Source organism: Cynocephalus volans, chromosome 7 (assembly GCF_027409185.1).
Source record: "Cynocephalus volans isolate mCynVol1 chromosome 7, mCynVol1.pri, whole genome shotgun sequence".
Taxonomy (NCBI): domain Eukaryota; kingdom Metazoa; phylum Chordata; class Mammalia; order Dermoptera; family Cynocephalidae; genus Cynocephalus; species Cynocephalus volans.
The window spans coordinates 126,629,151-126,701,239 of record NC_084466.1 but is presented as its reverse complement, the minus strand read 5'-3'; the positions used below and the strand labels follow the sequence as shown (position 1 = coordinate 126,701,239).

Here is a 72,089-nt window from a genome sequence, read left to right as displayed (position 1 = left end):
CACTTCTGGCTACATAGTCAAAAGAAATGAAAGCAGGGTATTAAGGAGACATTTATACACTCAAGTTCATGGCAGCATTATTCACAACAAAAGTTGGAAGCATTCTAAATGTTCATTGAAGAATGAATGAGTAAACAAAGTGTGACATATACATACAACGGAATGTTATTCAGGCTTAAAAAGAAAGAAATTGTGACACATGCTACAACATGGATGAAACTTGAAGACATTATGTGAAGGGAAATAAGCCAGTCACAGACCCACAAAAATACTGTATGGTTCTACTTATATAAGAAACCTAGACTAGGGACACTCATAGAGAAAGGCTATCGGTTATTATTTGGTACTTCTCAGGGACAGGCGGAAGTTGAGAATGGGGAGTTATTATTTAATCATACAAAGTTCAATTTTTCAAGATGAAAAGAGTTCTGGAGACTATTTTGCAAAATGCAAGTAGTTCTGGCAGTGGTTGCATAATAACGTGAACGTAGTTCATTCCACTTTACTATACATGGATAATGGTTGAAATAATAAGTTTTATGTTAGGTAAATCTTACCACAATTAAAAAACACTAGTCACATTCCAAAAAATTACTATTTGTATTACCTAGATAGTGCAATAGAATGAGAATATATTAAATAATGTTTATTTAGTAAAGCTTTCCTGAAAGCTATAATGCAATCAAGCTGCAGGTGAGCACAAGTGAAACCACTCACAGGGCATGTGTTGGCTGAAAAGCTGTGCACTCGGAGACTTCACTACTTATAGTTTCTTTTCACAGCAATGCCCTCCAGAATCTGCCTGATGATATATATGACTCTCCAGTGACTTCCATATACTGTTTTCTTGCATTTGATGATTATAGCTCATGGATGAGTGAAATGAATGACAGCAATGGTGTAAGAAATTGGAGCGGACACTAGCAATAGAAGCAGTGTGGTGTTATTTGAAGTGAGCTTGAATTCATTGTAAATATATGTTGCAAACGCTAGGGAAAAAGCAAAAAATATGTAAGGAATAGGTTAAGGAAGATGAGAAAATGGAATCACATAACATGCTCAATTCAAATCACTGAAGGCAGGAAAAGAGTTGAAGATGAAAACAGAAACAAAGAATGAGAGCAAAGGGCAGAAAACCAGCAACAAATAAATGGTAGATATTAAACCAATTATATCAAAATGAGTTTTTTTTTTTTGTCTGTTTTTGTGACTGGCACTCAGCCAGTGAGTGCACCGGCCAGTCCTACATAGGATCCGAACCCGCGGCGGGAGCGTCGCCGCACTCCCAGCGCTGCACTCTCTCGAGTGCGCCACGGGCTCGGCCCTCAAAATGAGGTTAAACCTCACTTAATATACCACTTAAAAGACAGACACTGTCAGAGTACTTCAGAAAACAAGACCCAGCTATATGTATAGTTTTTACATGAAACCCAGTTGAAATGTAAATTCACATATGTTAAAAGTAAAGGAATGGAGAAACATATACCATGCTAATACTAACCAAAAGAAAGCTAGAGAGCTACATTTGTTTCACATAAATCTATCTTCAGAGCAAAAAAATTTATTATGTCTATAGAAACAATATAATCCAGTCAAAATGAAGGATAGTTCCTTTTTAGATATTGATAATCTGATCATAAAATTTATGTGGAGAGGTCAAAAACCTAGAATAACTAATGTTGAAGGAGAACAAAGTCAGAGACCTGATCCAACCAAGACTTCTTATAAAGCTACAGTAATCTGGATTGTGTGATATTGGTGAAAAAATAGACAGATTAATTAATGGCACAGAATCAAGCCTGAAATAGATCCAGACAAATATAGTTAAGAAATCTTTGAAAAAGAAGCAAATGGGGAAAGGGTGATCTTTTCAACAAATGTTGCTGGAACAGGACATTCACATTCACTAAAATATCATTTGTTGCCAAGAACTTAGGGGAAAGAGAGGGATGAATAGTCAGAGCAGAGAGGATTTTGGGGGCAGTGAAACTATTCTGTATAATACAACAATGGTGGGTGCATGACATTACACATTAGTCAACACCCATAGTATGTAAGCTATGAACTTTGGTTAATGATAATTTGTCAATGTTGGTTCATCAAGTATAACTAATGAATCACACTGGTGAGGGTTGTTGATTGTGGGAGAGGCTATGGGTTGGTGTGAGGATGAGTTCTTGGGGAACTGTGTACTTTCCACTGATTTTTGTTGTGAACCTAAAATTGCCTAAAAAAAACCTGTTAATGGAAAAAAAGAAAACCTGGCTCTAATTCACAACTCAAGCCACTCTGGTGTTTGCATTAGTCTGAGACTATAAAGGGCTTAATGCTGTTACCATCATGATCATTTGGGCTGAGATAGGACTTCTATGGGATGGATCTGAGATGTCACTAAAGTAGGAGCAGAGAACCAGGATTTTAAGACAAAATCTTGTAGCGATACATTGGTGAGAATTTATGTCACCCAATGTCCAACTGCTCATTCCTAAAACGTGAAGTTTAGACTTGTTGATATCAGCAATCTCTTCTATCTTTAAATTATGTGTGATTATTTTATTGTATAAAAAGAAAGGTCCAGGCAGGAGCCTCAGCTCATCAGAAAGGAGAAGTAGAGCAGCAAGTACACCTCTCTCTCAAGGAATGAAATCATCACTCTAGAGACAACAACTGAGCTTATTTGATCCAAAATAAGGGGGAGTGTTTCTTTTAGAATTTAGAGCTATGTGAGTCAGTCAGCAATTACTGCTGCTCTTTGCTCTGGATGAAGGTTTAGCAAGACCTGGACTCACTCATGTCCTAAAGTTTATAAAATCAAACTTTTCTGACCCCCATTTTAGTCAAGTGGTGCTGTAATTATTAACTAAGTCAATATTTATTTTGCAAGATGCTAATTAGGTTTAATCCTGAAATACTGAATTACAGCACACAATCAATAAACTTTGTTAAACTTGGTTGAACTGAATGTTTTTCTTGGAGAGGAGGGTGCAAGAGGTAGGGGACATTGGTTCCTATCTCAGCTGTATCATCTGCAGTCTGTGTGCCCTTGACCAAGGCACTGAGTCTATGAGACCCAGCTTCTTCATCCATAAAATGGGAATCATTTTACCTTAGGCAAAGGTAAGTCAGAGAATCAAAAGCGATATGGTGGATGTGAAAATTCTCTGTATATCTATGAATTGTCAGAATCCATATAAACATGACCAATAATACATGGTGTAACAAGGTCTTAATTTTTATAATAAAATGGCTTAGAAATAATTGTACTAGTTTTGTAAAGATATTAACGTAGAATACAATACACACTATTTTTTTTTACACAACATGCTTTTGCACTAGTTTTGTCATTAGTGATCTCCTAAAGTATATATTCCAGTTGTATTTAGATCCTCACGAACAGTGTATTCTACAGTTCAGGTCTCCACATTATTGTGGTTCTGTGCTGTGAGTTCGTTATATGATTTCCCTACCTCCCCTCCTCTATTGAATCCACAAGTGTTGTTCTGTCTATAACTTCCCTTCCTTGATGTGTATCTTCACTTTCTATTATTTCTCACAATGGCAGACCAAGAACAATTGTGAGTAGCTGTGTTTGGAGGCAACTAGGAGGTGGGAGATAGCATAGTTTCTCAAGCCCTCCTCAAGAAATTCTCTGAGATTATCACTTTCCTCAGTTACACTAGGCGGGTTTTATCTCTGTAATGATGGAAAGGGAATTATATCTTCTTTTTCTGTTCTTGAGCACTTCTGACCTGTTATCCTTGAAATGAAATAAGGGGCTTCTATTTAATGTGAAGCCTGTTGCTTCATGAAGTGAGTCAGTGAGATGCACATTCAGAGTAACTAATGTTTTGGGGGTTTGGTTTTGCTAAAATTCTTCTTGAGGTGGCTGTGGTGTAAGCCACAGTGCACCACAAGGGGCATCAGATGATCTCAGTTCAGATCCCATTTCTGCCAACTGTGAGCTGTGTGACACTGACAGGTCTCCTGTTCTCCCAGTCTCCCTTCCCCCACTTGAAAAAGAAAAACTAATATCTGCCTTCTGGTGTTTTGATTTTAGATTTAATTGTGAAAGGTGTGTAAATTTATTACCCAATACCTTCATATATATTTGGTCACTTCAGATGTATGAAAATGTTATTTATTTTATATGTAGGCAACTGTAATGTTGGCAGAATATACTAAATGTCTGAAAAGCTTCCATTATTGAGGACAACATCACCCAGTGGATGATATAGCATTACAATACACATTTTTTTATATACAAGCACAGAAAACACTGATTACCCTTCAAGTCATAAATCCCCAACTGGTCACTCATCTGAGAATCCAGAATTCTGTGTCATTTTCTTGCATGAAGTAATTTAGAATAGTGCTTCTCAATCATGTCTGCACATTGGAACCACCTGGGCTTTGGGTTTTGTTTGTTTGTTTCTTTGTTTTATCAATTACTGGTATGTGGGTTCCAACTCAGTCCAATTACACAGGAATGTCCAGGGTGAGCACTGATAAGGAGGACATGACTAAAGAACATTCTATTTTTATCTCTCATTGAATCAAGTTCCACTGTGCAGTGTGTTAGTGGATCTAGCTTACTGATCACTTTACATATCAAGGAGACATCCCGAGTTAGAAGTGAGTGTTATAAAAGCTTTGGTTTGCAAGCGCACAGTGTCTTAGTAAGAAAAGAAGGCATCAATGGTTGTGGTCCTGGTGCTCTGTGTCTCCTGTTTGCTTCTGCTTTCACCCTAAAGACAGAGCTCTGGGAGAAAGAAGATCCCTCCTTGCCCTACTCCTCTACCAATTATTGGAAATATCCCGCAGATAGGTGTTAAGAGCATGAAAACATCCTTCAGCAATGTAAGTACACTTTATGATTCTGCAGTGTCTTGCAAAGGCTAAGTACATTTACCTATATTTTTAAGCAGAATATATTTTTGGAAGCACACTATTATATCATTGGAAAGCAAATTACTTGGTATACATGCTGATGTTTCTGTTACCAATGTGTTATTGTCAGAAATAGCAGAGTGGCATAATACATTCTGTTAGCAGAGGGGCATTTAGGTCTTTGGTTGAATTAAAATAATAAAGTTGCAAACTTTGGGAGTGCTGTTTTCCTTCTTTCTTTAATAGCCATTTGATATGTTTTTGTTTTTCTGAAGGTAAATGGTAAGGAAGTTTTGTGACTAGAGATTTCATTCAAATAATCATCTTTTATATTAGCCATGTGTTTTATTCAGTATAGCCATGAAAAATGAACTTCTCTGAAGAATCAATTTATACTTAATATCAAGGAAATAGCCATGTGTTCAGGACCAGCTTAAGTGAATGAATTGGTGGTATCAGAATTCTTTTGGGTTCCTCACAAAGTGGCTGTCTGTGGCCAAAAATGCTGGAGGATGTTAGAAATTGTTCTTCCAGGAGATGCTGCACATCCTGGTGCCGCCCGTGTGGTGCTCACTCCTTCTGTGCTAGTAATACCAGCAGGTCCCAGAGTGGGCTGGGAATTAGAATCACCTGGAGTGACTTTAAAAGCATAGAGTTCTCGTGGACCGGCGTGTCCTTGGACTTAGAGAGCGGGACGTCTGGCTTCCGAGCGGGGTTCCTAGTAGCACTAGCGATGAAAGAGCGAATTAAAAATGGGTGATGTTGAGAAAGGCAAGAAGATTTTTGTTCAGAAGTGTGCCCAGTGCCACACCGTGGAAAAGGGAGGCAAGCACAAGACTGGGCCCAATCTCCATGGTCTGTTTGGGCGGAAGACAGGTCAGGCACCTGGATTCTCTTACACAGATGCGAACAAGAACAAAGGCATCACCTGGGGAGAGGACACACTCATGGAGTATTTGGAGAATCCCTAGAAGTACATCCCTGGAACAAAAATGATCTTCGCTGGCATTAAGAAGAAGGCAGAAAGAGCAGATTTGATAGCTTATCTCAAAAAAGCTTCTAATGAGTAATAGTTGGCCACTGCCTTATTTATAACAAAATGGAAATGTCTCATGACTTTTTATGTGTACCATAATTTAGTTGATCTCATACACCAGAATTTAGATCATGAGTGACTGACAGAATATTTTTGTTGGACAGTCCTGTTTTAAGTAAGACTTGTTTGTGGTAAATATAATAGGTTTTTTGAATTTTGATAGTAATTCCAGTCCAGTAAATACTATCACTGTTTTCCCCTTCTAAAGACATGATTGGACTTGATTAGTAGTGTTCAACTTTTCACAAAGATGGTGAATGCCATCTCAGAACCTATTGGAGATTGGTTTTATATCTAGATTTATAACGGATTATATGAATAAATTTAAATACTGGAGAAATCCCTTCACAGTTTCAGAACCGAGCAAGACTCACCTTTGTTTTAATGTGTGTTCATTAGCCTGTTAAAGGCGAGGGCTGAAGTTAAAGTAGCAATGTCTACTTTATATTTTTGGTCTTAACTATGCCAATCTAATGAGAATTCCCTGTGTCTAAAATGCTGCCTTTTACTTATTGAAAAGCATTTTAGTGTGGTTTATGTATTATATCAAATAAGGAAGATTTAACACTTGTCATATTTTATAGATGATATATGAGAACAGATGCTTTTAAAAGTCAGGGTGATGAGATATAATACCAAGTTAAATTTTACTTTGAATTCTTTACTAAGTCAAGCTCAGTTATAATTTAGGATTGCCTTTAAACAAGTATTCAAAAACACATAAAACTGTAGAACTACTGTGTATGTGTGATTGGTAATGGTGCTTTTGCCAGCTCATTAGAAGGATTAAAGTAAAAGAGCTATACACAAATTTGTAAATTATGTGGTTATAAGACCTAAGATAATTAAAATCACAGACCATGAAAAAAAAAAGCATAGAGTTCTAGTGTTCATCACAGGGATACTGAGTCAGGATCCATATGAAAGGAGGTTACAGGGGGTTCTGAAGCCATCCGCTGTGCATTGGTCTCAACAAAACATGTGGGGCTGATAAACTGCTCAAGCATCACAGGTTAATAAGCAGAGGTTCAAATTTTAGTCTTCTGTATAAAAGTCGTGTGGCATTTAAAATGAAATTGGACTTCTCTGACCTCAGTTTCTCTGTTTGTGAAAAAGGGCAAATGCTCAGTTTTTCTGTTTGTAAAGCAGGGCAAATAAATCTGCTGAATGTGTTGCTGTGAAGATTAGTTATACTCTGTGTACCCATTGCCTGGGCATTGTGTGGCACATCATAGGCCATCCATAAGTGGCAGCAACAACAATCACCATCCTATTTAAGAATGAATTTGAGAAATATTTGAAGCTGTATGTGACAAATAAAAATAAAAATAGAAAAATTACAATCATAATATCAGTTTGAATCAGGCACAATATATGGACCAAATAGTGTCTTGCTTTGCTATTATCTGCCTCTTTTTTTCTAGTTCTCAAATGTCTATGGCCCTGTGTTCACTGTGCATTTTGGCATGAAGCCTGTCATGGTGTTGTATGGGTATGAAGAAGTGAAGGAAGCCCTGAGTGATATGGGAGAGGAATTTTCTGGAAGAGGCAGTCTCCCATTGGTTGAAAGATCTAATAAAGGACATGTTAAGTGTGCACGTGTCTGTGTCAGTATTGGTAATGGGGGTGGGAGGATGTAAAACACACACTCAAACATCTCCTCAGGCAGAGCTTGGCCCAACCACGTAGCTGCCAAGTGTCAGTTCACTCTTCCTTGCCTGGGATCTCCCTCCTAGTTTCTGCTCCTTGTCTGTTAGGGATCATTTTCAGCAATGGAAAGAGATGGAAAGAGACCCAGCGCTTTTCTCTCATGACCCTGTGGAATTTTGGGATGGGGAAGAGAAGCATAGAGGACCGTGTTCAAGAGGAAGCCCGTTGCCTTGTGGAGGAGCTGAGAAAAACCAACGGTGGGTGCCTCATTGCTCTGTAGTGCTGACTTTAACAGACTGCTCTCTCCTGCAGTGACATCCTTGGAAACATCTCAGGAGCAGCTAGATCTTTCATTACAGGCAGTGGTGGTCAGCCCTCACGTGGAGCAGGGCTGCTTTGAAGCAGAAACTAAGGGAGCTTTTGCACATCTGTATTCTGTTTATAGGTACAATTGTGTGTAGAGTGTGGTTTAATAATATTTTCTTCCAAACTCTGTTCCTTTGACTTCAAATCAGAAATCATAAAATACTTTAAGAATGAATGTGGTATGAATGACCCCAACACACCCTTAAGTAGCTGGAACAAAGTCACATAATATTTCATTTAATTGGACTGTATTTGTACCACAAGCATCACTGACATATCTGGGGGTTTCTTTCATGGCGGTGCCTGTTCTGTCTACTAATAATGCTATTTAGGGTTTCAATTGCTTAGGCATGTCTCACCACAATTCTCAAACACTACACTATTTAAAAGAAGCCAGGGTTAATTATTTTTTGTTATCCAGTACTTCCTGTACTGATTTATTTATTTTGAGTAAATATACGCTAGAACATAATTCTCAAAAATACGTAAATGGAAATTTATAAAAGATTTATTTAACTAGATTTCAACTGATATCAATTACTCTTTACTCTGTCTTCCCTAAGGGTACCTTGGTTCTGTTTTCAATTTTGCATATCTCTTTGCCTCATGTTCATTGGATTTTGAGTTAGAAATTCATGGTCATTATTTTCCTCCCATTGACAACTCTACAAAATTTAATATTTTAAAATATTTTTAAATATTGTTTTCAATGTTTTGTTATAATGAATCTGATTATCAAGTTGGTTTGCAAATTCCCTGTTATTAAGTTTTCTTTTCCAAATGAAGTGAAAGGAAAGACTAAATATCAGATCTTACCTGTGAGTCACACACACACACAGACGCACATACACACAGACACTTATTCCCCGAAACATCCCCAATTTCCCTCCTACCTAGTGGCTAAAATAAAACTTTTCTCAAAATTCAAAGCCCTGAAATTTTTAAAGAAACCTGGTATAGAAGCTGCTAACTCAGCAGGTTTCCTCCCATTTATTCAGAACACTTTTGATTCAAGTCACTGTTACTAAGGCTCTCTGGTGTGAATTTTGGAGCTCTTTACGTATAAGATTTTTTGATCATTTGAGTATAAGAAACTCATTTTATGGACTTACCACAAAAAACAAAGCAAAACAAAAAAAACCCCAGACAACCCCCTCTTTTCTGAAACTTAATTCTTAACCTGTAAAATGATAGATTTGGCCTAACTAGTGGACAAAAATTTGCTTAACATACCATTCTGTTGATGGCTATGCAGAACAATATCCTGTAATCCAGAAAAGGGAAGCTTTACCAAATAAATTAAATTTGGAGGATAATTGGAGATAATGGACATTTGCTTCCTAAAGAACGGAATTCATTTTCTATTTTAACATTGAAATAATATGTAATAAGACTACATTTATCAATTTACTTTTAAAATTTTCCTTACCTGGAATTTATATTTTAAATAAAAATTTGGCATTTCTTTTTTTTAAACAAAGTAATCCATCTTATACTTACTGTTCATTTATATGAGTTTTTCTTCTCATACAACATGGACGCATTCTGTTTTCATACTTCTTCTTTGAAATACATAAATTATTTAGCCACAGTTCTCTCTCTCTTTAGTTCTTCTCTGTTGGCTCAACATGTGATTCTTTCAGCTACTCTTTATATATAAATAGTTCCCAGGTCCTCAAGTATTCTCTCCCTTTTTATCTCAAAGCTTTATGGTCTACAAACATTGCAGACAGATGTGATTCTGCTATGAAAACTTGAATTACTAGGTTTTTTAAAAAAAATTTTCATTTTCTTTCAAAATAATAGATACCTTGGGTTAAAATGGTATAAATAAAGGCAGGAGATGTGAATCGAGCATTTGAAATATTATTATTTAACTAGCTAGATTGTAATGGTCAACTGAGGCTTAAGGTACAGGTAATGTATTGATTTTATGCATGCTGAATTCTTTTCTGTTCTTCAGGGAATTTATAGGTAAGAAAATTTCTAAATTACCTTTACTTTTAACATAGTTAAAGTGTTTTAAATGTACATTTTAATATTGCTTTCAATTTTTTAGCTTCACCATGTGATCCAGCTTTTATTCTGGGCTGTGCTCAATGCAATGTGATCTGCTCCATTATTTTCCAGAATTGTTTCAAAGATCAGAATTTTCTTAACTGGATGGAAAAATCAGTGAAAACATCAGGATTCAAAGCTCTGCATGGATCCGGGTTAGGCTAAGACACTTTCTTTCTGAGAAACCACTAGTACTCTTTTTTATGACAGGTCCAAAATTCTATATACACCATGCTGTGGAGTGAGTGTTTGCACACCACAGTCCTGCCTGAGCCTCATCGAGTGCTCATCTGAGAAAGATGTCCAAGCCACATTTTTACCCACAGGAATACAAGTGCACAAATATAGGGCTGGTTTTCAAGCCCATTAGATCCTTGGCCTGTGGATTTTCCACTAAACACTAAGCCATTTCTATAAAGTACTTTTCAACTTTCCAAAGGATGCCCATATCACTCAATGGACATCCAGGCCCTTTTCGAAGGCCTCCATTACTTGCAAGTCTTGCAATGCAATGAATACTTAGCGACCGCTTTGTCATACTACTTGGCAGAAATATTCTGATTTAGGAAGAGAATATCTCCTTCAAGGAAGGAGAATACTGGCGACCATAGAAGCTGCCAGGAAAAACTGAGTAGGGTGGGGGTGTTTTGTGCTTCAGCTGAGATCCTAGCTGACAAGATAACTGGGTTGGGAATGACAAAATAATTCATTTTATCTGTATGAACCATAAACGAACATCACAATTTTCCCTGTCCTGAATGGGCAAGCCTTTCACTAGGCCTAAATAATAATTGTGTGTTCTTAGAGAAGTCACTCTGCTGCTCTGATGCATACAGAGTTTAGTTTCAACATATCTTTGACCCCCTTCCACTTCTAAAATACTGATTTTATTTCTGAAGCTGCTTGACAGAAATAAAAACAGCAAGGACTCACTTTATGCTCTAAAGTGGGTTGGGCCAACTTCCTTAACCTCCGTTGTCATTTACAAAATATTCATCATAATCATTCATGTCGTTTTATATTTTCAGGCTGTAGGGCAGAATTGATGCAAAAAATGAGGAAATTGATATAAATATATTTTTATACTATAAAAATGATATCTGAGTCTAGAAAATGGTTATATCTTTGATCTGCTCTCAGAATTTTCTCCCTCAAACTGTTGAATAGGCAAGGAAAATTACTCATATATATTCAGTAGTACATATATAATATATAAATATTTATAGCTATTATTTCTAAGTAGGGCTTGGTATGTGGTATATGTCTTCATTATTTGTTTCTTATTTAATAAGTTATTGTTTTCTCTTTTAGATCCACAGCACTTTTTCTTTTCTCTTTGATTATTTCCCAGGGATTCATAACAAATTATTTAAAAATATTGCTATTGTAAGCAGGTTTTTTTTAAAAGAAAATAAAAGAACACCAAGAATCTTTGGACGTTAACAATCTTTGAGACTTTACTGATTGTTTACTCATAAAAATGGAGCAGGTAAAATGTTAGTAACAGCTCAGTCCCTTGATTCCCAACACATTTGGTAGTTTATGGAGTAATTCTGTATTTACTCAGAATGTTTCAATGGTTGGGCCAGTAATGCTTGACAAGCATTGTAAGTACCTACAGTGTACTTAAAATTGCCCTAAACATTGTGGAAAATATATAATTAAATTGTTAAATAATTAGAATACATTGACCATGTTCTTTAGATAAAAATAATCTATTGGAGGAGTAAGAGAATGCAAAATTTAGGTGGATGGAAACAATTACAAACCAATTAGAAAATACAAAATATCCTGTCATAATATGAATATGTACAAGTAATTTTTCCTCTTCTATATATTGGAAAAATTTAAGTGAGAATTGGTTTTAATTCTCACTTAAATTTTTTGGTGAAATTCAACAGTGAAGTAGTCTGGTTCTGGACCTTTCTTTTTCTTTTTCTTTTTTTTTTTTTTGGAGTTTTTGTTTACTAATTCTTTACTTGTTGTAGGTGTGTTCACATTTTCCATTTTACCTTGAAACAGTTTTGGTAATTTTTTTGTTCATAGGAAGTTTTCCATTTATCTATATTATTTAATTTGTTGACATAGAATTGTTTATAGTATTCTTTTATAATAGGATTATATTATTTTATTAGAATTTATAATAGCTTTTAGTTCTTAAAATCAGTAGTAATATCCATGCTTTCATTTTTGATTTATTTCTTGTTGTCTCCTCTTTTTATATTCAGTCAGTTTAGCTAACTGCTTGTCAATGTTGTCTATCTTTTCAAAGGACCAGTATTTGGTGTCATTGATTGTTCTAATGCTTTTCTCCTTTTTATAAAATCTCTTCTTCCTTCTGGTGGGTTTGAGTCTAGACTGCTGTTTTTTTGGCTAGTTCCTAGATTGTAAAGTTATACTGTTGATTAGAGGGACAGTTGATATCTAGTATTGTTCAAATCTTGTATTTCCTTCTTTTTTTTTTTTTTTTAGATTCTTGAATTTATTTTTTTATTTTTATTTTTTTTTAATTATATTTTGTCAATATACATTGTAGCTGATTATTGCTCCCCATCACCAAAACCTCCCTCCCTTCTCCCTCCCCCCTCCCCACCAACAATGTCATTTCTGTTTGCTTGTCGTATCAACTTCAAATAATTGTGGTTGTTATATCTTCTTCCCCCCCCCGGTTTGTGTGTGTGTGTGTGTGTGTGTGTGTGTGTGTGTGTGTGTGTGTGTGTGTGTGTGTGTGTGTGAATTTATATATTAATTTTTAGCTCCCACCAATAAGTGAGAACATGTGGTATTTCTCTTTCTGTGCCTGACTTGTTTCACTTAATATAATTCTCTCAAGGTCCATCCATGTTGTTGCAAATGGCAGTATTTCATTCGTTTTTATAGCTGAGTAGTATTCCATTGTGTAGATGTACCACATTTTCCGTATCCACTCATCCGATGATGGGCATTTGGGCTGGTTCCAACTCTTGGCTATTGTAAAGAGTGCTGCGATAAACATTGGGAAACAGGTATACCTTCGACTTGATGATTTCCATTCCTCTGGGTATATTCCCAACAGTGGGATAGCTGGGTCGTATGGTAGATCTATCTGCAATTGTTTGAGGAACCTCCATACCATTTTCCATAGAGGCTGCACCATTTTGCAGTCCCACCAACAATGTATGAGAGTTCCTTTTTCTCCGCAGCCTCGCCAGCATTTATCGTTCATAGTCTTTTGGATTTTAGCCATCCTAACTGGGGTTAGATGGTATCTCAATGTGGTTTTGATTTGCATTTCCCGGATGCTGAGTGATGTTGAGCACTTTTTCATATGTCGGTTAGCCATTTGTATATCTTCCTTAGAGAAATGCCTACTTAGCTATTTTGCCCATTTTTTAATTGGGTTGCTTGTTTTCTTCTTGTACAGTTGTTTGTGTTCCTTATATATTCTGGATATTAATCCTTTGTCAGATATATAGTTTGCAAATATTTTCTCCCACTCTGTTGGTTGTCTTTTAACTCTTTTAATTGTTTCTTTTGCTGTGCAGAAGCTTTTTAGTTTGATATAATCCCATTTGTTTATTTTTCCTTTGGTTGCCCGTGCTTTTGGGGTCATATTCATGAAGTCTGTGCCCAGTCCTATTTCCTGAAGTGTTTCTCCTATGTTTTCTTTAAGAAGTTTTATTGTTTCAGGGTGTATATTTAAATCCTTAATCCATTTTGAGTTGATTTTAGTATACGGCGAGAGGTATGGATCTAGTTTCACTCTCCTGCATATGGATATCCAGTTATCCCAGCACCATTTGCTGAAGAGGCAGTCCCTTCGCCACTGAATAGGCTTGGTGCCTTTGTCAAAGATCAGCTGACAGTAAGTGTGTGGGTTGATTTCTGGATTCTCTATTCTATTCCATTGGTCAGTGTGTCTGTTTTTATGCCAGTACCATACTGTTTTGGTTATTATAGCTTTGTAGTATAGCTTAAAGTCAGGTAGTGTTATGCCTCCAGCTTTATTTTTTTTGTTCAGCATTGCTTTGGCTATGCGTGGTCTTTTATTGTTCCATATAAATGTCTGGATAGTTTTTTCCATTTCTGAGAAAAATGTCTTTGGAATTTTGATGGGGATTGCATTGAATTTGTATATCACTTTGGGTAGTATGGACATTTTCACTATGTTGATTCTTCCAATCCAAGAGCATGGGATATCTTTCCATCTTCTTGTATCCTCTCTAATTTCTCTCAGCAGTGGTTTGTAGTTCTCATTATAGAGATTTTTCACCTCCTTGGTTAACTCAATTCCTAAGTATTTTATTTTTTTGGTGGCTATTGTAAATGGGTAGGCTTTCTTGATTTCTCGTTCTGCATGTTCACTATTGGAGAAAAGAAATGCTACTGATTTTTGTGTGTTGATTTTGTATCCTGCTACTGTGCTGAAATCATTTATCAATTCCAGCAGTTTTTTGGTAGAGGTTTTAGGCTGTTCGATATATAGGATCATGTCATCTGCAAACAGGGACAGTTTGACTTCATCTTTTCCAATCTGGATGCCCTTTATTTCCTTCTCTTCTCTGATTGCTCTGGCTAGTACTTCCAACACTATGTTGAATAGGAGTGGTGAGAGTGGGCATCCTTGTCTAGTTCCTGTTCTTAAAGGAAAAGCTTTCAGCTTTTCCCCATTCAGGATGATATTGGCAGTGGGTTTGGCATATATGGCTTTAATTATGTTGAGATACTTTCCCTCTATACCTAACTTATAGAGGGTCTTTGTCATGAATGAGTGCTGAACTTTATCAAATGCTTTTTCAGCATTTATAGAGATGATCATATGGTCCTTGTGTTTGAGTTTATTAATATGGTGTATCACATTTATTGATTTGCGTATGTTGAACCAACCTTGCATCCCTGGGATGAATCCCACTTGATCGTGATGAATAATTTTACATATGTGTTGCTGTATTCTGTTTGCTAGTATTTTAGTGAGGATTTTTGCATCTATATTCATCAAGGATATCGGCCTGTAGTTTTCTTTTTTGGTTATATCTTTACCTGGTTTTGGTATCAGGATGATGTTTGCTTCATAGAATGAGTTTGGGAGATTTGCGTCCGTTTCAATCTTTTGGAATAGTTTGTAAAGAATCGGTGTCAATTCCTGTTTGAATGTTTGGTAAAATTCTGCTGTGAATCCATCTGGTCCTGGGCTTTTCTTTGTTGGGAGCCTTCTGATAACAGCTTCAATCTCCTTTATTGTTATTGGTCTGTTCAAATTTTCTACGTCTTCAAGGTTCAGTTTTGGGAGCTTGTGTGTGTCCAGAAATTTATCCATTTCCTCCAGATTCTCAAATTTGTTGGCGTATAGTTGTTTATAGTAGTCTCGAATGATTCCGTGTATTTCAGATGAATCAGTTGAAATATCGCCTTTTTCATTTCTAATTTTTGTTATTTGAGTCTTCTCTCTTCTTTTTTTGTTAGCCATGCTAATGGTTTGTCAATTTTATTTATCTTTTCAAAAAACCAACTTTTTGATTCGTTGATCTTTTGAATTGTTTTTTGGTTTTCAATTTCATTCAGTTCTGCTCTGATCTTAATGATTTCTTTCCGTCTGCTAACTTTAGGATTGGATTGTTCTTGTTTTTCTAGTTCTTTAAGGTGAAGTGTTAGGTTGTTCACTTGCCATCTTTCTATTCTTCTGAAGTGAGCATTTAATGCAATAAATTTTCCCCTCAATACTGCTTTTGCAGTATCCCACAGGTTTTGGTATGATGTATCATTGTTTTCATTAGTTTCAATAAACTTTTTGATTTCCTGCTTGATTTCTTCTTGGACCCATATGTCATTAAGTAGAATGCTGTTTAATTTCCATGTGTTTGTATAGTTTCCAGAGTTTTGTTTGTTATTAATTTCTAGTTTTAATCCATTGTCGTCTGTGAAGATACATGGGATAATTCCAATTTTTTTGAATTTATAGAGACTTGATTTGTGACCTAATATGTGATCTATCCTGGAGAATGATCCATGTGCTGATGAGAAGAATGAATATTCTGAGGTTGTTGGGTGGAATGTTCTGTAGATATCTGCCAATTCCAATTGGTCTAGAGTCTTGTTTAGATCTTGTGTTTCTCTACTGATTCTTTGCCTAGATGATCTGTCTAATATTGACAGTGGAGTGTTCAGGTCCCCTGCTATTATGGTATTAGTGTCTATTTCCTTCTTTAGGTCTAATAGAGTTTGATTTATAAATCTGGCTGCTCCAACATTGGGTGCGTACATATTTATGATTGTTATGTCTTCTTGATGGATCAGTCCTTTTATCATTAAGTAGTGTCCCTCATTGTCTCTTTTTATGGTTTTTAGTTTAAAGTCTATTTTGTCAGATATAAGAATAGCTACTCCAGCTCGTTTTTCTTTTCTGTTTGCATGGTAAATCTTTTTCCATCCTTTCACTCTTAGTCTGTGTGAATCTTTATGGGTGAGGTGGGTCTCTATAGGCAGCATATAGTTGGGTCCTGCTTTTTGATCCAGTCAGCCAGTCTGTGTCTTTTAATAGGGGAATTTAAGCCTTTTACATTAAGAGTTGTTATTGAAAGGTGTTGATTTATTCCTAGCATTTTATTGGTTGTTTGGTTGTCTTAGGTGTCTTTTGTTCCTTGCTTTCTGATTTACTGTTTGTTTTCTGTGTTTGTCGGTTCCTTAGGTTGTAGATAGTGTTTTTGTTAGCTTGTTTTCTCTCCATGAATGCCATTTTTATTATACTAGCGGGTTGAGATTTTTCTTGGGTTTTTATGGCAGTGGTAGTTATTTTTCAGGAACCAAACCCAGTACTCCCTTGAGGATTTCTTGTAAGGGTGGTCATGTGGTAGTGAACTCCCGCAGTTTTTGTTTGTCTGAGAAATATACTATTTGCCCCTCATTTCAGAAGGATAGCCTTGCAGGGTAGAGTATTCTTGGCTGGCAATCTTTGTCTTTTAGTATTTTGAAAATATCATCCCATTCCTTTCTAGCTTTTAGGGTTTGTGATGAAAAGTCTGATGTTAACCTGATTGGGGCTCTGTTATAGGTGATTTTACGCTTCTCTCTTGCAGCTTTTAAGATTCTCTCTTTGTGTTTGAGTTTTGCCAAATTGACTATGACATGTCTTGGAGAAGGCCTTTTTGGGTTGAATACGTTTGGAGATCGTTGACCTTCCTGGATCTGAAGATCTGTGATTTTTCCTATACCTGGGAAGTTTTCTGCCACTATTTTGTTGAATATGTTTTCAATGGAATCTCCATTTTCCTCCCCTTCTGGAATACCCATGACTCGGATATTTGAGCGCTTGAGGTTGTCTGATATCTCTCTCAGATTTTCTTCAATGTCCTTGATTCTTTTTTCTTTCTTTTTGTCTGCTTGTGTTATTTCAAACAGCCCATCTTCAAGTTCAGAGGTTCTCTCTTCAACTTCGACAAGCCTGCTGGTTAAACTCTCCATTGTGTTTTTTATTTCGCTGAATAACTTCTTCAGTTCAGCAAGTTCTGCTACATCTTTTTTCAGGACATTGATTTGCTTGTATATTTCCTCTTTCAGATCCTGTATACTTTTCCTCATTTCATCATGATGTCTAGCTGAGTTTTCTTGTATCTCATTCAGTTTCCTTAGAATTATCACTCGAAATTCCTTGTCAGTTATTTCAAGGGCTTCGTGTTCTATAGGATCTAGAGTATGAGATTTATTAACTTTTGGTGGTGTACTTTGTTGAATTTTTGTATTTCTGGTGTCTTTTTTTTTGGTGTTTATTCATTGTGTCAGGGGGTTTCACAGTCCACCGGTTTGAGACTAATGAATAACTAGGATGTTGCTGTGGTTGCCAATTTCGTATGGCTCCCGCCGTGACTGCTCAGTTGGCCTCTAGTGTCTTGTGTGTGTGGTTGCCTTGGGTCTTGGGCTTCTCCGGGGAGCCACCTTTCTGGTCAGCTTGGACTCTGCTGGGCTGGTGGATCACGTACCACAGGGTGTGTGATCTCTGTTGAGCTTTCACTTTCTGTACAGGACTTCTCCCTATTCCGTGTGCCCTGGCCAAGGTTGTTGGATTGTGCAGTGGCGACCCCACAGGGTGTGTGGTTTCTGTCGAGTCTCCGACTCCCTGGCCGCACATCTCCCCACTCTGTGCACACTGTCCTTGGCTGGGGCGTGTCTTCTGCACCCCTCGTCTATCAGCTGGGCCTTCAATACCGTGCTCGGCACCGCCTTGCCCAGGAAGTCTTCCAAGTTTCTGCTAGGCACAGATGACCGGTCTCTCTGGGTGTCTTTGTAGCACTGTGTAGATCTTTCTCGGGACTTGTTCACCTTTGTATCCCCCCGGTATAAACCGAGTCTAGCGCCCGCCTGCAGCCAGCTCTCCGGCAGGTTCAAGCGGACCTGGGAACTCTCCTACCATACTATTCCCAACCAGAAATTTGTTAGGCGTTTTTTTGAACTGGTGGCCGCAGAGATGGTATCTGCCTCCCAGTAACAGGAAGTTTACCAGGGGCCGGAGTCCAGGGTGTGGTGGAGTGACAGTCGGCCCGCCCGTACTTCCTTGCCCTCCCGACACTGGCCTGGGATGCCCCACACCACCAACCCACCAGAGAACTGCGGAGGGAGTAGGAGGGGAGGCCAGCCCGCAGGCTCTGGAAAGCTACGCGCCGGGCCAAGGAAGTGGGAAGGCTCAGTGATGGCCGAGCCGGGCGGAGTTGCCAGCACCTGCGAAAAATGGAGGCAGCCCCGTGGCGGTGAGTGGCCTTGTGATGCAGGCAGGAGGTGGGTGGGCGTCAGCCCCCCAAACAGTGGTGGTCCAGGGGTCACTCACAGGGTTGTGCCAGGTCGGCCGCTCACTCTCTGCCTCTGGTTTGCAGCCTACCCCGTTCTCCGCCTCTGCCGCCTCAGGCTGTTCAGTCGCGGCACGGCTCTGGTGCTCCCAGGAATCTTCTTTAATGCCGGCCTGAAACCTCGAATCCTGAATAGGGCAGCTGGCCGCCTTCAGCGTGGCCCCGGCCTCCGGGATCCTGTCTGCATCCACAGCAGCCCTGATGCCATGTTCCCTGTTTCAAGACTTCCTTTTGCAGCTAAGAAACCGTTCTTTTCCTGCTCCACACTTCAAATCTGTTGCCTGTAAATGGGGCAGCCTCTCCTGCCAGGGGCAAAGTTGCGTTCAGCCGCCATGACCTGCCAGCAGCAGCAGTCCTCCCTTATGAGATGGCAAGAGGAAGGTCCACAAGTTTCCCGGCTACCTGAGGCCCGGTGGCCGCCATTTCCACCTCAGCTACTCCGTGCCAGCCGCCGCAGCCGCCGCCATCTTGAAACCGAATTCTCATGTTATGTTTTAACTGTATCTTTTTATGAATTTTTTGAAGTACCCTTGTATACACCCATAGGAACACAGGGGAAAGAAGCGCTTCTTTTATGCTAAAGAGATATTGTTTTTTCTACCAGCAGCTTCCCCCATTTCTTGGAGCATCTGAGTGATTGGGAAGTAATGAGCCATACTTTGTATTTAATTCCAGTATTATACCTGACCACAAATTACCTCGTGGTCAACCCTTGAGGATGACAGCTTTGTGAAACAGGTGAGAAACCACAGCTTATTTTATTATAAGCAGGTGTGAAACCCTTCAATTAAGAGAGGCCAAGTCAGTCCATCCCAGCCCCAACCAGCACATGGACAGATGCTGCACATCTCTCCTGGGCTCACAGAGAATGACCTGAGCATGGAGTTGGCAGCACCATCCTCATCAAGATCTGGACTCCCTCCATTCTGTGCTCCATCAGCCACACCTGTGACTTCCATTCTCAAAGCTGCCTTGTGGTTGTAGTTGACAGCCAGTGCTTCACCCATCATGCCCACTTCCAGGCATTTAGGAGGAGGAATGGAGAGAGAGCTAACTGGGGAGCCCCAATTTCAGATGAGCTCACTTTCTCCTTCCTAGAAGTCCTACACTAATATTCCATTTATGTTTTATTGACTAGATTATAGTCACATGGCCACACCTAGTTGCACAAGAGTCTGGGAATTATAATTTTTTCCCCCTTAGGCTGGATGCCTCCTTGACCCAAAGTAAATCATGGTTTTGCTTAAAAGGAAGAGGGAGAGAATAGATCTTGAAGTCTCTCCCATATCTTAAATTTTCACTGAATGCAACAGATAAATTCCAATCCAAATATCCATCATATGCCTCTGGGGAGGGAATCCAAATGCCTGTTTGTATTTGAGATGAAATGGTCAAAGCTTAAGGCAGTGGCTGTAGACACAAAAAGCACTCAGTAAGGACTACTGTCTTTTGGAAAGGCCTCTGGTTCAAAAAGCAGCACTACAGGGTAGAAAGCACCGGCATCCCAGATCTGCCTCTGACCTGCTGTGGGGCTCAAGCAGGTTAGTTTCTGTAAGCTCTAGCTTTAGCACATGTCCAGTGGGGTGAATAATGAGAACATCATGGGATGGTTTAAAGAGCTAAGAGAAACCACATCTGCAAAGTGCCACAGCACAGTCAGTGAGGCCTTGAAGGAGGTGGAAATGTGGCTGCAGTAGGGTTTGGAGATAAACCTTGGAAGAGTCAATGCAGGTTGTCTCATTGTGGATGGAATTCAGCTTCTGGACTAGGAAAAGGGGTCCTGGGTTCCTCAAACTCCATCTTGCTTTGGATCAAATTATGAAATTTGCAGGCAGAATGAGCCTTAATATTTTTAAAAATTGTAGTGAGATACATATAACTTAAAATTTACCATCTTATCAATTTTTAAGTGTACAGTTCAGAGGCATTAAGTTCAATCATGTTGTTGTGCTACCACCACCACCTATTGATCCACAGAACCACTTAATCTTGCAGAACTGAAACTCTGTACCTACTAAACAATAACTTCCCATTCACACTGTTCCCCAGCCCATGGCAACCTCCATCCTACTTTCTGTCTGTGAATTTGACAAGTACCTCATGTGAGTGAAATCATACAGTATTTGTCCATTTGTGATGGCTTATTTCACTTAGCTTGATGTCTTGTGTGAGGAGGGGGTTAAAGTATAATGCCTTCCAAATTGAGCAAGCACTTGGAGACTGAAGAAGGTAGTGGGCAGATCCATTTGGTAATCACATATATTCAAATATTTATTAATTGGGCTAGGTACAGACAGGAAAGCTCGGTGCAGTGAAGAATCGGCTGTTAGCAGATGAGAGCTCTGATTCTCTGTGGTTAGCCATTATTTATATAGCAAATCCCCTGATACTAAGAATAACTTTAGGGAAACACCGTAAGAAAAATAAGGTAATAACATCATTGACCAGGTGTCTTGTGATCCATGAGGGGAGGTGTCTTGTGATGTCTATGCTCTGACCACTGACGCCACCTGCTGTAATAAATTACCCCCGAAACCTATGTTCTGTTTACATTTGCTCTAATGTTAAGGTGTACCTGCTCAGTGAAACAAAGGAATAAGTTTAGGCCGGAGTCAACATGCGAGTGGGGCATAAACTGGCATTGGTTCTGTTTTCCCTCTAACAGTCCTCAAGTTTCATCCACGTTGCAGCATTTGTCAGAATTTCCTTCCTTTTTCAGGCTAAATAATATTCCATTGCATGCATACAACACATTTTGTTTGTCCATTCATCTGATTATAGAAGGAGACATTAATGAGTGGAGATTTGGTAGGAGTCTTGTGGACTGAGCACATAGATATGGCCAGATTCTCTGAGATGAGAAAGCTGCAAGTGCCAAGGCTCAATTTGGCTGGTGCCCAGGGTTTCAGGAGGAATATTGGATGGTCTGGAATCTGGTCAAGGGGTACCACTGTGTGCTAAGTTAAAGACCATGAACTTGGTTTTGGAGGCAATGTGGAGCCATGGAATATTTTAGAGCAGTGAGGCAGATAGAAAGACAGCTGTGATTTTTTTTACCTCATTTTAACATTTTTTCCAGAAATATTTGGGATGCTGAGCTCACTGAAGGAGAGAAATTTTGAAATTTTTGTAGTTTCCTGGATTCCAAAGGAAGTTAGTATTTTTACTGTAAGGTAGTTGAGAAGGAAGGAGATTTCTTGAAATTTAGTGTTGGCTCAATACATAAGATAAAAACCTCATGCCAGCAGCTGGTGCAGCAGGGCTGAACAACTGCAGTGAGGGCTGTGGGATCCAGCAGGCAGCCACCTCTGGACTAGGCCTAGGACTAGGACCTGGACTAGGGTGAGGTGAATGAGGCATTTACCTTGGGTGCAAAATGTAAGGGGGCACCAAAAAACTTAATAATCCAGACTAAAACTATATTTTAATGCAATCTTTTGTAAAAATTAAAATTAATACATAAAATCTATGATGATCAAAATTGGGACTGTGGCCTTCTCCCAGAGGAAGGGAGGAAGGTTTGGGAAGGGAAGGAAGGTATCTTGGGTTCAGGGATAATGGTGGTTTTCCTGCTGTGCCTTCTGGCAGGGTGGAACTGAGCCTTCTCCAAGCCCACCCACGAGCCCCCTAGACAGCCATCACAGGGCTGTTTTCAAATATTCCCCTAAGGCAGCAAAGTACCGCAAATTTGCTCTCACATTGTATTAGTCAGCAGCAGGTAACTTGTGTGATGTATGAGCTGCTGGTCAGCTGTGACTTGGCTGGGTCTGGTGCCATGAGTCTTTTCATTTCAGAAGCCCAGCGAAGGGAGAAGCACTTTCTTTGGCCTGGTGTTTTTGTGGCAGAAGGCAGAAGCTCCATGGAGACAGGGCCACATGATACAATTGTCCTTAGTGTTTTTGTCTAAACAAGGCTTGAATCTGCTCAGATTCCAGTGGACAAATTCCGTGGATGGGAAAGTTTACTCCACTAAGAGTAGGACTCCTTGGCTGTAGTGCTGTTGACATTTTGAACCATATAAGTCCCCATTGTGGAACTGCCCTGTACACTTTGGGATGTTAAGCAGCATCCCTGGCCTCTACCCACTAGATGCTAGTAGCACTCCCCTCCAGCTGTGACAACCAGAACTGTTCTCTGGGGGACAAAGACACTGCAGTAGAGGAGCCCTGACCAGAGGGAAGCATAGGAAAGGCGGGGAGGGATGATGGTGGGCAAAATACACAGCTCACTATACCAGCCAGGGGCATTTTAAATACCCCTTGTTTGAACACATGTCTCGATATTTGGTTCAGAGGCAAAAGTGAACATAGCGGACTCATTTTCTAGAAGGACAAGAGAGGATTGCCCAGCATGGCTGCAGTTATGGGATGCCCTTCTCCTCATGTCCTTGCCTTACACAGGAAGCTGTTTCTTTGCCTTTGTCCAGTGGCTCTTAGTTCACCGGTTTCTGGATCAGCAATATCAGCTGCACCCAGGAACTTGCTAGAAATGTAAGTTCTTAGGCCTCATCCTGGGCCTCTGAATCAGAAACTCTGGGGGGTGAGGCCCAGCAGACTATGGTTTAACAAACTTTCCAGGTGATTTTGATGCACAATTAAGTTTGAGAGCAGCTAATTTAGTCTAAAGAAGTGGGTTTCACCAGAAATGTAGCATAGAATCTTCTGTACCTGGAGATGGGGCCCTTACACCTGAAGATGCTCATTCAGCTGGTCTAAGAGAGAGCCTGCTCTGTGAATTTTGCAAAATCTCTCCTTGTGACTGGGGTGCTCCTGGGTACCTGTTTAGAATCACCACTGGTTCTCTAGCTTCTTGGGCCTAAGCATGTTGGGCCACATAAAGACCATCATGCATTTGCTATGGCATTTCATTGATATCCACATACTTATTAAGCCTCTCTTATTTGCTAAGCTGCATGCTATTCTCTGTGGGGGATTGAAAAGTGTATAAAACAAGATTCCTATACTCAAGTAATTGGCAACCCAGGAAGAGACATGTATAAATAGCTGACGAACATAACAATCCTAAGCTACATCACAGTAAGAAAAAAAAAAGTGATGTGGAAGTACTGCCAGATAAATATGTAGTAATAATAGTAACATGAACAGCTTAGCACTACTAATAGCTACCACAATACAGGGCTGAGTTACCTAAGATGTTCTGCGTCCAGTAACTAGGGGCCTGCTGCAATCATGTATGCACCAAGCTGACTGCAGAAAGGCTGCTTAGTCTGCTCTGTGGTAGGTGATTGCCATCCAGCTGCAGCTGCATGCTGTACTGTAATGATTTTTTTTCCATAGAATATTTTGGTAAAATGTACAAAACACAAAATTGCCATTTTAACAATTTTAATTGTACATTTCAGGGGCACTGAATGTTACATGTGCACTGACTATGGCACAAACCTGAAACAGAAGGGCCATTTCTTTGTGGAGGATGAAATCTACTGTGAAAAACATCCCCAGGAGCAAGTCACACCACCTGAGGGTTAATATGTGGTCACTGAGTTCCCCAAGTGATTCAGCAGATATGGACTTACCTCTGTTCTTTAACCAGCCTCTGCAGCAACTTGTCCTCCAGATGGTCTGGTCCTCTCTTGAGATTTCTGTGCTTCACTTGTGCTCTGCTCATCAAACACTGAGTCCCCCACTTCAGCAACTGACTTACACTGGATGTGTGATGGCTGAATTTTATGATTAATGGAAAATTGCTTTTGTTCTATGTCACCTTGCTAGTATTATTGTGTATTTCCTCACCTCAATTCTTCTCTGCTGCAAAAGGACATCAGGCAAATTTGAACCAAACCAAATTTAGTAAGTCGTATGATTTTGTTTTTACTCAATAAACATATAGACTCTGAAGCAGTGTGTGGTGTACCTTATTTGGCTATGTCTTATTTCTTACCTCAAGCCTGATGAGATTTCTAAGCCTCTCTTGTTTTGGTTTTCCCACTTCTCTGAGATTTGTAGGCTTTTCCCCCCAGGTGTGAGAAAACTGGCATCTGAACATGGTTTGTTCTTATTTCTGTGAAGTGTGCGCCAAATTATCTTTCTGTGATGCCAATATACTTATTTCTGTTTTAATGAAATGATGTTTTCTTTACATCTGGATGTTATGGGGCTTATCTAAAGAAATGAATGCTTCCTAAATAATTCAGGGGTAGCTTTACCAGTTGCCCTTAAAATAATCCCCCAATAAATCCCTGTCCAGTCTGGTTGCTGCCATCACAACCACTCTCCTTTGTGATGGGCAACAAAGTCAGGAAGGTGACCACCAGCAGCAGAGAGCTCAGGGAAATGACCAATGTGCCCTCTTCACAGAAGAGACTGGGCACCCTGGCTGTTAGGGAGTCTTGAGTCTAGATCTGAGGTCACCATAGATGATCTCCTGGTGACTAATCTCTAATGGAATCTTTTGATTAAACAGTGGTGCCCCCATCCCTCCAGAGGCTGAGACTACATGATTATTAAGAGAGGTGGACAGGGCACTCCAACCAACCCTCCTTCCTCCAGAAGAGCAAATTATCCATACTTAAGCAGTATTCACCACCATGGATAATAGTTTATGATCTTTATTGATGAAGGGACTAATTTGTCAGAGCCTTATTCTAATAACAAGTATTTTAGAGAGACAGAAATGCTAGGATTTCAGAAATGCTAGGATTTCAGGAATGCTGCAGATCTCTGAAACTAGAATGTACCATGGAAAGTATAAGCACATGAGCAGTTCTAGTGCTGCAACCCTCGAACTGAAATCTTTCAGGTAGAAAATTAGTTCATGTTAAAGCTCTTGCTCCTTTTTCAGTTGACTGATTAGTCCTTACTTTAAACCCCATCATCGTGAATGAGGAAAAGCTGAAAGCTTTTCCCTCGAAAACAGGAACTAGATAAGGATATCCACTCTCACCACTCCTATTCAACACAGTGTTGGACGTACTATCCAGAGCAATCGGAGAAGAGAAGGAAATAAAGGGCATCCAGATTGGAAAAGATGATGTGCCTTTTTGGAGATGATATGATCCTATATATTGAACAGCCTTAAACTTCTGTCAAACAGCTCCTAAAGATGATAAATGATTTCAGCAAATTTGCAGGATATAAAATCAACACACAAAACTCAGAAGCATTTCTATACGCCACCAGTAAACATGAAGAAAAAGAAATCAAGAAAGCTAGCCCATTTGCAATAGCCACCAAAAATAAAATATTTAGGAATAAAGCTGACCAAGGATGTAAAAAATCTCTATGAAGACAACTACAAACCACTGTTGAGAGAAATTAAAGAGGACACATGAAGATGGGAAGGTATCCCATGCTCTTGTTTTGGAAGAATTAACATTGTGAAAATGTCCATATTACCCAAAATGATCTACGATTCAATGCAACCCCCATCAAAATTCCAATGACATTTTTCTCTGAGATGGAAAAAGCTATCAGACATTTATATGGAACAACAAAAAACCAAACATAGCAAAAGCAACCTTGAGCAATAAAAATGAAGCTGGAGGCTTAACACTACCAGACATTATACTATATTTCAAAGCCATAATAATCAAAACAGCATGGCACTGGCCTAAAAACAGACATACAGATCAATGGAACAGAACAGAAAACCCAGAAATCAAACCGTACACCTACAGCCATCTGATCTTTGACAAAGGCAGCAAATCTACATACTGGGGAAGAGACCACCTTTTCAAAAAGTAGTGCTGGGAAAACTGGATACTTATATGTAGGAGAATGAAACTAGACCTGTACCTTTCACCATACACCAAAATCAACTCAAAATGGATTAAAGAATTAAATATACATCCTGAAAAAATAAAACTACTCAGAGAAAACATAGTGGAAACACTCCATGAAGTAGGAGTGGGTACAGAATTCATGAATAGGATGCAAAAAGCACAGGCAACTAAAGGTAAAATAAACAAATGGGATTATATGAAACCAAAATCTTCTGCACAGCAAAAGAAATAATCAACAGAGTGAAAAACTACCAATTGAGTGGTAGAAAAATATTTGAAAATATACATATGACAAATGATTAATATCCAGGATATACAAGGAACTCAAACAACTTTAGATCAAAAAACCAAGTAACCCAATTAAAAATGGACAAAGGAGCTGGACAGACATTTCTCAAAGGAACATATATGAATGGCCAACAGACACATGAAACCATGCTCAATATCACTCAACATCTGGGAAATTCAAATCAAAACCATTCCGAGATACCATCTCACTCCAGTTAGGATAGCTAACATCCAAAAGACTAAGAATGGGGCCGAGCCCGTGGCGCTCTTGGGAGAGTGCGGCACTGGGAGTGCAGCGACGCTCCCGCCGTGGGTTTGGATCCTATATAGGGATGGCCGGTGCCCTCACTGGCTGAGTACCGGTCACATAAAAGACAAAAAAAAAAAAAAAAAATAAAGACTAAGAATGATAAGTGTTGGAGTGGTTGTGGAGAAAAAGGAACTCTCATCCAGTCTTGGTGGGACCGCAAAATGGTACAGCCTTTATGGAAAATGATATGGAGGTTCCTCAAAAATTACATATAGATCTACCATAAGACCCAGCAATCCCTCTGCTGGGAATATACCTAGAGGAATGGAAATCATCATGCTGAAGGGATACCTGTACTCCAATGTATATTGCAGCTCTATATACAATAGGCAAGATCTGGAATCAGCCCAGATGTCCATCATCTGATAAGTGGATAAGGAAACTGTGGTACATCTACACAATGGAATACTACTCTGGTATAAAAAAGAATTAAATACTACCATTCACAACAACGTGGATGGACTTAGAGAAAATTACACTAAGTGAAAAAAGTCAGGCACAGAATGAGAAACACCATACGTTCTCACTTATTTGTGGGAGCTAAAAATTAATAAATAAATAAACACAAAAACAAATAAAGACAGGGGAAAAGACAGAATAACTACAAAAACTCCTTGAAATATTTAAGTCAAGAAAACAGATATGATGGGGTTCGTGGGGAGGGGAAGGAGTTTGAGAGGAATGGGTAAAGGGGCATGATAATAAAGAACAATGTATTTTGAGAAGCAAAATTAAAAAATAATAAAATACATTAAGCATAAACAAATTTAAAAAATAATAAAATAAATTGTCAGATAAAAGTATAATAGTAAAATTATAAATAAAATAAACCCCATCTCCATCTGTTTCCAAGCTTGTGAAAGGCAAGGTGGCTTAAACTTTGCAATTCTGAGAAATCCACATAAAATGTAAACTCTCTGAACCACAGCAAATCTGCTCACTTGAAAATACTGTAACAACTGTGATTTGGGTTATTGATTGGAAGGGTACAGATGGGTAATAGATTCTGAGAACATTCTCTGGTCTTTCTCCTTACATAATATACCAATCAAATGTAAAAGGATTTTGTGTGTTGATTTTGTATCCTGCAACTTTGCTGAAATCATTTATCAACACACGAGTTTTTTTGTAGAGGCTTTAGGCTGTTCGGGATATAGGATCATGTCGTCAGCAAACAGGGGACAGTTTGACTTCATCTTTTCTAATCTGGATTCCCTTTATTTCCTCCTCTTCTCCTATTGTTCTGGCTAGTACTTCCAACACTATCTTGAATAGGAGTGGTGAGAGTGGGTATCCTTGTCTAGTTCCTGTTCTTAAAGGAAAAGCTTTCAGCTTTTCCCTATTCAGTATGATATTGGCAGTGGGTTTATCATATATGGCTTTAATGATGTTGAGATACTTTCCATCTCTACCTAACTTATAGAGAGTTTTTTTTTATCATGAATGAGTGCTGAATTTTATCAAATGCTTTTCAGCATCTATAGAGATGATCATATGGTCCTTGTGTTCAATTTTATTGATATGGTGTATATCACATTTATTGATTTGTGTATGTTGAACCAACCTTGCATCCCTGAAATGAATCCCACTTGATCATGGTGCATAATTTTGCATACGTGTTGCTGTATTCTTTTAGGTAGTATTTTATTGAGGATTTTTGCTTCTATATTCATCAAGGATATTGGCCTGTAGTTTTCTTTTTTCATTGTATCTACCTGGTTTTGGTATCAGGGTGATGTTTGCTTCATAGAACGAGTTTGGGAGAATTGCCTCTGCTTCAATCTTTTGGAAGATTTTGTAGAGAAGTGGTGTCATTTCCTGTTTGAATGTCTGGTAGAATTCTGCTGTGAATACATCTGGTCCTAGGCTTTTCTTTCTTGGCAGCCTTGTGATAACAGCTTTAATCTCTTTTATTGTTATTGGTCTGTTCAGATTTTCTACATCTTCTTGGCTCAGTTTTGGTAGTTTGTGTGTGTCCAGAAATTTATCCGTTTCCTCCAGATTTTCAAATTTGTTGGCATATAGTTGTTTATAGTGGTCACTAATGATTCCTTGTATTTCAGAGGTATCAGTTGTAATATCACCTTTTTCATTTCTAATTTTTCTTATTTGGGTCTTCTCTCTTCTTTTTTTAGTTAGCCATGATAATGGTTTGTCCATTTTATTTATATTTTCCATAAACAAACTTTTTGATTCGTTCACCTTTTGTATCATTTTTTGAGTTTCAATTTCATTAAGATCTGCTCTGATCTTAGTGATTTCTTGCCATCTGCTAACTTTGAGTTTGGATTGCTTTTGTTTTTCTTTTTCTTTAAGGTGAAGTAGAAATGTCTGACATGTTGTTCCGTGACAGTATACCTTCTCAGGAATGGGTCTTATATACAGGAAGTTTTCCTTCCAATGGAGGACAAATGCCAATAGCTTTAGATGACCACTATGACTGTAAAACAAAATATGTATGACTAGCTCATTTCCTGAAAGAATGAAACAGAATGTCAGCATTACCATCCCTAAGTCCAAGTTATGTTATATCGCTAAGAACCCTTCTTTCCCCCCCAATATTTGGTTTACAGAGGTATTTCCTGCCAAGAGCAATTTAAGATTTAGCCTATTTCTAGTGCTTCATGTTTACCATATTTATCTGATTTTTTTTCTTTCATGCTTACTGTAAAACGAAAGCAGAATGGAAGTAACGTATTGGAATATCTTCAATATGACCTGCAATCCTCTTTAATTACTATGCTTTCTGACAATTTCCTAAAGAGGAAAAACTCAGCCAGACTCACACAGGCTTCAATCAAGCTCTTCTCTCTGGCTTGGAATGCTCTTCTTCCACTTCTTGATTCAGTTAACATTTAGTAAAGTTCTGTTGTCTTTCAAGATTAAAGTGCCTCCTTCCTCCTAGACAGGGTTCTCTGATTTTCCTTCATGGTTTGGATGCCTCTCTGCTATGCTTCCATACCTGAGGACACCCCCTTGCCATGCATCATCCAAGACACTAATCACTCATCTCCTGGAAGGAATGAAGCCTCCATGAGAGCTAATCCTCTGTCTTTCAGCTTGGTCTCCTCAGCACCTGGCTCTGCCTCACCTGGCAGAGAGAGAGTCCACAAATGTTTGGTGAATGAATCCATAAAAAAATGCTTAAAACCTGTCCAATAGAAGTATGATGTAAGCCATGCATGTAATGCAAAATTTTATATTAGCCATATGAAGAAAGAAAAGGAGTAGGTAAAATTAATTTTAATAATATATTTAACAGCATATATCTAAAGTATTATCATTTCAACTTGTGCCACGAGCCCTATTTCAAGTGTTTAGTAGACGTGTGTCCAGTGACTGCTGTATTGGAAACATAACCCTAACCCACCTTAAAACGAAGACATCTTGGATTTCTGCATCCCTCATGGGTGCCACATTCTCTTTCCTGGGTCCTACACATCCACTGTATTTCTTTTAACTGCCCTGTGCTCTGGATTCCTTATTCTGTCTCCCCAAGTAGGATGCTTTTTTGAAGGCTCCTTGTTGATTACTCCCTGCCAGACCGAAGGACCTATTCTCTCTCATCCCACCCTCCCAGTGGCATTTACATCACTGTTCACCCATGGCTTGAAGCTGCTGCTTTGACTTTCATGATCTTGAACTTATTTGCCACTTTCTGCCTCTCTGATGGTTGGCTCTCTAGTGGCCTCCCTGGAAACGTCAGGGATGATGCCCTCCTCAGGTGAGGCCTTTATTTGCTTATAGAACAAAATGACTAATGTTTCAGGAAACCAAAGACAAAGGCTTTTAAAAAAGAGTTTTCTTCTTTCATTTCCTATTGAAGACATTGCTAAGCATTATCTAAATTTTGCCTGCTTTGGGTTATACCCTTTGTTGGTGGATGTTTTTCCCCTCAGATATCTGAGCTGTATGAGTTTCCCCAAGATGAGGGGGGAAGCTGAGAGGGTCATGCCCCCCATCCGGAGCCAGGAAATGGCCAGATGACCACGTAAAAGGGAGAGATATCCTGACCCATCTCATGGTTAGGTGGCATCCAGTCATTGCTTTCTTATCTTATTGGAGGAATAAGGACTGGATAATAGAGGCATTAAATGAAAGTAAGAATGTTTTCTAGACACAGGATTCTTACAGGATATTTATAAAAATTAAATGTTCTCTTCCCATGTAGTGGTACATATAAATTTTCTGGGAGGATAAATTGGAGTTCTAATAATTCTTAGTTTTAGGAAAAATGGTTAGCATTTATTAGTAGCATATTTTTCCCATGGCTGGGTTAAAGAGCCCTGGTTGTAAAGGGAATTTGTCAAGACTTCTAGCAGAATGTTTTTTACATTTTAGTGTGTGTGGAAATCACATGGGAATCTTGCTAAAATGCAGATTCTGATTCATTAGGTCTGAGTCAGGCCTGATATTCTGCATTTCTAGCAAGGTCCCAAGTGATGTTGATGCTGCTGATCTATGAATCACACTTTGAGAGGCAAGTTTTCTAGAAAACTGAGTTTGCTATAACTCATGGGAAATTAAGCCACAACTTTGCAATCCATTTGATTGTTAGGAAATATATACCAGAGGATATTTCTCTTACTCAGGTATTATTATGTGTAGTGAAATTTAAAGGTTTTTGGGTATAATCTTACGTACTACAATCAAGATATAAAACATTTACATTACCACCTTATAACCTTTCCTTGTGCCCTTACCAATTTCCTCCAACCTGACTCCCTGACTCCATCCCAGGGGTAATACATGCTTAGTCTTTTCTTTGAGTGTCCCAACTTGCCCTTCCCCCACACTTGCCTCCTGCTTCCATCAGATTTGCTCCAGGTTTCAGAGCTTTTGAATGGGCAGTTCTCCATTTTTTTTGACCATCTGACCTCCTACCCAGCTGCTTTTTTGGCTGTAGCAGGACTCTGTGCTGGAATACCAAGAAGATGACTGCTCGGTTGGAGGGCTCAAAAGATGTGCCATTTAAGAAAGGAGCAAGGAATGCACTTCCTGCCTTTTGGTGAGAAGTGCATCACCACTACTAAGATAGTCAGTTTTGACCCTCATCTGTAGGCCTGGGCTTATGGTTCAAACTACTGATAAGAAATTGGGATCTGTAACAGCATTGGGGATGATACTGCCTGGAAAAATGGGATCAGATGGAGATTCATTAAGAAGGTGAATGGCATTGTCAGAATGAATGTGGCAAGGTTGGGTTATCCTGAGGGACAAAGAGAAACCTGTCCTGCAGAGATTATGGAGATAACTAATAAAAGAAGGTATCTCATGTTGCAAAATATGAGTAAACAGTAAAAGTAAGTGCGAATAATTAGAGTGCTGAGGGCAATCTTTAAAAAAATTGCCATTTATTGCTCAGTTTCCAGTTATGAGTCAGTTTTCAGACCAGAAACCCAATGGATGAAGATAAACCAGGTCTTAATATCATGACAAGTGTTTATAAGTAATGAATCCCAAATCTTTCCTTAAAGGTACTGTTATGGTTTGAATGTCCTCTCCCAAATTTATGTTGAATATTAATCCCCAAGTGGTAGTATTGGGAAGTGATGCCTTTAGGAAGTGATTGGATTGTAAGGGCTCTGCCTTCATAGATGGAAAAATGCATTAATGCACTAATGGGTTACTGGATTATTTTGGGAGTAGATCTGGTGGCTTTATAAGAAGAAGAAGAGAGAGCTGAGCAGGCACACTATCACACTGTTGCCTTCTGGCCAAATGATGCCCTGTTCCACCTTGAGATTGCAGAATATTCTTGCCAGCAAGAAGGCCTTCGCCAATGTTCCCTCTCAAACTTGGATTTCCCAGACTCCAGAACTGTAAGAAATAAATCGTATTTATTGATAAATCATGCAGTTTTAGGCATTGTTATAAGCAACAGAAAAGAAACTAACACACACATTATAATCAAACTGCCAAAAGCTAAACAAAAAGACACTTTGGAAAGCAGCAAGGGAAAAGTGACTTGTTACATACAATGGAACTCCAATAAGATTAGTGATAGATTTTTTTCTGCAGACCCTTACAGGACAGTAGAGAGTAGGAAGATATCCCAAATAGTTTCAAATGAAAAAGATGTTCTTAGAGGGAAATTATAGTCAAATGGGCAAAGCTCAAAGACAAAAACAGAATACTAAAAGCAGCAAGAGAAAAGTATCAAGTCACTTATAAAGGAACTCCCATCATACAGGCATCAAATTTCTCAAATGAAACTCTGTAGGTGAGAAGAAAATGGGATGACATCTTCAAAATAGTATAAGAAAAAAACTGTCAGCCAAAAATACTATCCAGCTAGTTTATCCATCAGAAATGAGGGAGAGATAGTGTATATCCCAGACAAACAAAATCTGTGAGTTCATCACCACATGACCAGTCCTGCAAGAAATTCTTAAGGGAGTCCTTAAGAATCCAGATGGATTCCAGATGGAATCCAAAGAACAATAATCACTACCACAAATATACAAGTAAGAACAAAACCCACTAATAAAATAGAAATGCAAAAGAGAAATACAAATGAAACAAAATCTTAGCACCTCAAAGATACCCATAACATTGAAGACGTATAATCCAACAGGAAAAGAGAAAAAAAAAAATACCATACTGAAAAAATCTAAACAAAAAGCCATAAAATGCCAGGAACAAGACAATAGCTCTGAATAACAATCCTAAATGAAAATGGATTAAACTCCCCACTAAAAAGACAGAGACTGACAGATTGGATCAACAAGAAAGATCCGACTTTATGCTATCTTCAAGAGACTCATTTCACCAGTAAAGATGCACACGGACTGATAGTGAAGGGATGGAAAAAGATATACCACACATATGGAAACCAAAAATAAGCAGTAGTAGCTATTTTTATATTGGATAATATAGACTTTAAATCAAAAACCATAAAATGACAAATGCCACTATATAAAGATAAAAGGAGCAAACCAGCAGGAAGACATCATCCAGGCAACAAATCAACAGAGAGACACAGGATTTAAACAACACTTTAGACTAATTGGTCCAGGCAGATTTCTTCAGAAATGTTCTACAGAACATTTCTTCCAACAACTACAGAACATACTTTCTTCTCATTAGCACATGGAACATTCTCCAAGATAGGCCACATGTTAAGTCACAAATCTAGTCTCAATAGCTGTAAAATAATTGAACTCTTCTCAACTATCTTTTCAGATTGCAATGGATTATAAGTAGAAATTAATAAAAAGCAAAACTCAGGACTCTATACATATACATGGAAATAAAAAACATGTTCCCGAATGACCTATGGTCCAAGAAAGAATTAAGCAGGAAAATAAAAGTTCCTAGAGAACAATGAAAATAAAGACAGATTATATCAAGTCCTGTGAGATACTGCAAATAAGTACAAAGAGGGAAGTTCATACCAATAAATACTTACATCAAAAGAATAAAAAAATTTCAAGTGAACCTGACTCTACTCCTATAGAATTAGAAAATTAAGAATAATCCAATCCCAAAGTTGGTAGATGGAAAGAAATAATTAAGACTAGAGCAGAACTAAATGATATAGAGACCCCCAAAACATTACAAAAGATCAATGTAACACAAAGTTTATTTTTTTAAGAAGATAAACAAAATAGACAAACCATGAGCTAGGTTTTTAACCAAAAACAAGAAGAGAGAAGACCCAAATAGCAAAAATCAGAAATGAAAAAGAGACATTACAACTGATTCCGCAGAAATAAAAAAATTATTAGAGACTATTATAAACAATTATACGGCACCAAATTAGGAAACTTGGAGGAAATGGATGTATTTCTGGACACATAAATACTACCATGACTGAACCAAGAAGAAATACTAAATATAAACAGAGTAATAACAATCAATGATATCGAAGCTGTCATCATCATTCTCCCAACAAATAAAATCCCAGGACTGTATGGCTGTACTGCTGAATTCTACCAAATCTTTAAAGAGGAATTAATACCAATTCTCTTCAAACTATTCCAAAAAATTGAAAAAAAAGTCCCTCTCCCAAAGTCAATGTTCAGGCCAGCATCACCTTGATGCCAAAGTGAGAAAAAGATACAATAAAAAAAAAATGAAAATTACAAGCCAGGATCTCTGACGAACAGACATAGAAATCCTCAGAAAAACACTAGCAATCAGAATACAGACAACACATCCAAAATATTACACAACATGATCAAATGGTATTCATACCAGAAATGGATGGTTCAACATATGCAAATCAATAAATGTGACACATCACGTTAATGTAATCAAGACCAAAATCCATATGATTATGTCCATAAACATAAAGAAAGCATTCAACAAATGTCAACATCAATTCCTCAGAAAGCCTCTCAGTAATCTATGTCTGTTTCAACATAACAAAAGCCATCTATCACAAGCCCACTACCAATAACATCCTGAATGAGGAAAAACTGAAGGCTTTTCCCTTAATAACCATAACAAGACAATTCCTATTTAATGTGGTACTGGAGGTACTATCCAGAGCAATCAGGCAAGAGAAAGAAATAAATGGCATCCAGAATGAAAAAGACAAAATCAAACCATCCCTACTTGCAAATGACATGATCCTATACACACAAAATCCTAAGGACTCTATCAAAACACTCTTATAGCTGGTTAATAATTTCAGAAATGTTATAGGATACAAAAATCAATGCACACAATCAATTGCATTTGTATTATCTCATATCAAAAATAGAAATTAAGAAGGTAAGTTCATTTACAGTAGTTAACAAAAAAAAAAAGAAGAAAGAAAGAAAAAGATACCTAGGAAACAGCTCAATCAAGGAGGTGAAATATCTCTACAATAACTGCAAACCGCTACTGAAAGACATTAAAGAGGACACAAAAGATGGAAGGACATTCCGTGCTTTTGGATTGGAAGGATTAACATTGTGAAAATTTCCACCCTACCCAAAGCAATCTATAGATTCTATGGATTCAGTGAAGTCCCCATCAAAATACCAATGACATTCCTCACAGAAATAGAAAAAAAAGACAACAAAACCTAACATGCATATGGAACAACAGTAGACTCTGAATAGCCAAGCAATCCTGAACAACAACAAAAAACAAAGCTGGAGGTATAACGCTCCCTGACTTCAAATTATACTGCAAAATTATAATAACCAAAACCAGTATGGTACTGGAATAAAAATAGACTCTTGGACCAGTGGAACAGAATAGAAAACCCAGAAATCAACGGACAGATTCCCAGCCAATTGATATTTGCCAAATGCAACAAAACCTACATTGGGGAAAAGACTGCCTCTTCAATAAGTGGTGTTGGACAAACTGGATATACATATGCACAAGAATGAAACTAGAATAGCCCCTCTCACCATATATCAAAATCTACTCAAAATGGATAGAACACTTAAATATAAGACCTGAAAATGTAAAGCTACTAAGGGAAAATACAGGGAAAACACTTCAGGAACTAGGACTGGGCACAGACTTTATGAAGAAGAGCCCAGAAACACAAGCAACAAAAGAAAAAATTAATACATTGGATTATTTGAAACTAAAAATCTTCTACACAGCTAAGGAAACAGTCAACAGAGTGAGGTGACAACATGCAGAGTGAGAGAAAATATTTGCAAACTGTACATCACACAAAGAAGAAATATCCAGAACATGCAAGGAACTCATGAAATTATATAGTAAAAAACCAAATAACCCAATTAAAAACTGGGCAAAGGAGCTGAGTAAACATTTTATGTATGTATGTATGTATGTAATTATAATATTCATGAGATATAAAGCTAATTGTCACCCCTCCTGCCCATGATGTGAGGGCCAGGTTCATAGTGGAGGCATACCCATTACCAGCAGTTACTATTGTACCCCTTGTCCCCACTCAAATATCCCCCAACCTCCCTCCCCATCCCCCTCTCCCCCCCAACTCCTCTTTGTAGCCCTAAGAATGTTGCCTCCTTCTGTTAGACCACAGCACTAATGTGGTCTTTCTTTCCTTCCTTTCTTTCTCTATTAGCTCCCACATATGAGTGAGCACATGTGGTATTCCTCCCTCTGTGCTTTGCTTATTTCACTCAACATAAGCTTCTCCAGCTTCATCCATGTTGTTGCAAATGAGAGTATTTCATTCCTTTTTATGGAAAAGTAGTATTCCAAGGTGTATATATACGACAGCTTCCTTATCCAGTCATCCATCGATGGACATTTAGGTCGGTTCCATATTTTGGCTATTGTAAACAGAGCTGTGATGAACATGGGAGTGCAGGTTTCTCTTCGACATGATGATTTCCATTCCTCTGGGTATATACCCAGAAGAGGGATTGCTGGATCATGTGGAATATCTATCTGTAGTTGTTTGAGAAAACTCCATACTGTTTTCCATAGTGGTTGTACTAACTTACAGCCCACCAATTGTGCAGTAGTGTTCCCTTTTCTCCACATCCTTGGCAGCATTTGTTATTCACCATCTTTTTGATTATAGCCAGTCTAACTGGAGTGAGGTGGTATCTCTATGTAGTTTTAATTTGCATTTCCATGTAAAATTAAAAAATGCTGAGCATTTTTCATGTATCGGTTGGCTATTTGTATGTCTTCCTTTGAAAAATGTCTGTTCAGCTCCTTTGCCCATATTTTAATTGGGTCGTTTGTTTTTGTACTGTATAATTGTTTGAGTTCTATGTATATTCTGCATATTAATCCCTTGTTGGATGCATAGTTAGCAAAAATTTTCTCCCACTCTGTAGATAGTCTTTTTTTTTTTTTAAATTTTATTATTATATTTTTTAAATTTTATTTTGTCGATATACATTGTAGCTGATTATTGCTCCCCATCACCAAAACCTCCCTCCCTTCTCCCTCCCCCCTCCCCCCCAACAATGTCCTTTCTGTTTGCTTGTTGTATCAACTTCAAATAATTGTGGTTGTTGTATCTTCTTCCGCCCCCCCCCGGTTTGTGTGTGTGTGTATGTGTGTGTGTGTGTGTGTGTGTGTGAATTTATATATTAATTTTTAGCTCCCTCCAATAAGTGAGAACATGTGGTATTTCTCTTTCTGTGCCTGACTTGTTTCACTTAATATAATTCTCTCAAGGTCCATCCATGTTGTTGCAAATGGCAGTATTTCATTCGTTTTTATAGCTGAGTAGTATTCCATTGTGTAGATGTACCACATTTTCCGTATCCACTCATCCGATGATGGGCATTTGGGCTGGTTCCAACTCTTGGCTATTGTAAAGAGTGCTGCGATGAACATTGGGGAACAGGTATACCTTCGACTTGATGATTTCTATTCCTCTGGGTATATTCCCAACAGTGGGATGGCTGGGTCGTATGGTAGATCTATTTGCAATTGTTTAAGGAACCTCCATACCATTTTCCATAGAGGCTGCACCATTTTGCAGTCCCACCAACAATGTATGAGAGTTCCTTTTTCTCCGCAGCCGCGCCAGCATTTATCGTTCATAGTCTTTTGGATTTTAGCCATCCTAACTGGGGTTAGATGGTATCTCAATGTGGTTTTGATTTGCATTTCCCGGATGCTGAGTGATGTGGAGCATTTTTTCATATGTCTGTTGGCCATTTGGATATCTTCCTTAGAGAAATGCCTACTTAGCTCTTTTGCCCATTTTTTAATTGGGTTGCTTGTTTTCTTCTTGTAAAGTTGTTTGAGTTCCTTATATATTCTGGATATTAATCCTTTGTCAGATGTATATTTTGCAAATATTTTCTCCCACTCTGTTGGTTGTCTGTTAACTCTTTTAATTGTTTCTTTTGCTGTGCAGAAGCTTTTTAGTTTGATATAATCCCATTTGTTTATTTTTCCTTTGGTTGCCCGTGCTATTGGGGTCGTATTCATGAAGTCTGTGTCCAGTCCTATTTCCTGAAGTGTTTCTCCTATGTTTTCTTTAAGAAGTTTTATTGTCTCAGGGTGTATATTTAAATCCTTAATCCACTTTGAGTTGATTTTAGTATACAGTAAGAGGTATGGATCTAGTTTCATTCTCCTGCATATGGATATCCAGTTATCCCAGCACCACTTGCTGAAGAGGCAGTCCCTTCCCCAGTGAATAGGCTTGGTGCCTTTGTCAAAGATCAGATGGAAGTAAGTGTGTGGGTTGATTTCTGGATTCTCTATTCTATTCCATTGGTCAGTGTGTCTGTTTTTATGCCAGTACCATACTGTTTTGGTTATTATAGCTTTGTAGTATAGCTTAAAGTCAGGTAGTGTTATGCCTCCAGCTTTATTTTTTTTGCTGAGCATTGCTTTGGCTATGCGTGGTCTTTTATTGTTCCATATAAATGTCTGAATAGTTTTTTCCATTTCTGAGAAAAATGGTTTTGGAATTTTGATGGGGATTGCATTGAATTTGTATATCACTTTGGGTAGTATGGACATTTTCACTATGTTGATTCTTCCAATCCAAGAGCATGGAATATCTTTCCATCTTCTTGTATCCTCTCTAATTTCTCTCTGCAGTGGTTCGTAGTTCTCATTATAGAGATTTTTCACCTCCTTGGTTAACTCAATTCCTAAGTATTTTATTTTTTTGGTGGCTATTGTAAATGGGCAGGCTTTCTTGATTTCTCCTTCTGCATGTTCACTATTGGAGAAAAGAAATGCTACTGATTTTTGTGTGTTGATTTTGTATCCTGCTACTGTGCTGAAATCATTTATCAATTCCAAGAGTTTTTTTGTAGAGGTTTTAGGCTGTTCGATATATAGGATCATGTCATCTGCAAACAGGGACAGTTTGACTTCATCTTTTCCAATCTGGATGCCCTTTATTTCCTTCTCTTCTCTGATTGCTCTGGCTAGTACTTCCGACACTATGTTGAATAGGAGTGGTGAGAGTGGGCATCCTTGTCTAGTTCCTGTTCTTAAAGGAAAAGCTTTCAGCTTTTCCCCATTCAGGATGATATTGGCAGTGGGTTTGGCATATATGGCTTTAATTATGTTGAGATACTTTCCCTCTATACCTAACTTATAGAGGGTCTTTGTCATGAATGAGTGCTGAACTTTATCAAATGCTTTTTCAGCATCTGTAGAGATGATCATATGGTCCTTGTGTTTGAGTTTATTAATATGGTGTATCACATTTATTGATTTGCGTATGTTGAACCAACCTTGCATCCCTGGGATGAATCCCACTTGATCTTGATGAATAATTTTTCGTATGTGTTGCTGTATTCTGTTTGCTAGTATTTTAGTGAGGATTTTTGCATCTATATTCATCAAGGATATCGGCCTGTAGTTTTCTTTTTTGGTTATATCTTTACCTGGTTTTGGTATCAGGATGATGTTTGCTTCATAGAATGAGTTTGGGAGATTTGCGTCCGTTTCAATCTTTTGGAATAGTTTGTAAAGAATCGGTGTCAATTCCTGTTTGAATGTTTGGTAAAATTCTGCTGTGAATCCATCTGGTCCTGGGCTTTTCTTTGTTGGGAGCCTTCTGATAACTGCTTCAATCTCCTTTATTGTTATTGGTGTGTTCAAATTTTCTACGTCTTCACGGTTCAGTTTTGGGAGCTTGTGTGTGTCCAGAAATTTATCCATTTCCTCTAGATTTTTAGATTTGTTGGCGTATAGTTGTTTATAGTAGTCTCGAATGATTCCTTGTATTTCAGATGAATCAGTTGTAATATCGCCTTTTTCGTTTCTAATTTTTGTTATTTGAATCTTCTCTCTTCTTTTTTTTGTTAGCCATGCTAATGGTTTGTCTATTTTATTTATCTTTTCAAAAAACCAACTTTTTGATTCGTTGATCTTTTAAATTGTTTTTTGGTTTTCAATTTCATTCAGTTCTGCTCTGATCTTAATGATTTCTTTCCGTCTGCTAACTTTAGGTTTGGATTGTTCTTGTTTTTCTAGTTCTTTAAGGTGAAGTGTTAGGTTGTTCACTTGCCATCTTTCTATTCTTCTGAAGTGAGCATTTAATGCAATAAATTTTCCCCTCAATACTGCTTTTGCAGTATCCCACAGGTTTTGGTATGATGTATCATTGTTTTCATTAGTTTCAATAAACTTTTTGTGTCGGTTGTCTTTTCACTCTGTTGATTGTTTCCTTTGCTGTGCAGAAACATTTTAGTTTGGTGAAGTCCCATTTATTTATTTTTTCTTTTGCTGCTTGTGCTTTCAGGCTCATATTCATGAAGCCTGTGCCCTGACCTAACTGCTAAAGTGTTTCCCCTATATTTTCCGTTAGTAATTTTACAGTTTCAGGCCTTATACCTAGGTCTTTAATCCATTTTGCGTTGATTTTAGTGTGTGGTGACCGATGCATATCTAGTTTCATTCTTCTGTATATGGATATCTAGTTTTCCCAGTACCCCTTGTTGAAGAGGCAATCTTTTCCCCAAGGTAGATTTTTGTTGCATTTGTCTAATGTCTGATGGCTATGAGCCTGAGGACTGACTTCTGGGTTTTCTATTCTACTTCCCTGGTCTGAATGTCTATTTTTATACCAGTATCATGCTATTTTAGTTACAACAGTTTGTAGTATAATTTGAAGTCAGGCAGTGTTATGCCTCATGATATGCCTGATGATATGACTCTCCAGTGACTTCTGTAAACTGTTTTCTTGTGAGTATTTTTTGATTCTAGCTTATGGATGAGTGAAATGAATGACATTAATGGTATAAGAAATTGGAGCAGGAACTAGCAATACTTTGGTAGAGATATGTGCCCTACCAATAATGCAGTATGGTGTTATTTGAAATAAGCTTGAATTTATTGTAAATATATATTGAAAACACTAGAGAAAAAGCAAAAAATATGTAAGGAATAGGTTAAGGAAGATGAGAAAATGGAATCACATAATATACTCAAGTGAAGTCATAGAAGGCCAGAAAAGTGTTGAAGATGAAAATAGGAACAAAGAATGAGAGCAAAGTGTGGAAAACAGCAACAAATACATGATAGATATTAACCCAACTATTCAAAATCACCTTAAACATCATTGAATATACCAATTAAGAGTTAGATACTGTCAGAGTAGGTCAGAAAACAAGACCTTGTAATAGGTATGTTTTTGTTACAAGAAACCCAGTTGAACAGCAAATTCACATACATTAAAAGTAAAGGAACTGAGAAACTTTTACCATGCTAACACTAACCAAAAGAAAGCTAGAGAGCTACATTTGTTTCACACAAATCCATCTTCAGAGTAAAGAAATTTATTAGGTGTATACATATAATTTAATCCCAATCAAAATGAAGGATATTTCTTTTTTAGATATTGATAATCTGATCATAAAATTTATGTGGAGATTACAATAAGCTAGAATAGTTAATATTGAAGGAGGAGAACAAAGTCAGAGACCTGAACCAACCGAACACAATCTCAAGACTTGTTATAAAGCTACAGTAATCAAGATGGTGTGATATTGGTGAAAAAATAGACAGATAAATTAATGGAACAGAATTGAGCCTGTAATAGATCTACACCAATGTAGTTAACAAATCTTTGAAAAAGAAGCAAATAGGGAAAGGGTGGTCTTTTCAACAAATGTTGCTGGAACAGGACATTCGCATTCACTACAATATCAATTGTTGCCAAGGACTTAGGCGAAAGGGAAGGATGAGTAGTCAGAGCACAGAGGATTTTGGAGGCAGTGAAACTATTCTGTATAATACTACAATGGTAGGTGCATGTCATTATATATTACTCAACACCCATATTATGTAAGCTATGAACTTTGGTTGATGATAATATTTCAATGTTGGTTCATCAATTGTAGCTAATGAACCATAGTGGTGAGGGTTGTTGATTGTGGGAGAGTCTATGTGTTGGTGTGAGGTGGGGTTCTGGGGGAACTGTGTACTTTCCAGTGATTTTTGCTGTGAACCTAAAACTGCCAAAAAAATGTTAATGGAAAAAATCACTTGACTGTAATTCACAAATTTAGCCAGACTGGTGTTTGCATTAGTCTGTGACTATAAATTGCTTAATGCTGCTGCCATCATGATCATTTGGGGTGAGATAGGAATTCTATGGGATGGATGTGAGATGTCACTAAACTAGAAGCAGAGAAGCAGGATTTTAAGACAAAGTCTTGTAGTGATGCATTGGTGAGACTTTATGTCACCCAATGTCCAACTGCTCATTCCTAAAACGTGAAGTTTAGACTTGTTGTTATTAGCGATCCCTTCTATCTTTAAGTTATTTATGATTATTTCATTCTATAAAAAGAAAGGTCCAGGCAGGAACTTCAGCTCAGCAGAAGTGAGGAGAAGTAGAACAGAGACACCTCTCTCTCAAGGAATGAAATCATTGCTCTGGAGAGAACAACTGAGCTTATTTGATCCAAAATAAGGGAGAGTGTTTCCTTTAGAGTTTAGAGCTATGTGAGTCAGTCAGCAACTACTACTGCTCTTTGCTCTGGATGAAGGTTCAGCAAGACCTGGACTCATTGAACTCTTAAAAGTTATAAAATCAAACTTTTCTGACCCTCATTTTAGTCAAATGGTGCTGTAATTATTAACTAAGTCAATATTTATTTTGAAAGATGCTGATTAGTCTTAACCCTGAAGTACTGAATTACATCACACAGTCAGTAAACTTTGGTGAACTTGGTTGAACTCTATTTTTTTATTGGCGATGTGGGTGCAAGAGGCAGGGGACATGGGTTCCTATCTCAGCTGTATGCAGTCTTGTGCCCTTGACCAAGTCACTGAGTCTCCAAGACTCAACTTCCTCAAACATAAAATAGGAATCATTTTACCTTAGGTAAAGGCAAGTCAGAGAATCAAAAGCGATATGGTGGATGTGAAAATTCTCTGTATATCTGTAAATTGTCAGAATCCATATCAATGCTGTAACTGGGTCTCAATTTTTTACTCTAAAATTGCTTAGAAATAATTGTATTAATTTTGTAAAGATATTAATGTAGAATACAACACACAATTTTCTTTTACACAACATGCTTTTGCACAAGTATTGTCACTAATGATCTCCTAAAGTATATATTCCACCTGTATTTAGATCCTCATGAACACTGTCATCTACAGTTCAGGTCTGCACATTATGGTGGTTCTGTGCTGTGGGTTCATTAAATGATTTCCCTACCTCCCGTCCTCTGTTGAATTCACAACTGTTGTTCTGTCTATAACTTCCCTTCCTTGATGTGCATTATCACTTTCTATTATTTATCCCAAAGGCAGACCAAGAACAATTGCTGTGAGTAGCTGTTCACCATTTCTCAAGCCCTCCCCGTGAAATTCTCTGGGCTTGCCTCTTATCTCAGTTACACTGAGCAGACTTCATCTCTGCAATGATGGAAAGGGGAGAATTATATCTTTTATTTCTTTTCTTGAGCACTTCTGACCTGTTACCCTTGGAATGAAATAAGGGGCTTCTATTTGATGTGAAGCCTGTTGCTTTATGAAGTGAGTCAGTGAGATGCACTTTCAGAGTAACTAATGTTTAGGGGGTTTGGTTTTGCTAAAATTCTTCTTGAGGTGGCTGTGGTGTAAGCCACAATGCACCACAAGGGGCATCAGATGATCTCAGTTCAGATCCTATTTCTGCCACCTGTGAGCTCTGTGACACTGACAGGTCTCCTGTTTTCCCAGTCTCCCTTCCCCCATTTGAAAAACAAAAAATAATATGTGCCTTCTGATGTTTTAATTATAGATTTAATGGTGAAAGGTGTGTAAATATATTACCCAATATCTTCATATATATTTGGTCACTTCAGATGTATAAAAATGTTATTTATTTTATGTGTAAGTAACTGTAATGTTAACAATATACTAAATGTTTGAAAGTCTTCCATTATCGAGAGCAACATCTCCTACTGAGGATATAGCTTTACAATACACATTTTTTTAGATACAAGCACAGAAAACACTGATTACCCTTCAAGTCCTAAATCCCCAACTGGTCAGTCATCTGAGAGTCCAGAATTCTGTGTCATTTTCTTGCACAAAGTAATTTAGAATAGTGCTTCTCAATCATGTCTGCACATTGACACCACCTAGGTTTTGGGGCTTTTTTTGTTTGTTTTCTCAATTACTGATATGTGGGTTCCTACTCAGTAGAATTAAACCAGAATTTTCAGGTTGAGCACTGATAAGGCCAAAGACTAAAAAACATTCTATTTTTATCTCTCATTGAATCAAGGTCCACTCAACAGTGTGCAAGTGGATCTAGCTTTCTGATCACGTTTTGTGCCAAAGAGGCACATACTGAGTTAGAAGGGAGTGTTATAAAAGCTTTGGATTGCTAGCTCACAGTGCCTCAGTAAAAAAAGAAGGCATCAATGGATCCAGTTGTGGTCCTGGTGCTCTGTCTTTCCTGTTTGCTTCTGCTTTCACTCTGGAGACAGAGGTTGGGGAGAAGGAATCTCCCTCCTGGCCCCACTCCTCTACCAATTATTGGAAATATCCTGCAGTTAGGTGATAAGAATATCAAAAAGTCCTTCAGCAATGTAAGTATACTTCATGATTCTGCAGTGTCTTGCAAAGGCTAAGTACATTTAATCATAGTTTTGAGCAAAATATGTTTTTGGAAGTACACTATTTTAATATGTCATTATAAAGCATATTACTCCGTATAACCACTGATGTTTCTGTTACCAATCTGTTATTGTCAGAAATAGCAGATGGCATAATACATTCTGTGAGCAGAGAGGCATTTAGGTCTTTGTATGGTAGAATTAAAATAACAAAGTGGCAAACTTTGGGAGTGCTGCTTTCCTTCTTTGTTTTACAGGCATTTGCTATAATTTTTCTTTTTTCTGAAGGTAAATGGTAAGGGAAGTTTGTGATTAGAGATTTCATTCAAAAAATCATCTATTACATGAGTCATGTGTTTTATTCAGTATAGCCATGAAAATCAAACTTTTTTGCAGAATTGTTTTATACATGGTGTCTGGAAATAGCTCTGGACTCAGAACCAGCTTAAGTGAATGAATTGGTGGTATTAGTATTCTTTTCAGTACTGCACAAAGTAGCTCTCTGTGGCCAAAAATGCTGGAGGATGTTAGAAATTGTTCTTCCAGGAGATGCTGCACGTCCTGGTGCTGCCTGTGTAGTGCTCATTCTTTCTGTGCTAGTAATACAAGGAGGTCCCAGAGTAGGCTGGGAATTAGAGTCACTTGGAGTGACTTTAAAAGTGCAGATTTCTAGTGTTCATCACAGGGATACTGAGTCAGGATCCATATGGGGAGAGGTTTACAGGGGATTCTGAAGCCATCAGTTGTGCATTGGTCTCAACAAAATGTGTGGGGCTGATTAATTGGTCAAGCATCAGAGGTTGAATAAGCAGAGGTTCAAATTTTCATCTTCTGTATATAAGTGTGTGACACCTAAAATGAATTTGGACTTTTTTGGCCTCAGTTTCTCTGCTTGTAAAACAGGACAAATAATCCCGCTGAATGTATTGGTGTGAAGATTAATTGTAATCTGTATACCAATTGTCTGGGCATTGTGTGGCACATCATAGGCCGTCCATAAGTGGCAGCTACAACAGTCACCTTTCTATTTATGAATGAATCTGACAAATATTGAAGTTTTATGTGGCAAATAAAGATAAAAAATTACAATGATAATATCAGTTTGAATCAGGTACAATATTTGGACCAAATAGCATCTTGCTTTGCTATTATCTGCCTCTCCTTTTCTAGTTCTCAAAAGTCTATGGCCCTGTGTTCACTGTGCATTTTGGCATGAAGCCCATTGTGGTGTTGCATGGATATGAAGCAGTGAAGGAAGCCCTGGTTGATATGGGAGAGGAGTTTTCTGGAAGAAGCAAATTCCCCGTAGTTGAAAGATCTAATAAAGGACATGGTAAGTGTGGACGTGCCTGTGTCAGTATTGGTAATGGGGGTGGTAGGACTTAAAACACAGATTCAAACATCTCCTCAGGCAGACCTTGGCCCAACCATGTAGCTGCCAAGTGTCAGTTCACTCTTCCTTGCCTGCGATCTCCCTCCTAGTTTCTGCACCCTGTCTGTTAGGGATCATTTTCAGCAATGGAAAGAGATGGAAGGAGACCCGGCGCTTTTCTCTCATGACCCTGCGGAATTTTGGGATGGGGAAGAGAAGCATAGAGGACCGTGTTCAAGAGGAAGCCCGCTGCCTTGTGGAGGAGCTGAGAAAAACCAACGGTGGGTGCCTCATTGCTCTGTAGTGCTGACTTTAACAGACTGCTCTCTCCTGCAGTGTCATCCTTGGAAACATCTCAGGAGCAGCTAGATCTTTCATTACAGGCAGTGGTGGTCAGCCCTCACGTGGAGGCGGGTTGCTTTGAAGCAGAGACTAAGGGAGCTTTTGTGTATGTGTATTGTGTGTGCGGGTACAATTGTGTGTAGAGTGTGGTTTAATCCTATTTTCTTCTGAACTTTGTTTCTTTGACTTCAAATCAGAAATCATAAAATAGGTTTGATTTAATTTCTGAAAGAATTAATGAGAACTGTTTTCCCTGTAGCATGCATGTGGGTTACCTATTCCAGAATATTTCACCAGAAAATACTTGGAGACCAGACATGGTATGAATGACCCCGTCACACCCTTGTGTAGCTGGAACAAAGTCACACATTATTTCATTCAATTGGGCTATATTTGTACCACCAGCATCACTGATATACCTGGGGGTTTCTTTCAGGGCGGTGCCTGTTCTGTCCACTAATGATGCCATTTAGGGTTTTAATTGCTTAGGCATGTCTCATCACAATTCTCATCAGTTATTATTTCTCTGTAAACACCACATTATTTAAAAGCAGCCAGCATTAATTATTTCGTGTTACCCACTACTTACTGTACTGATTTATTTATCTTGAGCAAATATATGCTAGAACAAAATTCTCTAAAACATGCAAATGGAAATTTAAAAAACAGATTTATTCAACTAGATTTCTACTATTATCAAGTACTCTTTACTCTCTCTTCCCTAAGGGTAGCTTGGCTCTGTTTCAATTCTCCATATCTCTTTGCCTAATGTTCGGTGAATTTTGAGTTAGAAATTTGTGGTAGTTAATTTCCTCCCACTGCCAACTCTACTCAAGTATGAAATGTTTGTCATAATGAATCTGATTATCAGCTTGTTTTTCAAATTCTCTTGTTTTTAGGTTTTCTTTTCCAAATGAAGTGAAAGGAAAGACTAAAAATCAGATCTTACACGTGAATCACACACACACACACAGACACAGACACACAGGTACACAGACACACACTCCCCCAAACATCCCCAATTACCCTCCTACCCAGTGGCTAAAATAAAACATTTCTCAAAACTCAAAGCCTTGATATTTTTAAAGAAACCTGGTATAGAAGCTGGTAACTCAGCAGGTTTCCTGCTGTTCAATGCCCTACCATTTATTCAGAACACTTTTGATTCAAGTCACCCTTACTAAGGCTCCATGGTGTGAATATGGGTGCTATTTATGTATGCAGGTCTTTGATCATTTGAGTATTAGAAACTCATTTTATAGACTTGCCACACAAAAGAAAACAATCAAAATAATCCACTTTCCTATAACAAGTTCTTAACCTGTAAAATGATAGTTTTGGCTTAACTGATGGAGAAAAATTTGCTAAATCATTCCATTCTGTTGATGGCTATGCTGAATAATATCCCATAATCCACAAAAGGGTAGTTTTACCAAATATATTAAATTTGGATAATAATTGGAATTTAAGGAAATTTAGTTCCTAAAGAAGGGAATGCATTTTCTTTCTTTCTTTCTTTCTTTTTTTTTTTACATTGTAATGATAAATAAGAAGACTCGATTTATCACTTTAGTTTTTAAATTTTCCTTACCTGGAATTTATATATAGAATACAAATTTCACATTTCTTTTTTTAGAAAAACAAATCCATCTTATACTTACTGTCCATTGCTATGAGTTTTTCTTCTCATATAAAACGTATGCATTCTGCTTTTCATATTTGTTCCTTCAAATACATGAATTCAGCCCTAGTCTCTCTCTCTTTACTTCCTCTCTGTTGGCTCAACAGGTGATTCTTTCAGCTATTCATTACATATAAATAGTTCCCAGGTCCTCAAGTATTCTCTTCCTTTTTATCTCAAAGCTTTATGGTCTACAGACATTGCAGACAGATGCGATTCTGCTTTGAAAACTTGAATTACTGGGTTTTTAAAAACTGTTTTTTATTTTCTTCCAAAATAACAGACACATTGGGTTAAAAGGGTTTAAATAAATGCAGGAGATGTGAATCGAGCATTTGAAATACCAAAATTTCATTATTTACCTACTGAGATTGTAACGGTCAACTGAGGCTTAAGGTTCAGGTGATGTGTTGATTTTATGCGTGCTGAATTCTTTTTTGCTCTTTAGGGAATTTATAGGTAAGAAAATTTCTAAATTACCTTTACTTCTAGTATAGTCAAAATCTTTTAAATGTACATTTTAATATTGTTTTCAATTTTTTAGCTTCACCATGTGATCCCACTTATATCCTGGGCTGTGCTCCCTGCAACGTGATCTGCTCCATTATTTTCCAGAATCGTTTTGATTATAAAGATCAGAATTTTGTTAACTTGATGGAAAAATTCAGTGAAAACATCAGGATTCAAACCTCCCTATGGATCCTGGTGAGGCCAAGTCACTTTCCTTCTGAGAAACCACTAGTGCTCTTTTTTATGACGAGTCCAAAATTCTCTGTGCACCATGCTGTGGAGTGAATGTTTGCACACCACAGTCCTGCCTGAGCATCATGGAGTGCTCATCTGAGAAAAATGCCTAAGCCACATTTTTACCCATAGAAAAACAAGTGCACAAATATAGGGCTGGCTTTCAAGCACATTAGATCCTTGGCCTGTGGTTTTACCACTAAACACCAAAGCCATTTCTATAAAGTACTTGTCAACTTTCCAAAGGATACCCATATTAGTCAATGGACAGCCAGGCCCTTTTCGAAGACCTCCATTACTCACAAGTCTTGCAATGCAATGAAGACTTAGTGACCGCCTTGTCATACTACTTGGCAGAAATATTCTGATTTAGGAAGAGAATATCTCCTTCAAGGAGGGAGAATACTGGCGACCATAGAAGCTGCCAGGAAACACTGAGTAGGGTGGGGGTGTTTTGTGCTTCAGCTGGGATCCTAGCTGACAAGATAACTGGGTTGGGAATGACAAAATAATTGGTTTGATCTGTATGAACCATAAACGAACATCACAATTTTCCCTGTGCTTAATTGGCAAGCCTTTCACTCAGCCTAAATAATAATTGTGTGTTCTTAGAGAAGTCATTGCTGCTCTTATGCATATGTAATTCAGTTTCAAGAAATCTCTGAGCCCCTCACACGTCTAAAAGACTGATTTGATTTCTGAGGCTGCTCAATAGAAATAAAAACAGCAAGGACTCACTTTATGCTCTAAATCAGGTTGGGCAAACTCCCTAATCCTCTGTTGTCATCTACAAAATTTTCATCATAATCATTCACGTCATTTAAAAATTTTAGGCTAAAGGGCAGAACTGATGCAAAAAATGGGGAAAGTGATATAAAGTTGTTTTTATACTTAACAATGATGTCTGAGTGTAGAAAATGGTTATACCTTTGATATTCACTCAGAATTTTCTCCCTCAAATTGTTCTATGGGCAAAGAGAATTACTCATGTATATACAATGTAAAGTTCCCTCCCAAGATGAAACTTCCTTTCATATTTATAGCTATAATTTATAAAAAGGGCTTGGTATATGGTATTTGTCTTCATTATATGTTTCTTATTTAACAAATTATTGTTTCTTCTTTTAGATGTGTAATACTTTTCCTTCTCTCCTTGATTATTTCCCTGGAATTCATAACAAATTATTTAAAAATATTGCCAATGAAAAAAGGTATATTTTGGAGAAAATAAAAGAACACCAAGAATCTTTGGACGTTAACAATCCTCGAGACTTTATTGATTGTTTCCTCATCAAAATGGAGCAGGTAAAATGTTAGTAACAGCTCAGTCCTTTGATTCCTTGCACATTTGGTAGTTTATTGAATAGTTCTGTATTTACTAGGAATGTTTCAATGGTCAGGCCAGTAATGCTTGACAAGCATTTTCAGTACCTGTAGTGTACACAAAACTGCACTAAACATTGCAGAAAAGATATAATTATTAGCTAACTAATTCGAATACATTGACCCTATTCTTTGGATATGAACAATCTACTGGAGAAGGAACAGAATGAACTCTTCAGGTGAATGGAAACAATTACAAATAAATTAGAAAATACAAAATATCATGTCGTAATATGAAGATGTACAAGTGTTTTATCCTCTTCTATATTTTGGAAAAATTTGAGTAATAATTGGTTTTAATTCTTTTAAATTTTTGGTGAAATTTAACAGTGAAGTCATCTGGTCTTCCTGGACCTTTCTTTTTCTTTTTCTTTTTTTTCTTTCTTTCTTTTTTTTTTTTTTTGAGTTTTTTGTTTACTAATTTTTTACTTACTGTAGGTGTGTTCACATTTTCTATTTAACTTTGAATCAGTTTTGGTAATTTTTTGTTCATAGGAAGCTTTTCATTTATCAAGATTATCTCCTTTTTGGATATAAAATTGTTTGTAGTATTCTTTTATAATAGGATTATATTATTGTTATATTAGAATTTATAATATCTTTTAGTTTTTAAAATCAGTAGTGTTGTCCCTACTTTCATTTTTGATTTATTGTTGTCTCTTCTTTTTATACTCAGTCAGTTTAACTAAGTGTTTCTCAATGTTGTTGATCTTTTCAAATGACCATTATATGGTGTCATTGATTGTTCTAATACTTTTCTCCTTTTAAAAAAATCTCTTCTTTCTTCTGGTGGCTTTGAGTCTAGTTTGCTGGGTTTTTTTTTTTTACTAGTTCCTAGATTGTTAAGTTATATTGTTGATTAGAGGTACAGCTGAAATCTGGTATTGATCAGATCTTATATTTCCTTATTGATGTTTTGTCTAGATAGCCTATCCATTATTAAAAAATTGGGTATTCAATCTCCCACTATTTTTCTATACCTCTCTAATTGTCCCCTCAGTACTGTCCATTATTTGCTATATATATTTTGGAGCTCTTTTGATTGATGCATATACATTTATAATGTTATATCTTCTTGACCAATTCACCATTTTTCCAATATAAAACGTCTTTGCTTCTTTTAACAATTTTTGCTTAACATCTCTCTGTTTGATTTTAGTATAGCCATCCCAGCTCCCTTTAGTTATAATTCACATGCAAAAAATTTTCCATTTTTTTACTTTTGACCTTTTGTATCTTTGGATATGAAGTTAGTCATGTATGGACAGTACATAGGTGTTTTATTTTTTCAATCTTTTCTCTCAAGATGTGCATTTTAAATGGTAAGTTTAAGCCATGTACAGTTAAATTTATTAGTTATATTGAAAAACTTATTTGAGCTATGTTATTTCTTTCTATGGGCCTGACATAATTTTGCCTTTTAATTTTCCAATATTGCTTTGTTTTTTGTGTGATCAGTTATTTTCTAGAAAACTTTTTTGATTCATTCTTGATTTCTTTCCTTTCATATTTTAGTTTTCTTTTATCATCTTATCTAGTTATCATGAGGGTTATATTTACATTCTGAATTTATAATAATTAGCTTTAATTAATAGCAAATTATCTTTAAATTATATACATTAACTCTGTTTCCATCCAACTCAATTCTCCTTTTCTGTTGTAGTCATCACAAATTACATCTTTATACCTTGTGCCCCAGTAATATAGTTATATAATGATTGTTTCTTGCATTTTAAAAATCATAGAAAACTAAAAAATCACATACAAAAACATAACAATATAAGCTTTTATATTTCCTGTATATAGGTATCTTTAATATTTCATAATTGAAAGGATTTTTAGTTCTTACTATGGTTTTTATTTATCTTCTACTGTCATGTTTTTCAGCATGAAAGCTGAGTCCCTTTAGCATTTCTTGTAGGGCAAACCTTCCTGGGAGTAATCTTCTTACCTTTGCTTTTATATTGGAACATCTTAATTTCTTCTTTATTATGTAAGGGTAGGTTTGCCAGATATAGGATTCTTAGTTGACAGTTTTTTCTGTCAGCACTTTAAGTATATCATTCTCATGATTTTTGACTCTATAGTTTCTGAAGAAAAATCAATTCTTACTATTATTGAGGGTCCTTTGCATGTTATGAATCACTTCTTTCATGCTGCTTTCAACATTTTCTCTTTGTCCTTGATTTTGGACATTTTAATCAAACCGTGCCTTGTTATGAGTCTCTTTGGTTTTACCATTTTGGAAATTTATTGAGATCCGTAGTTGTGTAGATTCATGTCTTTCATCATATTTGGAAAGTTTTCCTCCTTGTTTCTTCAGATATTTTCCGTCCCTTTTCTCTCTACTCTTTCAGGAGCTCCCATGTTGTGTATATTGGTAGATGTGATGGAATTTCATAAGCTCCTTAGGCTTTGCTTATCTTTCTTTGTTCCTTTTTTTCCCCGCTACTCCACCTGCATAATTTCTGTTGTCCTGCCATTATGTATGCTATTTATTTCTTCTGCCTTCTCAAGCCTGCTGTTAAATCACTTTGGTGAATTGTTTTTTAAACTATTATCTTTTCTCTCCAAAATTTTTATTTTTTTAACTAATAATTTCTTTCCTATTATTGATATTCCCAACTTTTTCAAAATTGTTTTCCTGATTTCCTTTAGTTCTTTGTATATCGTTTCTTTCAACTCTCCTAGAATATTTACAAAATTTGACTTAGAGGTTTCACTTAGTAAGTATAATGCTGAGGTTCCGCATCAATGGTTTCTGTCAAATACTTTTTTTTAGCTGTAAATAGGCCATATTCCTTGTTTATTTCTATGGTGTGTAATTTTTTGTTGAGAACTGGATTTAATATATTATAATGTTTTAACTCTGGAAATAAGATTTTCTCTTTTCTCTAACAATTGCCATTGTTACTTGATATAGTCTGCTGTCATCCCTTTATTTAGTGACTTTCCAAATTAATTTGGCAAATACTTGATCACTTGAATCTCTTTTCTGTAATGTCTGCAATCATTCAGTGACCTGACAGGTTTCCTTAAGTTTTTAGAATAAAAGAAAGAAAAATAGTCATATTTTCTTTTTTTTTAAATTTTGTGTTTTGAAATCCTCTCATCTATTGTCACTGTGGAAATTGCTTTAGCCTGTGGGATAGACAGAATGGCCATCCTTTTTGCTACCAATCCTTGACCCTGCATAATCTGTCTGATGAAGCTATTTTGGGAATCCAGAGTCTGGTTAAGCATCCAGGGGAGTGCTTGATGAAAAAAGTGTCTGGTAAATTTAAGTAAATGTGGCATCTCACATAGAGGCTAACATTCCTCATATACAAGCTCCATGACAGGCAGTTTGGAGAACAGTGTACTGTGCTGCTGTGCTGCTGTGCAACTTGCTCATCCCAAGCTGGGCAACAGGAAACTTTATCTTCAAAAAATCAGAGTTGTGTCTTAAGACATTTCATAGATTTCTGAGGCAAGCTAGGACCTTGAAGTTAATGTTTTCAGAGAGATGGCAGTGGAACCTCAATATTTGCTGTCCTGAGCCACCTTGAGTTCATGCTCCCTAAATTCTGGCATGGTGCTCCTCATCCACCACAGCCTTGGCATAAGTAGGCCCAGGTGCAGATCATGTGTCACACCAAGGTGCCATAAAGTTTGGCAGCATTTACATGATGCTGACTGTGCAGACATGCAGAATGCACAAGCTATGGGGCCACAGCAACCTCCACCCAGATTTGAAAAGATGTTATAGACAGCCTATGCACTCAGGTAGAGACACGTAGCAGGGGTCAAGCCATAGCAGAGACTCCCTGCAAGAGCAATGCCTAGTGGAGCCATGTGAATGGATCCACTCCCAAGTCCACTACCCAGGAGTGTAGGGCTACCAAGATGTCACTCTAGACTTGGATATCTGCAGGTAGGATTCTACAACCTGTGAGAGCTGCTGGCACTGAGCCTAGCAAAGGAATAGGAGTGGAGCTGGCGGAATCCTTGGAGGCCCTACCCTTGCCCAACTGTGCCCAGGATGTGAGATGTGGTGTTAAAGAAGATTACTCTATAGCTTTAAATCCTAGTGCAGTTTTCCCTATTGGGTTTTGGACTTCTTTGTAAATAGCTAACCCTTTCTCATTGGCTGTTTCTCCCTTTTAGAATGGAAATGTTTATCCTATGTCTGTCCCTCCATTATATTTTGGAAGCACGTAACTTGTTAACTATGTTGATTTAAAGCTGAAGAGGAATTTGCCTCAGGATGAATTGTTCCTTGAGTCTCATACACATCTGATATAGACAACTCTGGACTTGGGACTATGACTTTTTTGACTGTTGGGAAAGAATAAATAGATTTTCATTGTGAGAAGGGCATACATTTGGGGGGCTAGTCATGAAGTGTTATAGTTTAAATGTGTTCTCCAAAATTTGTGTTTGAAAACCTAATCCCCAAATGAACAGTGTTGGGAAGTGGAGCCTAATAAGTAAGTGGTGATCAGTTCATGAGAGCTCTGTCCTCATAAATGGGTTAATGTCATTATTGCGGGAGTGGGTTTGTTGTTAAAGAGAGCTCAGCACCATGTTGACCTTTCTTGATCTCACCCTCTCTTGCTCTTCCACCTTTCACCATGGGATGATGCAGCACAGAGGCCTTCACCAGAGGCTAGCATCATGCTCTTGGATTTCCCAGCCTCGAGAACAATGAATAATATATTTATTATATTAAAATACTTTACCTGGTCTCTGATTCTCTGTCATAGCAAAACAAACAGACTAAGACGGGGCACCAATAGGCTTCTGCTTATGTGTTTTTGGAAAGAAATATGCTGCATGGCACACCTGGCTGGGAAGAGTCTCATGAATGGAATTTTTTGGCATGCATGGAAGAAGGTGGTTGGAAATAAAGTTTGGGTCAACTGATCTACTTTCTGTGCCATACTATAGAGTAGTTTTTCCTGATACTACACTCCCCAGTTTCTGTGTTTGCTAACTTTATAACAAAGTGTGCTATTTTGAATTCACTGTAATTAAATACATTAATAAATAATTTGTCAGATAATGTATCAAATCATTTCCAGGAAAAGCACATTCAGCAGTCTGAATTTACTATTGAAAACTTGGTAACCACTGCACGTGATTTATTTGTTGCTGGCACGGAGACCACAAGCACCACTCTGAGATATGGACTCCTGCTCCTGCTGAAGCACCCAGAGGTCAGAGGTACGATGACAGGTGATGAGCAGAATGAACTTCAGCAAAGATGTTGGGAAAACACTGTTACTTTCCTCCATCCTGTTTCTTTTAGAGAAACTTCATTATCTCAATGCCTGTGCCAGCAGCTGCTGTCTTCACAGAGAACAGATCAAAAAGTTACAATTAACTCAAGACAGGATGAAGTTGTAACCTAACTGTCACCAGAGGAAGATATATCAAGGAAGAATAGCTTATCTCTCTCCTCATAACCCTATAAGTTTCCATATTTGGAAGCAGCAAGTGATAGAGAAGGTAGAGAATGATGCTCTTCCTGTCTAAGTTCCCTCCATGACTCCTTTTATCCTTTAACTGAATTTTTCCTACAGGAAAAGGGAGGCTCATTCTCTAGAGAAACTGAGCTTAAGAAGCCCTATACTCAGTGACACTGGGCAGTGAGAGAGAAACAAGGAGGTGTGCACTGGAAAGGAAGGTTTGGTAAGAGTCCTGTGCTTGAATTCTGAGGCTCTTAGCTTTTCCCTGCACTTTCTTTCAGAAACTAAGCAGCCAGACTTATCCTTCCAAGAGTGAATAAGAAATCTTGGTATTTTGCCATTTAACAGAAAATTCTTGCCCAATTCCAGCACAGTGAGTGCCATAAAAATATGCTCCCCAAGACACAGGGTCATAGAATTTCAGAACACGAGGATTAAAGTAAAATCCTAAAAATTTTCAGAGAGATATGTCATGTCATGCATAAAGATTAGGATTCAGACAGTACCAGAATTCTCAAGAGTAACCATTGCCTTGTGTACTGTGAATGAAAGTATTTTCTGACCTGCACATTTACCAAAAATATTACCTCTTGTTTTTTACTTTTTCTAAAAAATACTGGAAGATTTGCCCCTCCCAAATGTCTGAAACCAAGTCAGAAGAAGTCATGGGCTGCAGGAATCAGGAGGTCTCATGTAGGAAAATGAGACTCTCAGGGAGGCTGCTGGGCACCTGGCCTAGAAAACACCCACCTCAGAAAGGACCAGGTGGACAAAGCAGGTGTGAGGACAGACACCAAGAACAAAGGAGAAGAGATGGATTTTATGAGGTTTCCCAATAACTGGGAAATTGTTACCAGGAGTATCAAACATCTACCTGAGCACTTGGGAATAATTCTAACTTGGGAAATAGAAAATTATGAATTGAATAAAAAGACAGATTAAGTTCAAGAAAATACCATATATAAAATGTAATCATAGTTGACTTATGAGGGAAGAATTTTTGTGTATTCGAAATGATGTAAATTATGACCAAAATTTGTAGTCTACATATATTCTGGAAAATGGGGTGAGGGGAAGTGTGTGAGTGTGTGTCTCTGTGTGTATGTCTGTGTATGTGTGAATATCTGTCGGTGTGGGTGTGAATATAGGGGCTGGAGATGATGAAAATTCTCATCTCTCATAGCAGTTAATGTTTAGTAATTAATACAGAGTTGTTATTTAGAAACATGAATACGAATTTTAGAAGAATGCTCAAAGTGGCCACATTTGGGCAGTGGGAAGATGAAGAGAGTGCCATTGCAAATTTTACACACAAACACACACACACAGATGCAAACGCACAAAAACACATACATATAAGATCAATTGCAATTTAATTTTAAACCCCACATATTATTCTGATATTAATTTAATATTAATATTTGATACTTGTTTTTCTTTCTGCAAGACCATGATTGTTTAATTAATTATTTTCCCGTTATTTTGGGGAACATTTTATTACTTCTTTTTATATTAGTTATCAGTTATGCTAATTTGTAGGCATGTACCAATGTATCATAATACCAAATTGGTAGGACAGTGATACGTATCTATATGATGGCAACTCTCTTTACATGTCTAGGTGTACTTCTGGGCATATAACTCATGTTTATATTGCTGTTGGGACACCTTTATCATGCTTCCTGTAGCTGTGAAATGCTATGGCAAATGTGCCATTTTTCTCCTTTTCCATTGTTCTTCCTTGTGTCTTATCAGCTAAAGTCCAGGAAGAGATTGACCACGTAGTTGGCAGACACCGGAGCCCCTGCATGCAGGACAGAAGTTTCATGCCCTACACAGATGCTGTGGTGCATGAGATCCAGAGATACATTGACCTCGTCCCGACCAATGTACCTCATGAAGTGACCTGTGACATTAAATTTAGAAGCTACCTCATTCCTAAGGTAAGCTTGTTTCCCCTACGGCACAAGTCAGTGCTCTTGGAGCTCCCATATTCACACTATGGTTCCAATCCTCTATCAGCATGAGATGAGAGAGGGCAAAACTCACGTGTGGTAGGTTGATGGACTTTGTGCTGTTTACAGTTTGGGGTTCTAAATCTTCATAACAGGTCTTGGTATCTGGTAGTGTGTGTCTTTCAAATTTGTTCTGCGCGTTTAATAATGTTTTGGCCGTTATTATGTTTTTACATTTCCAAATAAACGATAAAAGTGTCAGATAGTCAGTTTTCCAAAACTCACTGCTAGGATTTTTATCAGGGTGACATTAAATCTACAGATCAATTTGGAAAGAACTGACATCTTGACACATTGAATCTTCCAATTCCTGGTTGTGGTTATGCTCTCAATTTACTTGAGTTTCTTTTATTTTCCCAGTAATTTTGTATTTTCAGTACAGAGGCGTGCGAATCTTTTACTAGATTTTTCCTAGATAGTGACTATTTTTGTTGCTATAATTTTTTAATGTTTTATTATTATTATTTTAATTTACACATTTCTTTGGTTCAGTGTGGCATTTTGAAACATATGTATAATGAATGCTGTTTTCATTTCTTTGTACCTGGTATATGGAAATATAACTGTTTTTATCATCTCATGACTTTATATCCAGCAACTTTGCTAAATTTACTAATAAATGCCAATGCTTTCTCTGTATATTCATTTGGAATTTCTATTTATATTATCCTACTGTCTGAGGTATTATATGTTCTATTTCCTACTTTTCCAATTCATGTGACATTAATTTCTTATTTCATTATTGCACTGGCTAGGATTTCCAGGACAGCTTTGAACAGCACTGGTGATAGTGGGCGTCTTTGTTTTCTTTCTGGTCTGCAGGAAGGGTGGAGGTCTTATATCTCATTATTGAGAATGATAATTTAAGTAGATTTTGGTAAATATTCTTTATCGGATTAGGGAATTTTGCACTCTTCTTTTATATTTATGTGAATTTTTGTCATAAATATGTGTACAACTTTATCAAATTGATTATCTGCATCTGTTGGTACGGTTGTATATATCGGGCTCAATTTCCTGAAGAAAAATTCATATTATAAGTATACACAGACAGCAGGATTTGACATCATACATATTTGTTATTTAGGACTTCTGTATTTATATTCATAAAAGACTTGGTTTATGATTTTTTCCCTCAAAATTACTTGTCAGGAGGGGGGAGGGAGGGAGGTTTTGGTGATGGGGAAACAATAATCAATCACAATGTATATCGACAAAATAAAATTTAAAAAAATAAAAAGAAAAAAAATTTCTTGTCAGATTTTTGATAGCAAGATATTGCTGTCCTCATAAAATTAGATGAGAAATGTTCCCTAACGAGGGCCTGTTTTTACTACATTTACCTCCCCAAAGTCTTCTGCTATGTTACACTTAGTTGTACCTTTGAATGCATAATAACTTTTGGTTAAATACAGATATAAGTATGAAAAAATTCAGAGTTTCATATATGTTTATCTTCTTCCAAAAAGAATTCATCCCTCTCCCATATGCCGTCATAATGATGTAACACTTCCTGCCCTGATGTAGCACTGGACGTGATGTGAACACATTAGGAAAAAAGAAAAAAAAAAAAAAGAAAGTAGGCTATAGGTGTTAGCTTACCATTCAGAGGTTCTGCCATCTCTGTAATCTTGTGACAAATTTTTGTCTTAGCAACTTTACTTTACTTTCCAATACATGGTTTCTGTGTTTATCCAGATGTTCTAGCTGCTATATTATAAGCTTCTGTATTCCACTTGAGGCCTAGATATATAATTCTTAAAATAAAAAATAACATAACTAAACGTTGTATTTTAATCAGAAAAAAAAGGCAGTGAATCTGGTAAGGCTGCAAATACTAATGTCATCCTGTGGAGAAAATGGAATTGATAACTTTACCAAGAGGTAATGGGACTTGTCCTGGTGATCACAGATTTGGTGCAAGGTTTAGGACTTCCCCTTCCTTTGTTTTCACCAAAAGACAAAACCAGAAGAATTTTCTTCCATAGTATTGGGGTCTGAGGGTGTTGTTACTCCTCCTATTACTAACTAAATGGGAATCAGGCTGAGGAATCAGGCAAAGATTGCCAGTCTCCCCCATGCACTTCATCAGCTTTGGGGAATGTTACACTTGCTGAATTCACTCATTAACCCTCTGCATGCAGGCTCACACAGGTTCTGGTGTCTTTTGAGCCTAAAATCCTAGAACCCCAAGTGAATGACCTGTGCATTCTGCATTGGACATCCCAGTATAGCAATATGCAACTTTACATGGCTTATTCTGCCCTCTTAGGAATTAGGTAAATGATTTCTTCTACCAATGACTGGAGCCACTGATCTAGGTAGAAACAAAGGTGTAGGATAGGAGTTAGTGAACTTTTTCAGTTATGGGCCAGGTCATGAATATTTTCGATTTTGCAGGCCATGGGGTTTTGGTTGTGCTACTGAACTCTGCCATTGTAGCATGGAAGCAGTCATAGACAGTGTGTAAACAAATGAGGATTGCTATGTTTCAATTTTTATGGAAAAAAATTTAAATTTTATGTAATTTTACTGTGTCAAAAATATTCTTCTTTTTTATGTTTTCAACTTGAACATTCTTAGCTTATAGACTTTATAGAGAAAGATGGCAGGCTGGATTTGCCTATGTTGTTTGTGGATGCCTGGTATAAGGCATTCCTGTTCAGTAGAACTTTCTGCAATGATGTGAGGTTGATTTTCACATTATGTCTTATCTAATTAAAATTGTGAGTTTTCTCAATAATTGGAAAATTGTTATTAGGAGTTTTAAACACCTAGTTGACATGTTCCTGATATATAATCATTATTACTTGTTTTTAAAATTGAAAGGCTTAAATTTTAAAAAGAAGTTCTAGGCCTTTAATATGAGAAAAGTAGAAGACGAAAATTTCCCCCACTTTTGTATTTTTAAAATATTTAAATCTGAATAAAATTAAAACACATGTATATACACATATAGGTGTATATAAAAAAGTGTGTATATATTTACTTATATATCTGTCCATCTATCGACCTCAATACTTTATTATGTATGTTCCAAGAACAAGGACTTTTCTCCTACATAATAATAATAGCAAGAACACTCAGGAAGTATCATTCATGCAATAGTATTTTCTCATACATAGCCTGTAATTTTTTCCTAGAGTATTATTTATAGCTTAAAAAAACTTAGTATCCAGTCTAGGAATAAAAATATAATTTGGTTATCTTGTCCCTTTTCTCCTCTCAAATCAAGAACAGTTACGTTTCCTTTTTTGCTTGTTTCATATCTGTAAGTCGACCATTTGAATAGTCCAGGCCACTTGTCATTTAAGTGTTTCTCAAGATGTGCAACACTGCTGCTAATGGGGGAGTCACCAAGGAAGGCAGAAGAACAGGCCAGCCACCCACCCACAAGCCGGCCCCACCCATGCAAATGCAGGATCTTGCATCACACAACCACCACAATGCTTCACACAACTTCCACAGAGATCATCCACAGCAGCCACCATCACAGGTACTATGGTTGCAAGGATGGCTCACTGCTTTAGTAACATCCATGACAACCATGCAGGTGGCTCACCACTTATTTGACATCATTGACACAAGGAAAGTCTCTGTTGGAGCCTAGGAAAAGAGGAAGAAGGCTCTCTCTTCAAAGTCAACATCCAAGTAAAAGAAGGAGCACCTGGTCTGTCAGCTGACCAGAAATAAGTTTAGAGATACTAGAAATATGAAAAATTCAGAAACTATGACACCATCAAAGGAATTCAGTAACTCTCATGTGCCAGACCCTACATAACAGGGAACTTTTGAAATTACTGAAAAGGAATTCTGAGGAACTATCTTAAGAAAATTCAATGAGATAAGAAAGAACTCTGTAAGAGAACAGAATGAAATGAGAAAAAACATCAAGAATATGAGGGATGAAAATTACAAAGAGATTTATACCTTCAAATAGAATGTAGCAGAACTTCTGGAACTGAAAGACACATTCAATGAAATAAAAAATGCAACCAAGAACTTCAGCAGCAGATTAGAACAAGCAGATGACATAATTCCCAAACTCAAAGGTGGTCTTTATGAAATAAAGGGAGACAAAAAAAAAAAAAAAAAAAAAAGGAAAACAGAATTGTTAAAAATGAAGAACCTCTAAGAGAGCTAGCATACAACCTTAAATGCACAAACACCTCAATCATGGATGCTCCTGAAGGAGAGGAGAAAGGAAAAGGCATTGAAAATCTACTCAATGAAATAATAATGGAAAACTTCCCAGGCATAGGGAGAGACTAGACATTCAGATCCAGGAAGCTCAAAGATCCCCAAACAGTTTCAGTCCAACAAGATACTCTTAGAGACATGTCGTAGTCAAATTGGAAAATCTAGATAGAAGCATCAAGTCACTAATAAGAGAGCCCCCAACAGACAAACAGCAGTCTTTTCAACTGATACTCTATAGGTGAGAAGAAAATGGAATGAAATATTCAAAATACTAAAAGAAAAAAACCGCCAGGCAAGAATACTATACCCAGCAAGGCTATCCTTCAGAAATGGGAGAGAGAGATTCTGTATTTCCCAGACAAACAAAACCTGTGAGAGTTCATCATCACATGACCAGTCCTGCAAGAAATTCCCAAGGGATTCCTGCATCTGAAATCCAAAAACAACAATCACTACCACAAATACACATGTAAGAAGAAAACCCACTAACAAAAAGAAATGCAAATGAGAAAGATGAAGGAAACTAAATCTTACCAACTCAAAAAACCTCAACAAACATTGAACCAATAATCAAAGAAGAAATGAACTAATTGTAAAACATCTAAACAGAAAGCCATAAAATGCCAGGAATAAGATAGTACCTGTCAATAACAACCCCAAATGAAAATGGTTTAAACTCTCCACTCAAAAGACAGAGACTGATGGATTGTATAAAAAAAGCAAGACCCAACTATATGCTGTCTTCAAGAGACTCATCTCACCAGTAAAGTTGCACACAGACTAATAGTGAAGGGATGGAAAAAGATATATCACACATGTGGAAACCAAAAATAAGGAGGAGTAGCTATTCTTATATCAGATAAAATAGACTTTAAACCCCAAACCATAAAAAGACAAAGAAGGCAACTATATAATGGTAAAAGGTTCTATCCAGCAAGAATACATGACAATATAAATATATATTCACCCAACACTGGCACCCAGATATATAAAGAATACACTATTAGGCCTACAGAAAGAGTTATACCTCAACCTAATAGTGGGGTACCTGCACACCCCTCTCTCTTCATATATATATTATCCAGGCAACAAATCAACAGAGAAACACAGGATTTAAACAACACTTTGTACCTTTTGGACCTGGCTGATATCTATACAACATTTCATTCAACAACTACACAGATTTCTTCTCTCTTTCTGAAAGAAAAATGGTTACTTTGTTGATTTGGAGCCTACATGATCTGTCCAATGCTGAGAGGTGTGTTCAGGTCTCCCAGTATTATCATAGAGCTGATGCTTCTTCTGTCACTCTGCAATGGGCTTTGTGGAGAGAGACACCCTCTTTTCTTTATCTCTGCTGGTGACTTGCCTTTTGTCAATGCATTCCAGGGGCTGTCAGGCTATCTGCATGGTGGTTGCGGCATCCAGCTGCTTTTGTGGCAGCCGTGGTTATTGTGGTGGCTGTGGTGGGCCACCTACATAGAGGCTATGTTTTTGACATGCTCCTTGGTGCTGGCATTGTGCCTGGTTGTAGGGAGTGTCTGGTCCCCAGATACAGGCCTCGAATTACTGGGCAGGCCATGAGGTGCTGGCACAGTGTGCCTGGTTGTGGGAGAGGGGTACAGTCCACTTCTCCGTGACTTGGGTCTGCGAGTGGTCCCCAAGGTGCTGGCTCGAGAAGACTACTTTTAACTTAAGAAAAACAAATTGGATGACAATGGTAAACACTCATTAGTTCCAGTCTTGTTACTGTGATTGTTATTATCATTCTAGAACAAGTCACTTGTAACTAGGTCAGATATTTAATTATCAAATTTCTATAAACAGATATATTTCAAGTGCCAGCAGAGACTTCCACTTTAGCCGGTGATCTACATACAAGATGTGAGAAAAGTGAAGTGATGAAATAGAGCAGCAAGTAAGGAGAGACAACAATGTCACAACTTGATGATAAGGAGAACAGATTTAGAAGGTTTGACACCAAGTGCCCATGTACTTGGTCCTTCAAATGCTATTGGAGGCCACATGAGCAAGATCACTGCCACTGACCTTAAACTCATCCCTGTTTATGATGTGGTCTGTCTGTTTGGAAACATCACAGCTTTTCTTTGGACACCGGTTTTCGCATCTGTAGATCAAAAGAATGGACCAAGTGATTTCCATTGTTCTGTTCACATCCATGACTCTGCTTTAAGACCCATTATAATTGTGTTTGTTCATTCCAGGGCACAACCGTATTTACATCACTGACCTCGGTGCTACATGATGACAAAGAATTCCCCAACCCAGAGATGTTTGACCCTGGACACTTTCTGGATGAGAGTGGCAACTTTAAGAAAAGTGACTACTTCATGCCTTTCTCCACAGGTAATAGAAATTCACTATCATTTGTACAAGAGGAGACAAGATCACTTTTTGAGATCACTTGGAACTCACATGGTGCCTCCTCTGGGCTGGGAGAATTGTTCTTTGTACTTGGTTAGAAGCACCATTCCCAGTACTCACATTCTTTCCCTGCTTATGATACATCCTCATTCTTGGGCAATATTAGTCAGGCTTATGGGAGTTGACCCAACCCTTTCAAACTGAGAAATTTAGAGTATAGGCTGATTGAATTCTGACTGTAGAAGCATCACTGAGCTACCCAAGAGCTCCTCTTAGAAGGTGAAACTCATGTAGACTTTCCTCACCTGCCATGAGAAAGGCTCCTGACTCCACATCTTGGGGTGTTCTCTGTGGAATGTTGCTCACCCTCCCTCAATTCCAGGCTGAGCTTTGGGGATACAAGTATCCACAGGCATAGAATAGGTAAAAAAGGGCTTCACACAAATCAGGGCAGCATATGAGTAAGGAGATCATTTAATACAGTTGAACTAAAGCTATGGGAGAGGAAAGCACAGGCTGCTGGTGGGGTAGGGATAGGGTGAAAGGTACCCGCTTTTTGCTCTTTCATATTCCACAAGAGGCATAAGATGGAGTTAGCAACATTCCAATAGCTGAAATGAACATTTGAGCTTCCTGAAACAGGACAGAGAGAATGGGAAGTAGAAAATGCAAGGCATTTTTAAAAAAAATTTTATTTTGTCGATATACATTGTGGCTGATTATTGCTCCCCATCACCAAAACCTCCCTCCCTTCTCCCTCCCCCTCTCCCCCCAACAATGTCCTTTCTGTTTGTTAAGGCAGGACATTTTTAAGGAGATAATGAATGACAGGAGCAGAATATTTACTCCAAATCAAAGGTGTCAGATCCTCTTTCAAATAAGCATGGGTCAAAGAAACATGGGAATGTCACAGGATAGCCTGCAAAGTTTCCAAAACACCCTGCTCTTCCTCGAGTCCTGATCATATATCTTGGATATTGGATCTCCAAACCTGATATACGTGTACTGAGTCTCTGGCCATGGAATCCGATTCCTTTATTCTGTTACCTCTGATGTTTGCTTTATATCAAGTACTGTGGATACCAATGCAACAAGGACAGGAACCTCCCTTCCCATCAAGTTTTTGAATTTTAGCACATTAGAAATATAAATAAATAGAGAATTATGACTCCCAGTTATTTATGTTTCAACAGAAGAATGAATTTATGTTGAGATAACCCAGTGAGGCAAGATTTGATATTGTTGGGGGATCTTGAAGAGTGTAAAGAGGAAATGAAATTTGATGCAGAAGCTGAATGTTGTATAAGAAAAGTCTGTCTTGGCAAGGACCAGCAAAAGATAAAATGTGAAACTGCATGGCATGTTAGAGATTGATTAATAGTGTTCATGGCTGCAGCTGAGAATAGAGGGTATGAAGAGTGGAAGTAAGGATCAGGGAACTTCAGACTGGGAACAGGATACACACTGTGGGTGTGTTTCTAGAAAAATATAGATGGAAATTAGAAATATCAGAAAATCAGTTATAATGTAGGAATACATAATAAAGTGCTTGGAATCGAGCTGATAATAAATATTTGTTGAGTGAAGGGTGCCTGTTGAAAACAGGTGTTAAGTGGATAGGAAGTGTGTACGTCCTTTGTCCATTTGTGTCTTTAACCATTCTTCCAGCCATTCTGCCTTCTGTCTACCCATACAGTCATCCACTCATCCATCTACCCAATCATTCATCAAACAGTTACTACATATTCCTTTTGTGCCTGCTACAAACACAGTATTTGTTACAATCACAGTTACACACAGAAAGTAACTACCCTCTGTACTTGTTATTTTCAGGGAAACGAATTTGTGTGGGAGAGGGCCTGGCCCGCATGGAGCTGTTTTTGTTCCTGACCACCATTTTGCAGAACTTTAACCTGAAATCTGTGGTTGACCCAAAGGACCTCGATATCACCCCAGCTATAAGTGGATCCTTTTCTTTGCCACACTCATACCAGATCTGCTTCATTCCTGTGTGAAGAAGGGCAGACAGTCTGCTGCTGCTGTGCTGTTTTCTATAGCTCCCTCTCCTCTGAGGCATTGTGAACCTCCTTTGCAATCTCAAGGATGCCTTTCTGACCTCTCTTTGCACATCTCCCATTCCCTCAAGATGTAGTGAACATCTGAACTCCAATGAGAAGATTTCCTGAGTTTCACTGCACACATATGCCTGTTATTTCCTATACTTGCTAATACTGGTATTTCCCACCAAATAAGCTGTTACTTGTCTACTGTGAAGTTATTAATATGGTGTCACATAAAAGAAAGAAGAATGTTTTGTATGTCACACTTTAGAGCCATTTCTCTTCTCTGTGTTCTAAATGAGAAGTATTATTAATTGCTGGGTTAGTTCTCAGCCTTTCCCTGTTTTGTGTATAATGTTGGTAAGAAAGGAAAGAAAATAGAGTCTCAAGAAGCCATGCTGGTCCTTGTAATGATAAACACAGAGAGAGACAAAGGGGACAAAGGTAGAGAAACTCTCTTGGCTGACTATCACTTAGAGGTACTCAAGGTTTGGATTTTAAAGAGAGAAACTATGTCCAGGAGCAGCTCTAACCTGGAGGGAAACATTGAGAGAATTAGTCATAGGGAGAAATGAACATTAAGTGTTTGAATTCATGCCCCTGCTCTGGTGTTACTGAGAACAAGGAGAATAATTTCAAATATTCTTTGTACTTCTTACAACTTAGAGTCAAGTGTGAGTATATGCTTTCACATTGCTAATCATGTGTTCTGGGTGTTATTCCTGTCTTTCCAAACAAGAATAAAATCTCCTGAAAGTTTATCAGGTTGTATTATTTTTCTACTTTCCACCACACTGTTTTATACTTAACATTAATGGGATGGTAATTTGATGCTATGGCCGTGAAATAATTATCCTCATTTCATTTCCAAAATATGCACAGCTGAGCATCTAATACACATCAGATTATAGTAATATTTTTTCCTTCCTTCAGTCATGAAGTGTGTGATTTAAGAAATGACATCACTCATTAGCCTGATCTCTTCTCCCAGAAGTCATTTCATCATGCATTTTAAGATAATATGTAAGTGGATTATACCTATGTATCTCTACCTATATGAGTGTATAAGTATATGTGGAGGTTAATTCTAGGTATAAACTTGATTAGATTAAGGGATGACAAGAAACCTGGTAAAGCTATTTTTTAGGTGTGTTCATGAGGGTGTTTCCAGCAGAGATTCACATGACAGCCTGAGTGGACAGTGTGGGAACAACCCAATATCAATGTGTGTGGGAATCATCCAGTCAACTGGATGTCCCAGAGAGAATGAAAGAGAAAAAAGGTGAATCTCTCCCTCTGTCTGTTGGAGCTGGAATACACCCTTCTCTTCTGTCTGTGGACATCAGAGCTTGAGAATCCTTAGCTTTCATGTTCCAGGACTTACACCAAGGACACAATCGGCTTTCCTGGTTTTGAAGCCTTTGGAGTTGGACTGAGCCATGCTACTGGCATCCAGTTTGCAGAGGGCCTATCGTGGGACTTTCTCATAATCGCATGAGTTAATTCCCCTGGTAAGCCCACCTCATATATTTATAAAACATCCTATGGATTCTGTCTCTCTGGAGAATGCTGACTAATACAGTACACATTCACAAAATATGTTTATTATATACATGGATATACACATGGGATTAAATGAAGTTCTTAATAAAATTGGGCTTATGCTACGTGTATTTTCTACAACTTCCTGTTTTTCTACTAAACTATATTCCAGTAAAACCCCAAGATAACATGAACATGTGCAAATGATCCAACAGACAAAACAGAAGAGGATGTAAAAATGGTTATTAAACAGGAAAGTAGCTGAAAAATAAGAAGTGCAAATTAAAACTGCATACATACTTTTTAAGCCTTCTTGATTGGAAAATGAAAACGTATCAATGTAAGTGTTGGCAAAGATGTGGGCAAACAGGCTGTTCTGTACACTGACATAAAGCCAACCTCTCCATGAGGACTATCCTGACTATCTTACTAAAACTTGTAATTTCCTGTCCAACAGTACATTTCCCAATCAATCAACTTCTGAATCCCTTTATACTGTTTTTGACATTTTACATGTTTCCTATTACTTAGTATTTCTCATAGACCTAGAAGGTAGATAGGATTTGTATTAGTTTCCAGTGCTATTTTAATAAATTCTCACACACTTAGTGGCTTAAAATGAGGCAGATTATTATTTTACAGTTTTTTAGCTTAAAGCTGCAATATCAGTTTCATTGGACTGAGATCAAGGTGTTGGTAGGTCTGGTTCCTTCTGGAGGCTCTAGGAGAGAATCCTTTCCCTGACTTTTTCTGCTTCAGGAGGCTGCCAACACTTTTTTGGCTCATGACTTCCTTGCATCATTCCAATCTCTTGCTTGGGGTATCACATCATTTTCTACTGACTCTTATCCTCTTCTTTCCCTCTTACAAGGATCATTGTGATTACACTGAGCCTACCTGGAAAATCTTCTATATTCTGCTCATGTCATGATGCTTAGCACATTTGCAACATCTCTTTTACCATGTACAGTAACATATTTATAGCTTTACTATCCCAAGAATTATGAACATGGACATCTCTGGTTTGTGATGAAGTCATTTTTCAGTCTACCAATCTATTATTATAGCCATTTATGCCACCAAATGACTGAGATTATGTTTTTTACATATCTGCTCAAAGTCACACAGGTTTTGAGTGGCCAATGCATGAGCTGAACTGCACAATCTGGCTGAAGAGTAGAGGTTGCTACCTACTTTTCTATTTACTCTCTTTCCACAATTATTTATTGCAGTAAAATAAACATAAATACAATCGACCATGTTAAACATTTGTAGAAATTTTAATTGACACATAATAATTGTACATATGGAACGGGCAGTGTATGTTTTTTTTATTGATTATGCATATTCACGGAGTACAGAGCTGACTGTCACCACTTGTGCCCAAGATGTGATGTCCAGATCAATACTATCAGTATGCCCATTACCAAAAATTGGTATTATTCCCCATGTCCCCCACCCAATTAACCCCCGACCTCCTTCCACCTCCCCCTCCCCGGCTCCCCCACTTTGAAACCCTCGGTATACTCTCTCCCCATGCAAGTCCAATGCAGTACTGTGGTCTTTCCTTCCTTCTAATTCTTGAAGCTCCCATGTATGGGTGAAGACATGAGGTATATTTCCCTCTCTGCATGATTTATTACATTCAACATAATTTAGTTCAAGCTCATCCATGTTGCTGCCAATTACAGATTTTTATTTTTTTTTTTAGGGCAGAGTAGTATTCCATAGTATATATATATATATTTATACCACGTTTTCCTTACCCAGTTGTCTGTCAATGGATATTTAGGTTGGCTCTATTTCTTGGCTAGTATTAATAGAGCTGCAATGAACATGGGAGTGCAGGTATCCCTTTGACATGATGATTTTGATTCCTCTGTGTATTTACGTGGAAGTGAGATTGCTGGATCATATGGTAGATCTATCTGTAGTTGTTTAAGAAATGTCCATACTGTTTTCTTTTCTTTTTTTTTTTAGTTTCTTTTTTTTAAAAATTTTATTTTGTTGATATATATTGTGGCTGATTATTGCTCCCCTTCACCAAAACCTTCCTCCCTTCTCCCTCCCCCCTCCCCCCAACAATGTCCTTTCTGTTTGCTTGTCGTATCAACTTCAAGTAATTGTGGTTGTTATATCTTCCCCACCCCCGGTTTTGTGTGTGTGTGTGTGTGTGTGTGAATTTATAAATTAATTTTTAGCTCCCACCAATAAGTGAGAACATGTGGTATTTCTCTTTCTGTGCCTGACTTGTTTCACTTAATATAATTCTCTCGAGTTCCATCCATGTTGTTGCAAATGGCAGTATTTCATTCGTTTTAATAGCTGAGTAGTATTCCATTGTGTAGATATACCACATTTTCCGTATCCACTCATCTGATGATGGACATCTGGGCTGGTTCCAACTCTTGGCTATTGTAAAGAGTGCTGCGATGAACATTGGGGAACAGTTATACATTCGACTTGATGATTTCCATTCCTCTGGGTATATTCCCAACAGTGGGATAGCTGGGTCGTATGGTAGATCTATCTGCAATTGTTTGAGGAACCTCCATACCATTTTCCATAGAGGCTGCACCATTTTGCAGTCCCACCAACAATGTATGAGAGTTCCTTTTTCTCCGCAACCTCGCCAGCATTTATCGTTCAGAGTCTTTTGGATTTTAGCCATCCTAACTGGGGTTAGGTGGTATCAAGCCTATTCACTGGGGAAGGGACTGCCTCTTCAGCAAATGGTGCTGCGATAACTGGATATCCATATGCAGGAGAATGAAACTAGATCCATACCTCTCACCGTATACTAAAATCAACTCAAAATGGATTAAGGATTTAAATATACACCCTGAAACAATAAAACTTCTTAAAGAAAACATAGGAGAAACACTTCAGGAAATAGGACTGGACACAGACTTCATGGACATGACCGCAAAAGCATGGGCAACCAAAGGAAAAATAAACAAATGGGATTATATCAAACTAAAAAGCTTCTGCACAGCAAAAGAAACAATTAACAGAGTTAAAAGACAACCAACAGAGTGGGAGAAAATATTTGCAAAATATACATCTGACAAAGGATTAATATCCAGAATATACAAGGAACTCAAACAACTTTACAAGAAGAAAACAAGCAACCCAATTAAAAAATGGGCAAAAGAGCTAAGCAGGCATTTCTCCATGCTGTTTTCTACAGTGGTTGTACTAATTTACAGTCCCACCAACAGTGTTCGAGTGTTGCCTTCTCTCCATATACTTGTCAGCATTGG

The 72,089-nt window shown here is 37.8% G+C and overlaps 1 protein-coding gene and 2 pseudogenes across 2 annotated transcripts; all 3 read left to right on the top strand.

The window, feature by feature from the left end:
• The first annotated feature begins 4,695 nt into the window (after nucleotides 1–4,695).
• Nucleotides 4,696–11,558, top strand: LOC134381777 (cytochrome P450 2C9-like; annotated as a pseudogene).
• LOC134382074 (cytochrome c, somatic-like) lies at nucleotides 5,552–6,490 on the top strand (annotated as a pseudogene).
• A 33,899-nt stretch (nucleotides 11,559–45,457) lies between the features above and the next one.
• On the top strand, nucleotides 45,458–67,239 carry LOC134382611 (cytochrome P450 2C19-like). Of its 2 annotated transcripts, XM_063103316.1 has the most exons (9): nucleotides 45,458–45,625; nucleotides 46,823–46,985; nucleotides 47,156–47,305; nucleotides 49,592–49,752; nucleotides 50,920–51,096; nucleotides 56,238–56,379; nucleotides 58,380–58,567; nucleotides 65,065–65,206; nucleotides 67,058–67,239. In XM_063103316.1, the coding sequence occupies exons 1-9, from the start codon at nucleotides 45,458–45,460 to the stop codon at nucleotides 67,237–67,239; spliced, it is 1,473 nt and encodes a 490-aa protein (XP_062959386.1). The 2 variants fall into 2 exon arrangements, with proteins under 2 accessions (XP_062959386.1, XP_062959387.1); XM_063103317.1 differs by lacking the exon at nucleotides 50,920–51,096.
• The last annotated feature ends 4,850 nt before the right edge of the window (nucleotides 67,240–72,089 follow it).

What these genes read in the sequence shown, in the direction of transcription:
- LOC134382611 (XM_063103316.1), top strand. Translation starts at nt 45,458, where the DNA reads ATGGATCCAGTTGTGGTCCTGGTGCTCTGTCTTTCCTGTTTGCTTCTG. An exon ending in AAACCTCCCTATGGATCCTG is followed by an intron (nt 49,753 to 50,919) that starts GTGAGGCCAAGT and finishes TTCTTCTTTTAG; the next exon opens with ATGTGTAATACTTTTCCTTC. An exon ending in GAAGCTACCTCATTCCTAAG is followed by an intron (nt 58,568 to 65,064) that starts GTAAGCTTGTTT and finishes TGTTCATTCCAG; the next exon opens with GGCACAACCGTATTTACATC.